Source organism: Diabrotica undecimpunctata, chromosome 1 (assembly GCF_040954645.1).
Source record: "Diabrotica undecimpunctata isolate CICGRU chromosome 1, icDiaUnde3, whole genome shotgun sequence".
Taxonomy (NCBI): Eukaryota; Metazoa; Arthropoda; class Insecta; order Coleoptera; family Chrysomelidae; genus Diabrotica; species Diabrotica undecimpunctata.
Genome location: NC_092803.1, coordinates 38079574 through 38151662, shown reverse-complemented (window position 1 = coordinate 38151662; position 72089 = coordinate 38079574). Strand labels below are relative to the sequence as shown.

The following is a 72089-nucleotide window of genomic DNA, read 5'->3' as shown; positions in this document are numbered from 1 at the left end:
CCGCAGAGGCTAGAGCAAATTTGTCGGTTTTCAATCGTTCAGATCTCGTTTGCTTTATGTCAAATCTGAGATATTTTATAATATCCTTGAATTTGTCTCGTGGCATAGTTTGCCTAAAAATCTGAGGACCTCATACTGTTGACCACAAGCTTTTGGTTGGGTAATTTTTGGCGCCGTAGACTCCTCTTGCGTACATAATAGCAAGGGCAGCCTCCAGTTCTTCCAAAGTTATAGTCCATGTGTCATTTTTCAAACATCGATGTGCTTCTGCAATAGTGCATTCTTTTATATGACGTAACATGCTGTCGTTGATTATTAGATGCCAAGCACTTACCACACAATTGTTCCTCACGTTCCTTTTCGCATACGACGTAGGACCTGATTCCTCTCAATAAATGTTGTGCTGAGCGCGGCGTCCTGTAATGAGTAAACATTCAATGAATATGAAGATACTAAAAATCATAATCTTACCAGGTACTGATCCAGAATCAATAACTTTCCACGTTGTTCCGTCTTTCGATTGTTCGGCGTCTCCGATTGAAATAGTTTTTCCTTGTTGACCTCTTTTTCTCTTGTGACTTGGCTTAGATGCACTTGGATTCAAGATAAAATTAGCTGACTCGTGCTGTTGAGTTGTACAAGCAGTGTTTACATAAATTGGTGAGTCTTGTACAATAAAACTTTCTAACTGCTCTGAAGCATCAGAGTCACTTGAATCATTATTTTGTGGTGGTACGTATTGTTCATCGTCTGACTCATTATTTTCTGCAAATTCAGATTCACCTCCCGAAACATCTTCTTGTATTTTTCGTATTTCTTCAAGAAGTTCAAGCTCTGATAGTCCACGACGAGACATCTTTACAGTCGTCTTGAATTTTCACAATTGAACGAATGTTTCAATATTCTAGAAACGAGAGTCAGCTGAACCTAATAAACCGCTCAATAAACAAAATACTTTCAAGGAACAAACAGTATGTAACAAAATACCTTCTAGGAATAAACGTACATAAACATAATTTTATCTATCCAACAGACTATCCACATATTAAAAGAAATCGTCAAATTTCCAAGAAAACGATAATAATTAATACAGGGCCAGTTTGGCCCCTTCAGACTTTTATGGTAGGTTTGTTAGAAAATCCATTTAATAAATAAATAAATAAAATTTAGTAAACAATATTTTTTGCGTTAAATTATTCTTTGTATCAAAATATTAAAAGTCATAAAATATGAAATTATTATTGTGTCAAATAAAAGAACTACAATAACTTCAAATCGCAACAGGGGCCAAATTGGCCCCTCCGACTTTCTAGTGTTAAACTGACTTTTGCATTACTTTTTGGCATTTTTAATTGTGCATTTGCATTTTACGCTTAAAGTAAGCATTTTATGTAAACAAACAGGTTCAAAAAGTTCCCGTACAAAAATGTTTCGTAAACTTTTAAAAATATATTAGCATCATAATATAGCGAATAAAACAAGTTTCCGCTTGTGGGTACAAAATCGACCGTTTTCGACAAAGGCCACCCGACTATTTAAATTAATTGCTAATTCATGATTTTCACTCCACGACTTAACAAACTAACTTGAAATTTGTTGCACTTTGACACTGTTTGACTAACTCTAGATATATTTTAGGTAAAAACGCAAAAACACTATAAAAAACAGCACATAAAACACTTAGAGAAGAAAAGACATAAATAATAAACAAAATAATTCCAAACAACTTAGACACATCCCGACAACACCACCGAACTATCGTGACCCACAACGTTGAGCCCGACGATCGGTGTGTGTGTAGGCTTGTTGACCGACAAAAATAGTAGTTGTACTCGACGGCAGGGCCAACCGATTTGCTTGTATAATCGCGACATCCCGATAGTTGACTTCTCCATAGTCGACTTGTCGAGTCGGAACATGGCAACTATTTTTGTCAGACAAAAAGCCTACACCACATAAACCAACCATTATGCTCAACGCTGTCGAACCCAATGTTGTCGGTCATTACAGTTGGGTGGTCTTGTCGGGACGTGTGTGGTAACGAAATAAAAAAATAATAAAAAGTGATCTAAGAAAAGTATAAACATCAAATTGTTTTCCATCGTTGTCCACACAAAGATGTAATCTTTGGCGCGTAGACATAACAGCTGCTTCAATCTCAGATGTTGATAAACTCTTTATTGCGTTTATAATGCGGTGAGTTTGGTTCACTAAGTCCTTTAATCTTCCCCACAGATAAAAGTCTAGACATGTTAAGTCTGGAGATCTAGCTGGCCATGAAAATATACTTCCCCTTCCAATCCATTTATTTGAATAACTTGCATACAAATAATCTCGAACTCGTCTGGAAAAGTACGCAGGACACCCGTCATGTTCTAATATCATATCTCTTCTTAGACATGAAGACTCCATCTACCTTGAACCTGCACCCAATAATGCATATTATGCAGATTAACACCACCGGCAATATTAAACCTAGCCTCGTCTGTCCACAAAATCTTTGACACGATATGCGGTTGTTCTTCTAGCAGACCTAACATCCAATTGCAATAATCCAGCCTTGCATCAAAATCTCCCTCATGTAAAGCTTGGTGGAGAACTACATGATAAGGATGCAGTCTAAAAAACAGAACAACAAATATTGGTGAAAAAAAAACTATATTTACTAAAACTTAAAAAAGCTTGAAAAATCCACAATTGTTTTACAAGATAAATCGTGCATAATTATATTTAAGAAAATGATAAAAGGATAAACCGTGTTGCCGTTTTTATTAGAATAATAAAATAACAGTTGAATCTAAAGTTTAAAGGGAATTCTAAGTTTCTGACCTAAACGCTCATTTTATAATATGAAAAACCAAACTGTGATATTTTAAAATGCTTAGAACAGTAATTTTGGGTATGTTTAATTCCATACAGATTTGCCGTCTACTTATATGTGGATTCTGTTGAATTAAAGCAAGACCATTGATTGAATTATCTTCGGTCATACCTCTACTACGTCGTTTAAAACAAAAACGATAAAAACTTTCTCTTAATCTTCTTGCCTTTCTTTCAAATACTTCTTTGCCATAATGTCTCCTGTCAGGATATCTTACAGAATATATACGTGAGGCAATAGCGGCATTTTGGTGACATTCGAAATAAACTCCAATCATATCATACAATTCTGCATTTGATATACTCATCACGAATTATTAGTACTGATAATTAATTACTTATATTACCAATATTAATATTTATTGAAAAAAGCGCAATCATTAATTCGAATTATAATATAACACTTCTTAACAATGTTTTAACTGCTGTTAATAAATAAACAATATTAACTACCCGTCAAATCCATTGTCGTAGCCTACTTAGTTTCGAAAAAACTATTTTTAATCATATGAAATAACAATGGTCAAAATAGGTAACATTAAGATTATTCTGCTATAAAAAAATTTGAAAGTACCTACTGACTTATTTTTAATTTAATTTATAATACAGGGTGAGTCCATACTATACTTACTTATGTTTATGCATTTTTATTCATATCTCGAGTTCGACAAAAGCTATTACCATGCGTTTTGCGACCTTTTTTTACGAATTTAATTCAGTTTCATTATAATTTACAATAAAAAGGTGTTTCCATTAAACATTTTGAAGAAAAACAGATTTTAATTTTTTCTATTCGAAAGTACCCTCTATCTATGACAATTAAAACTAAATGCAATTATTTTATAGCAGATGCAAATTAATTTATCCACACTCTTTCTAATGACACTAATTTCGTTAAAATCGGTTGATCCAAACCAAAGTTATAGGTATTTATCCACAAATACTTTCCCACTATCCCCCACACTTTATTAAAAAAAATACAAAAAAAGTACTTAAACAACTTTGTGCAGATTTAGGCCTCCTTCTAGTTTACTTATTTAACACTTGGGAAAATTGGGCATATTTCCAAAAAAACTGATTTTCAAAGTTTTCTTCACAGGTTACTCCCCCTGGCGGTTAACCCAGAAACTTGAAAGTTATTTCCAGCGATTTCTCTTGGCCACTCTTACTAAGAAATTTTTTCTCCTAAAGTTATAACATGAATAGTTTCTGATATATAGCCGAGAGATCGGCTTATTGGACCACCCGGTACAGTCTTTTTTGTGTTTTTCAATGAAATATTTTAACATAGAAACATCTTAAAGGAAAATTTTCTCTATTTTTCTATCAAATGAACTATCTATCTATCAATGAATCACAACGCTAGAAACGTAACGCTATTATCTCTCAACTGGTGACGTTGGGTCTAACCCTACCCCAACTATTTAGAATCATAAAAAAACTAATAAAAACATTAATTGTGTCATAGAAAAACTAAAAACAGTTTTAATAGAATTTTAATAAAAAAATTAAAATATTATTTTGAAATAATTTTAACTTTAAATAAAAATAGAAGTAAATTTGATCATAGGTTAAAAATTATCAAGAAATTTGGACTCTATAGATTATTTATAAAAAATTAGGCGAAAAAAAAATAAAATTTGAACAACACTCGTTTAAAAATTAACTTGAAATGTACGCCTTAGACATATTATCATTAAAATATAAAATATAATGTTTAACAAAAAAGTTTACAGTTCACTGTACGTTCTAAAAAAATTCGTACCATAAAACTTATTCACGTTTTTCAGAGTTTTTTATTCTTGGTCCTAGGAAATTTTCCACATCGTCTTTTTGTATTATCTGCGAGAATAATCGTCAATACTAGGATTGGTTCTTTTAAAATAGAACTAATTATTGATACGATACTCTCTCGGCAAATGATACTTGGTCAATAATCGTCTTATATGTGGTGTTATTAGACCAAATCTTTCATGCATTGAAATCTTACATAAGATTTACATACAGTTATTCTGGTTTGTACAAGTGTATAACACATATGAGTTTACAAGAGATATATGTAGCAACTGATAAACAATATCCATAGGCCATCTTCTTGTTTTTCGAGAAGTCCAAAAAGACTCACATTTTTGATCCAAATTATCTATTCCCCTATTGTGTTATTGCAGAGTTGGATCATCTCGAGTTTTTCAATTTAACTATAAATTAATTCAGATCTATGCATAGATTAATTAATTGTTACAGCAATATTTCGTTGAGGCGAATATGAAAAATTTGATATGAATGTTTCTTTTAAATCCATAGATCTGAATAAAAAAATTGGCTACAAGTTTCTGGTTTGTTCTTGGAGATTGTTTTCACGGATATGTAATTTTTTAGCAAATAACTCTTTAACAACCCAGATAGAGCTGACTCAATTATCCGCAGTAATATTTCTACCGCTTCCAAAAGTTGGCTTTGGAAGTCGAAGTACTGATTAGGTAGGAATTGAAAAAAAAATTTCTTGATCTGAGAATCCTTCTCCATCACTACCTCTATCAGTGTATATATACGCATTACATACATAAGAGGTTCGAGCATCACAAATGGTGATTACTTTTTCTTCTTCTTCATGTGCCTTGTCCGTTCCGAACGTTGGCAATCAACATGGCTATTCTGACTTTGTTTACGGCAGATCTGAATAGTTCAGCAGATGACAATCCGAATCATTGCCGCAAGTTTTGGAGCCACGAGTGTCTTCTCCTCCCTGGGCCCCTTCTGCTGTCTATTTTCCCTTGAACGATCAGTTGTAGTACTCTATATTTATTATGTCTCATAACGTGACCCAAGTATTCCAACTTTCTTTTCTTTATAGTTATTCCTACCTCTCTCTCTTTACCTATCCGGCGTAGTACCTCTTCGTTGGTCACGTGCTCAGTCCAGGATATACGTAATATACGTCGGTAAGCCCACATTTCTGATTACTGTGGTGATTACTTATACACTATATTTATTGGTTTGTTTGGACATATATATATTTTTAATTTGCACCTTCTTCTAAATCCAAATAACATTTCGTTAATGCATGCAAAATCATTAACGCAGTAATTTGTTTGCGAGTTCTCGATAATTCTATTAAAAACACACGATATGGATGCCTATCTACTTTTACTTTTCCTTTCCTTACTGGATTGTGGGTGTTTAGGTCTTAGATATTGCTTCATGTTCTGTTTTATCGATATCTGGTTATTCTATATTATCTTTATTTTTATATTTTTGCCTTGCCAAGGCCAATATTTCATTTGCCCTTTTTATTACTTAGTCTATCACATCATCAGTGAAAATACATCGCCTAACCCTTGTTGGATTTTGATGAGCCAACAATTTTACAGCAAATCTAAGACCAGGTAAATGCCTTACCAAAACAATTCAATCAGAATCAGAATTCAAGTTTCTTCTCAATAAGAGACTTTTACTCGTACTGACCATTTTCTGGAAAAAATAATTTATGTAAATATTGCATTCATAGTGACGTGGGGTTGCTGCGGACCCCTGCGTATGTACCGTAAGAGCATACCTGTACTTGATGACGTTTGCACTGTTTACGAAAGACTGACAAAGTAATACATATTCCAAAGTTTGTGCGTTTTGTTAAATGCGCAATAGTTTTACAACTAAACCTCTCTGGAGTACTGAGTAGCACCGCGACACATATACATGCATATATATATATATATATATATATATATATATATATATATATATATATATATATATATGTTTATATAATATATTCAATGGTTGAATAGCAGAGGTTTTATCGGTCAATAATTGATTTATTCGAATACGTTTCGCTAAGCATCATCAGTTCAGTACAAACGAAAAAGATTTTAGAATATAAGTAAACAAGTAACAGGGTTCATACTTACAAAACCAATTTGTAGGGTTTTTAGATGTTATAAAAACTCTACGATCATTTAACATTAAAGATTAACAACTAAACGAGAGAAACGAAACAAAAAAATACAAGAAAAACTGTAAGATCACTAGTTCATTTGATTTTAACCGATGGCTTCATTTGAATGTTGGTTTAAGCTCTTTCGAGGGTCAAACTCCACTAATCTTTTCGATTATTTTCTATCAGCTCTAGGATGTCATAATTTTCACATGTGGCTTATTGTCGTACATGTGTTTCTCTGGAATGTAGTAAGCAGGTACGATTCTTGAGGGAATTAGCGGGCGGAACGGGGACAGACCTTTTTTAAAAAACGATTCATTTATTCCTTTTTCTTTAAAAAACAATCAAACAAAAAAAAATGGATTCCATTTATATTCCATATATAATGTGAAAGGATAATGCGAGTGAATAATAAAAGTAAAATGTAATGGCATATATTTGCTGGCAATATCGATGGAAGGCAACCGTATATACGTATTTCTGACTGTTGGTCGTACTCAGTACGGTACAGCCAATTTAGAAAACGAGTATGTCAACTTCTTGGGAAAGAATCACTACCGGAGCAATGCGAATAATTTGTGACATTAAAGTTAGAAGACCGTGATGGTTTCCAGCGAACAACTAGCAATAACCATGGAGGAAGCTACAGCTACCTGGAGATAGAAATGCCAAACGTTGAAACGTTTAAAACAAATGGAAAAAGATGCGAGTGAATAATAGAAGTAAAATGTAATGGCATATCTCGAAAAACAAAAAACCAAAAAAGGTATATCGATGGAAGGCAACCGTATACACGTATTTCTGACTATTGGTCGTCTTCAGTACGGTACAGCCATAAAACAGGAGCATGTTAACTTGGGAAAGGATCACTACAGGAGCAATGCGACCAATTAGAGTTAGAAGACCCTGATGATTTCCAGGAAAACAACTTAGTGACTGACCTAGCGTCAGATAAAATTAAATTATTAGATGAATTTTTCATAAAGTAACAAAAAACAAAATTTGTTTAATTTAATATGTTTTGTATTTTGAAAACGATTTTCGAAGTAAACATTGAAACGTCAAAAAATAAACTTATTTTAAACTTAAATTGTAGCTTATTCCCAATACAAAAAGTAATTGTATTGCATATTTATTGTGTTGTATATTAATGTATGATTGAAGAAGATTTGTCTCAGAGTTTCTTAATCCTCTATTGTTGGTATATTTTTGTTGTTGACTTCTTCTTCCAATATTGGCAACCGTAGCCTGCTATATTTTGCTGATCTTTGTTTGCTACACATTTTTCTACGTTTATTGTCCCAGGCATGTTTTAATATCTTTGATATGTCGAAGTCCCTGTTATTGATATATGTTTATGCTCGGTTATCTTGACACTTAGTGGTCTTGCTGTTTCTTTCACATAGAAATGCCTCACAGGGTATTTTATAGATGTAATTCTTTGATCTCTCGTGTGTGTTGTTAAGTTCGATTTTAGACTAGAAAGTCCTGAGTGTAATAGTTGTTTAGACATAGGCTAGCATGGGCAGGATTTAGAAAACTTAGTTGGATACTTAAGTACCGCAAATTATCCCAATACTTGAGGAGCAAAGTGTTCAACCAATGCATCCTTTCTATCATGACATATGGATGTCAAACCTGGACCCTAACCAAGGCAAACATAAATAAACTAGCCACAACAGAAAGAACAATGGAAAGAGCAATGTTAGGTATACGATTGTCAGATAAAAAGAGGAACTACTGGGTAAGATCCAAAACAAAAGTCGAGGACATAGCAACAAAAATTGCCAAAATTAAATGGAGCTTCGCGGGCCACACTGCAAGACAAAAAGACCAACGTTGGAATACTACAATACAACATTGGAGACCTTACAAAAGTAAACGACTAAGAGGAAGACCACAGATGAGATGAGTTGATGATATGGGGATGATATTAAAAGAATAGCCAGAAGAAATTGGAAATATGTTGCTTAGGATAGAGACCAATGGAAGGAGTTGGGAGAGGAATATGTCCAAACATGGACGACAGAAGGCTAAGAAAAAGAAGAAAAAGTAACAGTTGTTTTAAATGTTGTTGTGATAACCGATACATTCAGTTTAGTTTTTGTTAGCCGTCATTGTCAATGTATATTTTAAGTTTTCTCCACTGGCTCATTAATGAAAAGGTTGGTGATATCAATACTGACTAGCATATTTTTGTAATTGAAATCTACTTCTGATAGTTTTTGTTTGAACTGTTATGATTTGTGTAAGCATAAAGTGATATTGTGTGATAGATATTGTTTTATATCTACGAAGAACTTAGACAGTCTGTTGCAAAGAGAACTCACGCTGCTGCAAATAAGTTTGAGGGATGGATTTTCCTTATGGAATTTTGGCACTCCGTATATGTATGGTGTACTATTGTAGTGTGGTGTTAATGTTCTTTTTTAGTAGAATGTCAGATGTTCTTTGAATTTGTGCAGTGCTTTATATATTTTGTTTACCAGTGATTTTGTTAAATTTTTTTTTGTTTGGTGTAAGTTCTATCTGTGACCAATTCTTGAATATTCTTTATATTTGGATATTTGTTTTTGTCCATAAATACAGTTGCGTTACCGTTGTTGATGCAGCTGGTAATATTACTAAAGTCTTTTTTTTAAGCTTAGATGACTTTGAGTTTCTCTTTACTAATGTTTGCTTTTGACTTTTCTCTAATTTTTATTGTATATAATAAGCACGTTGTGTACTTCGGTCGTTTTATATATAGTTTCAGAACCTTGCGTAATAGGTACCCAAATTATTGGTAGACCTACTTTAAATAGCAAAGTAGCAATTGTTGTAGTGTATAGACTATTTTTTTTAATTTGTGGTATTATCGAAAATTCATTTTTAGGTTTTTTCCTTCGCCACAATCTACGCAGTACCAGTGGATATCGACGAAGATTTATTGAGAAGAATTGTATTGCAAATTCAGGGACCAAACAATGGTAACAAAAACCAAATTTACCATGACGTTAATAGTATACCATGGTTCAGACCACACCAACCACAAGTGATACCACAATTCAGACCAAAGCAACCACTTTGGTTTAAACCCAACCCACCACAAGTGTTACCCATAAGATGTCGATGGGTTAATGGCTATCTAATATGCTAATGATAACCTAGTAAATAAATTTTAGTCACATGGTCAAACAACTTTGATTATGATTATTATACCATGTGATTACAATAAATCATTATAATTAAATCGTGTGTATTCTTTATTTTAAATAAATAAATAGGATTCAATTCGTTAGGTCTAAAGCTTACAGCAAAACTTAAAAAAAAGGTTTTAAAACCCAGTGTGATGTGAATATAGGTCAATAACGAGAAATATTGTGTCTCTTATGTAGATAATACACGAACAAGATTTAAGAAGTCTTTTTATAGTTTTCACAGACACGAAAAAATTCTACAAACCACAGGGTTACATTCCCTGGTGCGTTAGTGTATGCTAATGATGTATTGTTAGTAGGAAATACTAAAAGCGAGTATAAACAAAAACTGATTTTTACTACAAAGAAGAGAAGCAAAACAAATAATAAATAAAAAAATTTTCATGTGCTTAAATAATTTAATTTTTTTAACATAAAATGAATTGTTGGAAATAGTTTAAAAAGCATCTTTAAATTGAGACATTACCCACTACAAAAAGAATTTATTCTGCTGACAAACTAAAGCTGAAAGAATACAACTTCATAAATACACACACATGCTTTGTCATGGATTTAATCCATATCAGAAGAGCTAAAATATTGGTGTAAACTTCATAAGTCGATTCGTAAAAGGAGCTGAAAACGTTACGGCAAATGCTTTGTCACAGATTAAAATCATAGAAGAACTAAAACGACTAAACGAAGCAAATTGATGTCAAACAGAGCATAAGCTAAGAGTCAAGAAGAAATACAAAATTCAAAGGACGAAAGGACTGATCAACCTGATTTCATCTAAATGTTGAAATTCGTGAAAAATGTCATTTTAATGAGAAAAATAGATATTAACAAATACGAAGAATTGGACTTAAAGTCTGATTATGTACGTATAAAAAACAATACACTATATAATAAAGAAAATATTATTTGTCTGATTCGTGATTTCCAATCAACGTCAGAATTGCAAGCGTCGTTGAGAGACTCGTAGATGAAAAGTTTAAAAAAAAGTCTTGAAACAATCTATGTATAAAAATTCAAAAAAAGTTCTTAGGAAATAAATCAGTAAGTAGTGCTGGAAATGGTAATATTCAAAATTGTGCAGATGTCAATGGTAGCGATGCATTTTTTGGGAGATAGCGGACAAGACGCGAAGAGTCAAAAATATTATTAAATATATTGTACCTGAAAACCATTTTAGTGAATCTAACATACGTGCTGAACACAATAGAAATAAGGTCCAAGGAATTCTCAATAAAATAGGGGTAACGAACAGCACCTTTAAAGATTTTCGTATTGGTCGACTAACAGATAAACCAAGACCTCCTAAAATCGCGTTTAATGATTCAGCAATAGTTATCTGATGTTTAAAACATTGTGGAAATTTAATGGGTTCTAATTTACGCACTGGAGCTGATCATACCCCTTTACAACGTCAGAAAGTAAAGGCTGTTTATCAGGAGTTAGAATGCAGAAAAACATGGGGCAAGCATGACTTAAAGATGAAGTACTTTAATGGGGTACCCAAAATCATTGTAAGTAAATCCAATAATTCAAAAAACGATCATTGAGCTTATATTTTCAGAATGTTGGCGGTATGTGCACTAAACTTCAAAATTTCAGACATGCTGTGAGTCTCTGTAGTTATGATGTTATTATTATTATTGAAATATGGCTTCCATCTAGAATCTTAGATGCTGAATTTTGATTGAGTGACTTTAATGTATATAGACATGACAGGGACCCTCAAACTAGTTAAAAGACTTGTGGTGTTCTTATTGCTGTTCATAAGCGCCTTCATTCAATGATGGTTAGGCCTATCGACTCCTTCGTGGAACGTATTTTACACAGGTAATGTGTGGCACAAAAAAGTTAGTCATTGGTGCTATATAAGTTCCTCCACTGTCATCTGGGTCAGTATATGAGGAGCATTCCACCTGTATGTTGGAATTAGGGGATAGATTCAGTAATTGTGAATTTTGTATTTGTGGTGATTACAACCTACCTGAGGCATCCTGGGATAATCTTAATAATGGTGTTAGAGTTAGGTCTTCGCATCACTTTCCAGCAAACATTATTTGTACTTGCTACAATTTTTAAAATATGTTACACTTTGCCTTTTTTAGATCTAGTTTTCTCTATTTATATGGATAGAGTTATGTTGATTTCAACTAATATTCTATTGAACACTTCGCAACATCAATCAGCTTATATAATTTTGTTACATGCAGCCAATTAAAATTTGTTTCTTAATATGATGTCTTCTATCATGATTTTAAAAAATGTAATTATCAAGTTTTAAATAAATCTTTTTTCTTTTTCTTCTTTTTCTTCTTTTCAGTACCCTGTCCGATTATCAAACGTTGGCGATCATATTGGCAATAATAACTTTGTTTACGGCGGCTCTAAATAAATTAGAGGTGGTCTCTTGATACCATTCTCGGAGATTTCGGAGCCAGGTTGTTCTTCGTCGGTCTGGGTCTCTCATTATGGCGATCTTACCCTGTATTATGAGGTATAGAAGGTTATACCTCTCTGGATGTCTCATTACATGACCGAAATTTCAAATTTTTATCGTTTTTGTTATTTCTGTACTCTTTTTCAGTCGATGTAAAACTATTTCATTTCTTATTCGATCAACCCAATTTATCCGCAATACTCGTTGATAAATCCACATCTCAAAGGCCTCAAATTTTTTCATTAATGTCTCTGTAAGGGTCCAGTTCTCCATACCATACAGCAATATGGAGAATATGTAGCAGCGTATTAATCTGATTTTAAGGTTTAATGTAATATCTCAATTAATTAGAATTTTCTCTAATTTATAGAAATCGGCTTTGGCTTTTTAAATGCGTATTTAAATAAATATTCAGCCTCAATTCCTTGGAACAAGGTATTCGATGAATCAGATATTATTTGCTGCATAAAACATTTTTACCATATTTTATATAATGCCATCAATATGTTTGTTCCTATCAAACGGTTTTAATCATTGAACTTTCCAGTTTGGTTTTTGCGAGAATTAATTGGGCTTGTCATACAGAAAAAAATAGCTCACAGGCACACTAGAAAAGATGTAAATCATTACAAGCAGTATTTTATAAGAACTAGTTAGAGAATATTCAAGCAAATTTTTCAAGTATTTCCCGCTCTTTTTGGAGACATGTTAGTGCTACACGTGGGTCTAGTGCTTATTCTAATGTAATTTCTAATAAAGGTGCGGATGTAATAGCTCAGAATGGTGATGAAATAGTCAATCTATTTGCCACTTATTTTTCAGGTACATATAATGATAGTGAGTATAATTTACCTAATTTTAAATTGGGTTATAAAGTGGATTTCCAGATTTAAAAATTTAGTCTGACTGATGTTTTCGAGGGGATTATGAGTTCAAAAACCACATATTCTTCAAGGCCTGATGATATACCTGCAGCACTTGTTAAAAACTGTATTTTTCCCTCTGTAAACCTTTACAACAAATTTTCAATTTATCATTGTGATCATCTGTATTTCCACGATATTGGAAAAACAGTTTTCTTACACGTATCTATAAATCTGGCAAACGTGAGTGTGTTAACAATTATAGAATTATACCTATTCTATTCAGTCAGCAATCATGAAACTTATTGATAAATTGCTATCAATAAATCTCACCTGGGCTTGCACGTACATAATTATTAATGAACATACATTTTCTAAGAGGAAGTCAACCGTAACACACCTTGTGAATTACCAACAATACGTGTTAGGTACATTTGAGAATAAAATTCAGGTCGACAGCATTTACACTGATTTCTAAAAGGCCTTTAACCAGGTTAATTATAACCTTTTGGTCCACAAACTTCATGCTTCTTGGTTTGGTGACCCTATCGTTAATTGGAATAAAAGTTTTTTGATGGAACGTACACAGCAAGTTCGTAGCAACAACTATATTTCAAAAGAATTCCATTGCTGTTCTGGTGTCCCACAAGGGTCTCATTTTGGTCCCTTGTTTTTTGACTTATTCATTAACGATATTGGTAAGGTTATCAAAAACTCACATTTTCTGCTATTTGCTGATGATTTTAAGTTATTATGTACATGATAAATCGGATAGAGATCTCTTGCAAGATGATTTAAATAGTATATTTTTATGGTCGAAACAAAATGGTTTAAGCTTAAATCCAACTAAATTTCATGATCTATCACATACTGTATTTAAATAATTGTATTGTTCTCTAGTATGCTCAGGTTTTGAATACTCCTCTGTTGTTTGGTTCCCATTTCATCAAATCTACATTTATGAATTGGATCCACATACGTAGATTTGATAAAATTCTGATTTCATCAAATCTACATCTACATCTATATGATTTTTTTTTGAACCTATTCTCTATCCTTCCATTGTTGGATGTAGGTCTCCCCCAGTTCTCTCCATCTTTCCCTATCTTGAGCTGTTCTCTGCCATGTGGGACCTCCTTGTTTCCTGATGTCATGTTTCCACCTCATCTGTGGTCTGCCTCTTGATCTCTTTGTATTGTATGGACGCCACTTTCCGATGGCATTGTTCCATCGTCCGTCTTGGAGACGTTCATTGTGTCCAGCCGATTTCCATTTCAGTTTTGCTGCTTGTTTTATCGCGTCTACTGTCTTTGTTCTGGTTCTAATCCACTGGTTACGTTTTCTATCTTTAAGTAATATACCCAACATTTGTCTCTCCATCGCTCTCTGTCTATATGATTAGATCTACATATATGGATTATTCTGTAATCTCTCAATTTAACATTGCTTCACCGAAGACCTGATATGTTATATTTGTTTAAAATTCTAAACAACTTTACTAATATTGTCTCCGATATTAGCCAATATGTACTTAAACACAACACATATAACACACTACACTCTTTTATACTCATTCCTTTTTATAGGACTGATTATGCTCGTCATAGTCGGTCAGATAGCCAAGCGGGCTGGGCGGCCGGTTCTCACTCGTTTCACTGCGAGTGGTTCAGTGGTTCGATCCCCAGCTCGGTGTACAGAAAACAAAAAGGCTAACGCAGCAGTTTAAAATTCTAAATGAATCTGCGGCGTAGACTAGAATATGCTGGTGTCTGATCGGTCTATGGTGGAGCAGTACGGCAAGAGATAAGGGCTTGCGGCTCAGTGATACTCCTTCATAGATCCCTACCGGAAGGGCGAGGACCTTCTATTAATGTTTTCAAAAGGCAATTTAAGAGTCTTATTAATCTAAATATGTGATTTTTTTTTACCTTCTGTGATTTGATATACTGTTTTATTGTACAAATTTTTACTGTTTAATTGTTTCTTTGTTGTTATTTTGATGTTTATTGTACATGATCTTTACTTTTTATTATTTTTGTATTTAATTGTAAATGGTTCTGCCGTTGAAATAAATAAATAAATAAATTCCTAAATAAATAATTAAGAACCTCGATCAGCGACTTTGTCTGTACTTCGAGTGTAGCTCTGGAAGACTCGGTGCAAGTGTGCACGCAGAAAAATATAAAGGAACTAATATTAATAAAAAATAATAAGAATCGACCATATTTTAACACTTTCGCTGCTGACTTATATGATAGATGAGTTGCCAGCTGCGGCATTTTTTTTCTAAAAATTTTAATATTTTGGGCTTTATAATTGCTTTAGTACTAAACTGAAGCCCATATATAGAGAGTTTAGTTGTTTTTTATCAATGTCACGTATGAGTGTCGGGCGCACCTAGGTATAAATTTTTTGCCATGTGCTGACTGACACGCATGCGTGTCAATATATTTTTTACTACTTTAAAAGTTTATTGAAGATAATTTTAAGAAAACTAAGTAAAAACAATTAAAAACAAAACAAAAAGTAATAAAATCTTAAACACTAGATAAACAATAAAAAAAAACTTCAAATTCATAACATACATAACTATGTAATTTGTTTATATGTATAACACAAAATGTTGCACTATTGATGGTAATCGTTAAAACATTCGACGCATAATCCGGGCTCTTTTGTACATTGTTGGCAGTGGTAAAGCGTCACGGATTTTCTTGCCAGAGCACACTCTACATCGCTTTCTTACTGTTTTTCCTTGGCCAAAATTTTGGTAATAATGTGGACTGTTTTAATTGTCGGCCTCAGCTTGTTATTCATCCCAATGTTTATTAGTTTTTCCAAAACTGACAGTCGGTAGTCATAAAGGCTCATCGGACGTAAAACAAATTGTTTATGTAGCAAGTACGAATTCATTAGCTTCAAGTGTATGTAATGTATGCCCAACTTCTTGTACCACCTTAATGATTTTCTTTCACAGGGTAGTAAGAGTTTAGTTGGTATTGCCGATCGACGCCCACCATGTTTTCCAGGATAATAAACAGCAGATATTTTATTATTGAAGAACGTTATTATAGGTCGTACTTTGTACAATCGATCTTGAACTTTTTCTACACTGGCTGGGTTTCTAGCAAAATGTAAGCACCTCATTATGATAAGAAAACGATTCGTACTCATATGCTCCGAAAAATATTTTAAATTAAATAATGGATGAGATTTCCAGTAATCATTAAGTCTATTTAATTTGATGGTTCCAGTGTGAATCAATAGTGCAACAAATTTTAACATTTCTTCTCGTGAAACTGGCTTCCACTTTGTAATTCTTGATTTTTCTCGTATATGTTTAGAAAGGAATATCTCTTCTTTCCTCCTCGTCCTCCTCATCCGTAGTAGATTCATATAACAAAGCTAACATCTCACTTTCACTTAGTTTATTAGGATTTTTCACCAGTACTTTACGTTTTTTACATTTTGAAGGACCCGGTATAGGGTCCGCCATTTTAATATGACAAAACGGTCTATACGCTAACGTAACAAAATAAATAAGTCGACAACCAACCTTCCATTGCAACAATACAATCACACTGCTCGAATTCTTTTGACGCGTGTCTGAATTGACCGCGCTAATTTGTATCCCCTACTCTAGCATGTCCAAATGCCGAATGCCGCGAATGCCGTCTCATTGGGAAATTCTGAAAACGGCAAACATATTTTAAATACTTTGTTCCTTAGTAACACGCTAACAAGATGTGAACTATCTGCTGCATACGCTGTATTTATAATGCTCTGTTAAATTTAACTGGTCAGATGTCACGCAAGTATGTCGTCAGCACCTGGCAAAATAACTTAAAGTCACGCATGCGTGACATCAGCAGTGAAAGTGTTAATAAAATACGAAAGGATCCTGAAATATTTAAAACAGAGGGTATAAAATTACGTATAGTAAAAGACAAACAGAACATGGCAGATTAAACAGTAAGAAGATTTATAATTAACGATTTCCACATATTACATCCAGGAGGACATGCAGGGATAAATAAAATGTATAATATATAAGAAAATACTACTTCTGAAACAAATTAAGAAGAGCTGTTAAATAATATGTGATGAGATGCCAAGATTGCCAAAGGCATAAGCACTCGATCATGAAGACAGAGCCCTTGACTATCATATTGAAAGCCATCAGTGCATTTGACACGATATTTATAGATCTAGTAGGCTTATTTGAGATAAATTCTAATGGGAAGAAATATGTATTAACACTACACTGCCCATTAAGCACATACATATTAGGATACGTAATACAAAGAAGCCAAAACAGTAGCGAAATTAATGGTAGAAAATTTTATTTTTTGATATGGAATATGCAGAAAAATTGTAACAGACCAAGGACAGAGTTATGGGCAAGAATATTTGCAAAAAGCGCAACTACCACGAGACAATTTAAGCTTTAGAGAATACTCATAAGCAGATAAATGATTGCATATAAATAACTGTCAAAATTCCCGATATGTTGGAGTATGTGGTTACAATATTATTGTTTTTTGTACAACATTTCGGTACACTCAGCAACAGGTTACATACCATTCGAATTGGTATTCGAAGAAACCTAAAGACTGCCTACAAATACACAAAACGAAATGGAAGCACAATTTTCCAACATAAACACGTCTCCTAATGCTATCAAAGAGCTCTTTACGGACAGAGCACAGATATTATGTACATAAAATACCGGGAAATGCATTTAAAAATACTGAGCAAATAATAAATTTGTGTTTTGACTTACCCTATATGAGATTGAGAGAGTATTAACAAAATCAATCATTTTTATAAATTTTGATAATCTTCTAACGGTTATGGCTACAAAGGTCGTTGCTTTTCTACCCACTCTAAATTATACAGGGCGTTGAACTTGCTACGATTTTGGATGGTACCTAAGCCAAGCGCTTTCTATTACATCATATTTACTTAGTATTCTACGGATTTGTTGAGTAGATTAAACTGGAAGTAAATTGAAATTAATAAATAAAAATCTTCAAAATCGTATAACATGAATAACCCAGTATTGTCATATTTTCTCTCTTGCCAATTAGCTTTTTTGTAAATCTATAATCAAGTTGCCTCATCAGCACCTATTTATTGTGTTTTGTATGATTGAATAATTATTTCGCTAATAAAAGTTCAATTAAAAATAAAAACATTAAAAAAAAAACAAGATGTGGGAAAATTTAATTATTCAGAATGGCACTTTTAAGACATTTTATTTTTAAATATACTTTCAATGTAGGTTTTAAATACCAATTTTATTGCCAATAGTACTCTAATCTTTATTATATATAGATTGTTGTATACAGTATAAATTAAAGTAAAAAATATAAAACAATTATTTGATGGCGATTCAAGATGGACGTTAAAGTTATTGTCTTATTTGAGGTAAGGACCTCTTTATTATATTTTACTAATTCTAAAGATGTCGCATTAATAATACAATAGTGTCGTAACTCAGAAAACATGATTTTTCAGAATCAACGAAAAAAAAATTAATGCATAATATGTTTCTCATTAATATTAAAGGAAGTTTCTTTGTACTCTTGATTAAATAAAAATACTGACAGTGAAGTTATTTAAAAATTTTGAGTTAACACTGAATTGCTCTAAGCAAAATGTTCGAAATGAAATATTATTTTTAGTTATGAGATTATTTATCAAATATTTTGTGTTACTGCAATTTGATTTACTATTTTTTCCCGAACTTTACGTTAGTTTTTGGACTTACAACAATTTTGCGAACTGATTCTTCGTATTTGTTAACATTGGATCTGAAAAGATTGTATTAAACATTAACAATTACCGAGAATTGTTGTTTTTGATAATAATAAATAAATTAAGACTGTTTTTAATTAAGTATATATTATAACAAAATACAGTATTCTTGAACATTTTGTATTTAATCTATATATTTAATAAAATTAAAGTAATTCGTAGTCAATTAAAAGGACATTCTTAAAAAAACAAATTATTTAAACTTAGTTTGAATCAGTCTAAAAATAAATTATTACTGATAACAATTTTAATTTTTAATCCGTCAAATCCTTATAGTAAGTTTCACGATAAATCCTGGGTATTACATTTTCGTCAAGTAATTCCTTTAAGTCTCTTTTCTTATTTTGAGTTAAAGGTATCTTGCTTAGGCACTCTCATGTCAAACCATTAGCAAATAACGAAGTCTGGTTTTTAGTTCGTCGTAAGCTATGTACGAAAACTTTTTGGTAATCTTCATCTTCGTAAGAGGTCTTATAAAAGAAAGTAAATGGATGTTCGTTTTCAACACGAAAGACCTTAATGCCATGCCATTCTATTTTGTCTTTCTCCTCTTTAACATTAAAATTGTTACCCCACTCTTTTTGAAGCAATTTCAGATTGTAAAATGTTTCGTCTAGTGTTTAGTCATTTCAGTCACGCTATACGGTTTGCCTGTCTTTTTAGCCGTCTGAAGTAATGTCATATATTGTTGTGCGACATACACTGGACCAGATTTTACGAAACGCTTTACTTGCTTTTCTATGACGCTATGCACATTGTAACCCTCGTTTTGAGAGTGAGCGCGAATCATAAATTTGTCGGTTATGCTTTTGACATTCATTTTCTGTACTGCGTACGCATGTGCTGTAAGGATGTGCTTGATGACTCGTAAATGGTGAAGGTATAGGCGGTGGTTGTACTTTAGCAACGTCACTGTTTTCTATTTGGGCATCAGGTTTATTATTTGTACTCTTCAGTGACAATAACGACGGTGAAGAGATTTCCTGCTCGCGATCCTCAGCATTTGTTGCTATAGCAACAAGTAATTGCCTACGACTCAGGTATTGAACCTAAAAATGAATCAAGTAATAGTATTAGATTAAGTATATAGGTACTTGATGCAAGAATATCACTAAGAGTGTAGTAACTCTAAATTTATAAAATAAAGTAGTTGGTAAGCTTTCGTAATAACACTGCTATACATTTTAAATGAGTTATTACTATCCGGTAATCGACAAATAGATAACAATTAATAAATGTTTTAGAAACAACAACAAAAATGATTTAAAGTGATGATTCAACAATAATGTAGTATGTCAAAAATAATGAACTGAACCAATAATAGTGTCGTTAGTAAAAATATTAATTTAAGAAGTGCTGGTGTAAATCACTAATAGTGTAATAACTAGAAAAACAACAATGTTATGATTAGATTCAAATCAATAAGAATAAAATAACTCGAAATATAGCTATGAAAATTACATACCTGATTCGGCAATAACGTGAAAACTCGAAATGATGAGCACAGCAACACGTGCACTCCCGATCACTGTTGGTCGCAACTAAAAATGACGCGATATTGTGAGGGGGGTGACGACAGTCGGTCAGTCTTGAATAACGTCTTATGGCGCCAACTCTTATTTATTTATTGCACTATTAAAATCACAGTTTTATTGACTTATAGGAAATTGAATTTAACGTGTGAATATAGTGTTATCTCAATTTCGAAACATTTTGAGTTGTGACACTATTGCATTATTAGTGCGATGTCATATTTCCATTTTCAGTAAATTTAAGATTTTAATAAAAAGCATAAATAATTTTTTAACAGTATATTGAAGACTCTTTTATAATATAAAGTTTGTACATCAAAAAAGTTTAAGATTTGTAGTTGACAGTAGAATACACTGCTGAACAAAAATCTATAACCGTTCATCAGAAATGATTTTCTGTAACACACTTCTTCGACCAATGTTTTTACATTGTGTGTAATGGCTGACAAATAGACACACATTAATAATATACCTACACTCCTACACAGTCTAATTAATAAAATACATGGTCTAATAGTTATTTACTAAGGTGACAGTGATATAACCATAGCAACCTCATTCATTATTATATCTATTGACTTGTTCTTGAAAGGTGAATAATTGAAATAAACTCATGGACAAAAATATCGAATATTTTGAAATTTTCCAATTTTTTTTTTGTAATCACTATTATTTCAAAATAATTTTAGAGATCTGATAATACTCATATAGTAGGCTGATGTACTCAACTAGTTTGAAATACTTTGATGTTTATTCGGTGGTTAGTGTCATTCGTACATTTTATCATAAAAAACCTTCCCCACGTAAAGCAAAAATCACACTAACTCGCTTATTTTTAGTTTAATTTATTAAGTTTAATTAAATATTGTTTTTATTTAACGAAGTTTAAAATAAGTATCCCACCAATTCGACACTGCGATGAAGCCCAAGTAGCACATATTGTAATTTTGTACGAGGAAGGATATACACTAAAAGATATCGCACGACGGCGACGTCTCAGCAGAACTGAATCTATAGTTTCGAATAGGTACTCTAAAAAGGTAGGTACCGCGAAACAGGAAATTTTGTACGAAGGCCTGGTCAAGGACACTCAAGGTGCACAACCGCAATTGATGACCGTTTTTTGGTTCTTAATTTTACACAAAATCGTTCATTGACATCGATGCACCTCAAAAATGAGCTATTAAATGTTAGAAAAGTTAATGTAGAAAATACAAAGTACAAAGTAATTGTAGAGCCCATTCTTACATATGGAGCAGAATGTTGGCAAATGACAGTAAAAGGAAAGAAAAAAGTTGACACGGTTGAAATGGACTACCTAAGAAGAGCTTGCCGTATATCAAGAGTAGAACGTATACCTAATTCTGAAATTAGAAGAAAAACAGATAGAGTACATACAACTTCTGAAAGAATAGAAACTAGACAGTTAATATGGTATGGACACGTACAGAGGATGGACGACAACAGATGGCCAAAAAGAGCTATGGAATACAATCCAAGTAATAGAAGGAAACGAGGAAGACCAGCCAAGTCTTGGATACAAGGTGTTATGGAAACCATGAAAGATAGAGCCATTGATGAAGACACCTGGAGAGATAGAAAAAGATGGCGATCGAAATGCGGGAAGCGGCAGAAGCTGTAGGATCCCCGCTTATATATATATATATATATAAAAATTAATGTGAGTTCACAAATAGTTAACGAAGATCAAAAGAAGCAAACTTAAAGCCCAGGCGCCCCGCCAAAGTTCCACGTCTTGTCCAAAATCATAAAGCTCGTCGTTTGGAATTTGCAAGAACACATATTTAGGGGAATATCGACAACTGGAAAAACGTTCTTTTCACTGATGAGATCAGAATCCTATAGGAAGCCAGATGGTCAAAACTACGTCTACAGAAGAGTTGAAGAACGATTCGCCAGCTGCAGTCTCGCCCAGACCGTTAGTTTTGGAGTTGATGGCATAATTATTTGCGAAGGTATTAGTTGGGAGGTACGAACCACACCTGTAGAAGTGATTGGACAGATGACTAGTGATTCTTACGTTTAAAACATCCTGCAAGATCATGTTTTGTCATTTTTTGGTTACATTGGATATGAAAGAGTCACGTTAATGCATGATAATGCTCGACCACATGCTGCTACCATAGTGAGTAATTATCTTGATGAGGTCCAAATTCAAAGATTGGATTGGCCACCATTTAGCCCGGATTTAAATCCAATAGAGCACATGTGGGATCACCTAAAACGCAGCATACGACAAAGAAATCTCGTTCCAAATATGATAGAGCAGCTTCGGCTTGCTGTACAGGATGAATGAAATGCAATTTCCCAAGGATATGTCCAAAATTTACTTGCAAGCATGCTGAGAAAGATGCAAGCAGTAATAAAAGCTAGAGAGGGGAATACTCGTTACTGATCATGCACTTCTTTCAGTTAAAACGACTTGTTTAAACAATTTAAATTATCATTTAAATTTATAGTAAAATAACCTTATTTACGTAATATTAAACATTTATTTTTTTCACAATTTTCTTCACATAAAAACTTAAATTTTTTTATTAAACATTGTTAAAATAAACTCTATTTTACAATAAACGACTTGATTGACCAGAATTTATTTTGAAAAAACAAAAATTAGAACATTCCAACATATTCGATATTTTTGTCCATGAGTGTAGATACAATATTTATTAACTGATAAAAATATTCAAACTAATAATACCTTTAGACAGTAAAAAAATAAGCTATACCTATCTTTTTCAGTCAGTCATTCACGTGTAGATGTGACAAAATCTTTTTTTACCAAACTCGTGGAATGATACCAAATATGGTAATTAGACACCTAACCTTAATATTAGACACGTTTTGTAGATACAATGGTACTGGCAATAGTATATAGAACAGTTATAGGAAAAATATGTAGTGCACATGGATCAAGGATCAATAATAATTAAATGATAATATTTATCAACTCATTATAAAGAAAAACTTAAAGATGGAAAAAGACAAAACAGAAAAAAATACATTAACCCTTTACGGCATGAATTTTTGTTGTTTTTTTTTAATAAATTCAGATAAGAATTGTAATTCTATTTTTATGTAAAAATATTGAAAAAAATCTAGCTACGATTAAACCTCTATTGACAAAAAAAATTTTGGTGCCAAATATGGAACATCATGCAACAATGTAATATTAAAGTCAAACTATTTTGAAGCTACAGAATATACTATACAGCATGAAACTGCAAATAACAGTTGCTTTTATTATTGATACACACCGGTATTGGGCATTTTGAGCACACTATCTAACTATGTTTTCCTTGTACAACCTGGAAATTTGCATCATGACCTATTGCTCTCATTCAAATAGGAAAAATGATCCAGCCCATGTTTACGGATGTCTTCTTGGGGTATTTCTTTAGTGGGTACCTTTTTTAGTTTGTTCTCGTACATCTGCTGAATGCTACTACTTGACGATCTTCCTACTTTGTTCTGTTTAATTGGTTTCCGGCTTTCCACGGAGCATCGGCTATTGCTAGTTTGGTATCCAAAAGGGGTAAATCAAATTTCTTCGCTCTTTTGGCTAATAACCAACAGTTTACGGCTGTCATGTTAATGAAATAGAAAAATATTCGTAAATAATATTTGTTCGACTGATTTTTATACGATAAAATCTTAACATAGAATCAAGGAGATCTACACCTCCCATGTAGTTGTTGTAGATTAGGACACTGTTAGGACAAGGTATCATTTTATGTATACTTTCTTGTTTGAAAAATCTTCTCTTTTCTTCCTTTGATTTACTTTTAGCATATGTTGACATTGTAGTAATGATTCTATTATCAAACCAGGACACCACACTGACATCCACACTGTCTGTATTGGCTATTTTCTCTACCATATGACCTCTGCCTTGCTTCTTCATTTCTTTCTCAGCTGACATCACAACTCCAGGAACACGATTAAGTCTTACTGTTCCCAAAGGTAAAATGCCCTCTTTGGTCAGATATATCATAAGAGGTATGCTGGTGAACCAATTATCAGAAAACAACTTGTAATGTTGATGTTTTTGTATCGAATCTGCTAATGTGACAACCAAGTTGCTGCTCATACTAAGATTTGGTGCTCCTAGAGGTACAATGTTACTCTGGGAACTAGCAAACAAATTAAAGTCATAGCTGAATCACGAAATACCACTCAGCATAAAGTTTTTAAAGCCACACTTATGTGGTTTTTTTTTCGGATTATAATGCTTTAGCTGGCTTCGCGCTTTTGTTGGTATAATCTGTTCGCCTATAGCTAGAAATTCTTCTTTCGAAACCATGAGTAGTAGTTCTTTGATTTGGTTCAGAACAGATCTGATTTTTAATAATCTGTCATGTCCAGGCTGATCATTTTCAATCATGTCATCATTGTTATTGAAATGCAAGAAACGTTTTATTTCTTCGAATCTGTTTCAGCTCATCACATCGCTAACTGTTCGGTGGCCAATATTGGCATTTCAATAGTGTCTTGTTGATGGAAGTTGAATTATCGACATGTAGATAGTAATTCCTATAAATTGTTCTATTTGTCTGAGTATAAATTTGTTTGTTGTCTGATATGCTCTATACGACTATCACGAAAGAGAAACCTAAAAAATTGGATCGGAGTTTCTAATTATTATTGTAAAATCGAAGAAGGGAAATTTTCAGAACCAGTAAATTTTGTATCATTTTCTGATCTTCTCAGATTTTCTTTCACATAATTATGAGATATCTTCCTTTTATACCGTAGTCTTTCAGACAAAGGGCTATCATCATCTGAGGAATCTGAGGATGTGGCAGAAATGACAGTTTTCTTGTCATTGCTTGGTAAATTTTCACGCTCCTCATTGTCACTATCTTGACCCAATATCTCATTTGTGTTGTCGTCATCTGAGAGATCTGATTCTTCACTATTAGTACTATTTGGAATTTTAACTGCATTCATTGTAGCATAAAAGAGTTTCGGAGTAATATCTACAAAAACAATCAATGAGTCTATAACTTGATAGTGTGACATATATAGCACAAACCCTTTTTGGGGTTTTCCAGAGACTTTCAACATTCTTAATTTTTAGTACTTACCTAAGCAAATATCTAATATAACAATACAATAAATTTAAATTTTTTTTCGCTTTAAAAAACGTTTTTACTATAAAAAATAACCTCTAACTTCGAGCACTGTTTCACGTGGTTCAGAATTTCAACAAGAATGAACTTGAAACTGCGGACGGCTGCCTATCTCGCCGTCATAACTATGCAGCATATCTCGCGTACACTATTAGTATGTGTCAGATATGGGCTGCCATGCAGCTACGACAAAAACTAAGTTAAAATATAACAAAAAAATTTTTTTGGTTTGTCCCATTTATGGCACATGATGCGGTAAAGGGTTAACATTTACTTGGGTTAGGTCTTATCCTAAAATTAACTCAATCTATAATCAAAAATTAATATAATAGCCGATATGTAGATGTTTGACTGATATTTAAGTAATTCGCCATATGCTGCTTTTTGTTATCTGTATATTTCTTGGAACAAAAAAGATGTTCTTCTAGCTTTCCTATGATACGTTGTAGAATAACTATGAAGAACAACCCGTATTTTGGAAACGCGTATGCAGTTTCTTTTCATTGTAATCCTTTTGACGTTACTGGAGCATCTGAAGGTATTTCTTCCTTATAGCAATTGGTTTTAGGGGTAAGGTGGTCAACGATTTTATAAGTATATAGATCAAAGGTTAGTGTGCCTTTAATACATAATGGATCGACAATAGTAAAGAGACAAAGGATAGCAAACAAGACATCCAATGTACGATAGTACATTGTAACAATATTACTTTTAACTGTTAAAATGAATGTGTAAATTATTTTTCATTTAGTAAAACTATTTTATTGATACATCATAATTCAAAAAGAAGCAGATTTAAACCACATTTTCTTTGAATGTACAAAATATATACAACAAACTGACGACTTAATAAAAAATTTAACTAAACATAAAATCCTTTCACCCTATAACATTTGTTACCTTTTGTCATTAAATAACAAAAATGTATATAACTACTTAACAGAATTTATTTCGAAAAGTAATCTCAATTTATAAGTTCAGTCAAAAAACAGTAACCTTTGTTTTATCCCATTTGTTTTAAACCTACTATCCGTGACCCTTTCTAGTTTGTGTTTTAATTTAATGTCTTGATGGGACCCTAGACGAGAAGCGAGTAACCATGTTTGTTCCATTGGTAACCAAATAACCAAAATATATTGTGATAATTATTTTCTTTTCTTTCCTTTGGGAAGAACATAAAAAGTTGTGACTGGCTGAATGGCAAATGCCTATGCCACAAAAAAAAGATACATCATAATGACGGTATTAGATTTTTGTTTTGATACAGCGCAGCGACAGCCGCTTATACGTATTTCGACCTCTTTAGGTCTCCTCAGAGCGGTATAGCCACTACTCGGTAATTTTTGAAATAGTCGGTAAATTCCAATAAAATTTCCTGATGGTAAACACGACCAGCCGCGTATATATTTGCAATTACGGCTATCGGCGTCTCAGCAACAGGGGTAAAAGGATTAAAAATTATTTAATAATCTAATTATAAAAAAAATGTTACAATATGATCGATGATATTCAGGCCTACAGGCTGGCCATTCTAGAATATTAATTCCTACTTCCCCCAAGTATTTCACGATTTATTTGCACGAACATTACTGCACGATTCTTGCAGTATGCGTTATTATTATTACCATGCATAAAGAGGAAATTGTCCTTTATAAATGGACCAAATGGAACACTGCTTTTCCAACCGGGGGCCACTAATAAAAATAAGTTCAGTTTGAGCCTTAAATAAGATTTCAGCCCAAACCATGATACCATAACCGCTAAACTTTCTTCCCTAGGACATACAAGCTTGGGCATATCTTTCATTTCTCCGTCTCGAAACCCCCTCTCGGTCATCGCCAGACTTCAAACAGAACCGCGATGCTTGAGTAAAGAGAATTCGGCTTTAATTCTCTATATTCCAGTGTTGATGTAGCCGAGCAAAAATTGATCGATTCCTACATTGTCTGGATTATAATTCGAAAATATACGGCCCGCCTTCTTGCCATTAATCCTCTTTCATTGATTCGTCTTCTAACCGTACTCTCACTTACAATCACATTTTGAACCTCCTGTAGAGAGTTTCTTGCAGCAATTTCAGTGGAGTGGCGGTTTCTTAAAAGTTCCATGACAATAAAACGATAATCTCTTTGCGAGGTAACTCTTCTACGACCAGAACCAGGTCGACGTGAGTATCTACCAGTCTCCATAAAGCAATTTAAAGCTCTTCGTACTGTAGTTCTCGGAATACCTAAAGCTTTGGATACATAAACGACTTCTTCCTTCTTGAAGCAATGCAATAATTCAAATAAAACCATATCTTTAATATTAACTTAGTGAAACTCCACGTTTAAAAAGCTAAATTACTGTACAGATAGTAAAATTAGAATCTACAAGACTTGCATACGACCAATCATAACATATGGCATAGAAGTGCGCGAAGATACCAACAAAATGAAACAGATGCTAAGGGTTGCCGAGATGAAAACTCTAAGAACAATAGTGGGCAAAACAAGAAGATACGGGTGAGAAATACAATCGTTAAAGAGTAGTGCCAAATTCAAGATATTATAAGATGGGGAAGGCAGCGTAAAAGGATGTGGTACAGTCATGTAAGACGAATGGATGAGAATAGACTCCCAAAAATTGCCCTAGAAAATAACCCGCCCGTTTCAAGACCTCCAGAAAAACCACCTAGAAGATGGAGAGCTAGTTGGCAATCTACCACACAGGAAATTAACCAGAGGCAGCTTCAGAATTAAACAGATCTAAAGATCTCCAAGAAATAGAAGAAGCAGAAGAAGAAGAAAAACTTAGAAGATAAACAGCGACTACAGAAAACAACAACGTAAACGTCTAAAACAAGTATACATGATGGCACTACATTTTTAAATTGAGACGCATAATGAAACAGTACATAAAACTTGCACTTGCACCAATGAATTTTTATTTTCGGAAATTTATAGGGTGGCTACTTTTTTTGCCGTTCAGTGTATATATAAGCATTTAAACATAATATGTTATAAAAACATACAATTTTTAAATAGATGTTTAATTTTTTATAGACCTTCAACAAAGCTATGTTTTAAATAATTTTTCCGTCGACCGTCCATTTATGATCAATTTTAACACTCTCAAAATCATTGATTAATGACCCCTATTAATGAATGATTTTCTATTAATGAACGATTTTATTATAGGCAACACAACATACTCGTACATTGCTTGCATAATAGTTATTTAACCAACAAGTGTATTAATAAGGGCGATTAACAATTGAGATATATTTACGCGCGAGCGAAGCGAGTGCATTAATGTTCGAGATTGTTAATCGCCATTTTAATTCACGAGTTCGTTAAAAAACTTTTCCGTCGACCGTACTTTTCAGAAATAAAAATATCTAAGTTTAAATTTTTATTTACTTAACGATAAATAATGACATAAAATGACAGACAGTACTTACAGCGGCTACTTCATTTTAAATAATTTTTTAGTGGGAATATAAATAGGTATTTTTGGTTGCCTACACCACAGGTAACTGTCAATCACAGAGCGTTAAATGTAGTTAAATTAATTTATACAAGCAATGTATGTTGTATTGCCTATAATGAAATCGTTCATTAATTGAAAATCATTCATTAATAGGGGTCATTAATCAATGATTTTGAGGGTGTTAAAATTAATCATAAATGGACGGTCGACGGAAAATTAATTAAACGCTTTGTGATTGGCAGTGACCTGTGGTGTAAGCAACAAAACATATACCTATTTATATTCCCACTAAAAAGTTAATTTAAAATGAAGTAGCCGCTGTTAGTACTATCTGTCATTAGTGTCATTGTATGTCATTATTTACTTTATTATTGTTTAAAATTCTGTGTATTTGAAAAATCAAAGGATGGATATTAACGAAGAGTTTAATTTAACTCCAACAGAATTTCTTCTTCTATCACAGAATTTACAGAGGTCCAAGAAGACTTAAATATAAATTTGTCAAAATGCTATACAGCAGATAATCATTTATCAATATCTTCCATTAATTTCAGTAATTGCACTATTTCGAATATTAATGTTTACTATAATAAAACTACCACTAAGGAAACTTTGAATAAAGTCAATGAAAGCTAAAAAAATTGTTATTTATCGTTAAGTAAATAAATATTTAAACTAAGATATCTTTATTTCTGAAAAGTACGGTCGACGGAAAAGTTTTGTAACGAACTCGGGAATTAAATTGGCGATTAACAATCTCGAACATTAACGCGCTCGCTTTGCTCACGCCTTAAAATATCTCAATTGATAATCGCCCTTATTAATACACTTGTTGGTTAAATAACTATTAACCAATTCTATAATTACTTTTAGTAATTTTCATGTATGTTAAACATTTTCTTTATTTACCTACTTAATAATATATAGTTTACTAATTTGTAGGTTCTCCTTAATGTTGCAGCTGTTATGGTGAATGGCCAGTTATATCAACCTGGTTTATATAAACAACGTTCATTCTCGCTGGTTTCTAAAACGGACTTTTATAATCCGTACCAAAGTCGCTTACTTAATGTATTAACTCCAGCTGGTTTATTAAACGAAAATTGGAACTACCATGCATCCGAAGTACGAACCCCCCTTTTTGATAAAAGACATGAATATTACGGAAGTCCCCATTACAGTAAATATCAAACACAAGAAAATTATTTGACATTTTCTCCGACAAGGCATTTATCATCTGCACAGCGAATTCCCGTTTTTGGTAGAAGATATTATGGATATTCCAGAGGTCCCCATTTCAGTAGATATCAATCACAAGAAAATTATTTGACATATTCTCCAACCAGTTATTTATTATAGGATATCAGAAACTCATAGCAGCTCACGCACTGATTATACGTTATTCTATATTCACTTGATTTAAAATACAAATAAAATTGTTAATAAAAAATTTCTTAAACATTTTGCTTTTTCATTGACTTTACGGGAAAAGAGATATTATAACACGTTTAGTACGGAACTGAAAATTTGTGTAATAATATTTATAAGAAAAAACATGTGAACAAAGCATCTTAATGTAAAAAAAAATATTCTGGAAGATGATTTATATATCTTGTATATTTCGTATATTTAATATCTCTAAAAATATTAATATACCTGGCTATAGTTTTAAGCGAGTCGACAGGAATTAAAATGACACAGGTGGTGATGTAACACAGTTCAATAATAAATAACACAGTGACTACAGCAGACATTATGACCGACGTAACACAAGAAACACAAATCCATTTAGAACCAAATTATTTAGTACAAAACACTAAATCTAAATACAAAATAAAGATGTAGATGTAAATAAAACTAGGTCAAAAAACGATAACGCGCTTACAAATGAAGTTATAAACGTTAATGAAACATGATTAAAAACTAATGAATCATTGATCACTTCACCAATTAGTACAGAACCTACAGTGCACAGAGCAAAAGAGCTTTCTCCGAAACAGTTACACCACTTGAAACTCCGGAATGCTTTATTTGGCTTGCTTACGATACACGTTCAAAAAATAAGAGAAGAAGTAAGTGTTCTTAATTACCAAGAAACAATATACTTTTTTAAAGACGCGTATGGTTCACCGAGCCCATTGAGTGTTGCTCAAACTTATACAAGAGATCTTGATTTACGTATCAAGAGATATTAATACGTAAAATTAGTAGACAACATCTACCTTCTGTTCAATGAAAAAATAATGAAAGTACGTTGCACAAAGATTTAACGCAAAATATCCAAACTGCTGGATACAAATTCCTCCTCTGAATTAGACAGTGATCAAGTACAAGAAAAGAAATTCAAAATCAATTTATTAGAAGAAGACTTAATAAAAGACCTATATAAGCGAAGATTGGACCAAAAGCTAGAAGAGTTTCGGTATGAATCATTAGAACAAACATCATTAGAACAGTCATTAGAAGACACACTAACATGCATAAAAGAGAAAAAAGAACTTCATATAAAATACTTGAACACAAAAAACTATGAGGACTTGGAACTATACAGAAAAAAAAATAAAGAAGTGAAAAGAAAAGTAGCAAATGAAAAAAATGAAAGATGGGAAAAAACATGCACAGAGATAGAACAGCACATAGGAGGACCGAAGAAATAAGACAGAGAAAATCAAGATCGGTCAAATCAAAGAAAACGAATGGCAAGAATACTATAAAAAATTGCTAACCGATGACCGCCCCGAATTCAAACAATCAGAAATAGACGGAATAGAAATCTACACACATGAAAAAATCGAATTAAGCCTAGCTGAGGTAAAAAGAACGAACAAAACTCTAAAGAACAAAAAAGCAGAAGGTCCCGGCGGAATACCAAATGAATTGATAAAAAACGGATCGGAAAAGTTATTCCGTATGATACATAAAATGTTTGAGAGAGCACTGAATGAAGAAGACTTACCGGCATAATAGACCCAAGCATATATGACATCAATATACAAGAAAGGAAATAGAAAAAACTGCGAAAACTATCGGGGAATCAGCATTATATCGTCTATAGGCAGACTATATGGAAAGACCATAAAGGAAAAATTAGAAATATATATACAAGATAAAATCGGAGAAGACCAGGCAGGTTTCACAGCGGGGAAAGCATGCTTAGATCACATTTACACGGTCGAACAACTAATAGAAAAAAGAATGGCCAAAAATAGATCCGTCCATCTGTCCATCTTAAGAAGGCATATGACTCAATACCTAGAACCAAGCTACGGGAAGCAATGGAAGACATCGAAGTTCCACGAAGATTAATAAACGCGGTAAAAGCACTCTACAAGAATAACGAAGTAGCTATCAAAACGGGCAATAGAATATGCAGTCCATTTAAGACGACAAAGGAACTACTACAGGGTTGCCCCACATCCCCCACCCTGTTCAAAATATTCCTGGAAAAAACCCTGAAACCATGGAAAAGAAACTGCGAAGGAATGGGTATACCAGTAAGGAACGAATATCTATATACGCTAAATTTTGCCGACGACCAAATAGTGATCGCACAAGACGAGGATGACCTCAGTTTTATGATGAGAAAACTGGAGCAGGAATATACAAAGAATGGGATGGAAATAAACCTAAAGAAAACTGATTACCTAACAACGGAGAATACAGAAATAAAACAGCTGGAAATAGACGTAGGTAAACAAATCAAAGGAACAGACAAGTATAAGTATTTAGGCTTTATAATATCAAACAAAGGAACAACGGAGGAAGATATAAAAAATAGACTAGGACAAACAAGAGACTGCATACGAAAATTATACCCGGTACTATGGGATAAGAACATCAGCATGAAAACAAAGAAAAAATATATAATACCATGACAAGAAGTATCCTCACTTATGGGTGTGAAAATTGGACAATAAATAAGAAAACCAAAAACAAAATAAGAGCAACAGAGATGGAATTCCTGAGGAGAAGCTGCAGAGTAACAAGAAGAGATAGAATAAATAACATGGAGATTAAGAGGAGAATGGGAATGAACTCCGACATAATAGACTACATCGAACAGAAGAGGTTAACCTGGTACGGACATGTCAGAAGAGCAGACCAAAATCGGTGGATAAATAGAATAACAGAGTGGAGCCCGATAGGAAGAAGAAAGAGAGGCAGACCCCGAAGATCTTTCAGAGATGAGGTGGACAAAGCAATGAGTAGAAGAAACCTACAGGAAGGGGACTGGCTAAATAGGAAAAATTGGAGAAAACGGGGTGAAAAGTTTTATTTTGAGGTTGCAGTCATTAATAGGACAGGAAAGTAAAACTCATTGTTCTTTAATCAAGCTCTTGCAAAATTTATTTGCTTCTTCAGGATATGCTAAAATATGGTATCAGTAAATACAACGAAATTAGAACTAAATAGCATTGTATAAAACTAGTATAAAAACTTACAACATGAGGTTAATCCATTAAATTTTCAAATTTACAAAACATTAAAACTTAACTTATTTTAAAAATTATACAGTTATATAAGTACAATATTCAAATTTAATTTAATTTTGTAAAAATTCATTATGACATTGATTATGTTGATGTTTGATTTATGTCAGAAAGACATTCGTTTCTGTTTATTATATTTTTTGTTGTTGATAACTAGCTCTTGATTGTTATTATGGTTACGTACAAAGTGGCGCCAAATATGAATATTTAAATTTTTTGAAATTCTAATATTTATATTCAGAAAATCTAATATTGGAAAATTATAGTATTAATTTTCGTAAGACAGAATGTAATTATAGATATTGCTTAGTTTATCAATATCAGTTTTTTTATTAACGCATTGATATTTATTTATACATACCATTTCTAAGAATTCTCTTTTATTTAATTGGTTTTCACGTCTTAATATATTAGTTTCATTGAAATTAAATGAATGATTTTTATTAATTGCATGATCTATTAATGCACACGTATTTTTATTATTTCTAAGGTCACTTTTATGTGATGTTAGTCTGCCTATTAGATTTCTAGATGTGTGTCCGATGTATGACTTATCACAATTTTCGCATGGTATTATATAAACTACATTTGAGCTTTCCATAATGCTAATAGGTGATTTAGTTTTTGTATACAATGATGCTAATGTTTTAACATTTTTAGTTGCAATTTTAATATCAGAATAGTTAGCAAAGACTTTAGTTAGTTTGGGTGTTAATGTTGGTATGTAAGGTAGTGATGTGAAAGTAAATTGAGATTGCACGATTTGTTGATTTGGTTCTCTTGTTTGATTCATGTCAATCATTCTATTATTAGGATTATTAAATAAAAATTTGTTAATTATTTTAATTGGGTACGAATTCTCTAATAAAATGTCTTTAAGTTCTAATAACCCTTTGTTGATGTTATTGATGTGTGATAATTTGACTATTCTGTTTTTTAAAGCCAATATCAAATTTATTTTCATATGAAGTGGATGTTGTGAATGATAATTAATAAATCTGTTGCTAAATATACGTAACCATAATAACAATCAAGAGCTAGTTATCAACAACAAAAAATATAATAAACAGAAACGAATGTCTTTCTGACATAAATCAAACATCAACATAATCAATGTCATAATGAATTTTTACAAAATTAAATTAAATTGGAATATTGTACTTACATAACTGTATAATTTTTAAAATAAGTTAAGTTTTAATGTTTTGTAAATTTGAAAATTTAATGGATTAACCTCATGTTGTAAGTTTTTATACTAGTTTTATACAATGCTATTTAGTTCTAATTTCGTTGTATTTACTGATACCATATTTTAGCATATCCTGAAGAAGCAAATAAATTTTGCGAAAGCTTGATTAAAGAACAAAGAGTTTTACTTTCCTGCCCTATTAATGACTGCAACCTCAAAATAAAACTTTATTTTATATATATATATATATATATATATATATATATATATATAAAATATTTATATTATATATATATATATATATTAATATGGTTTCAATATATATATATATATATATATATATATATATATATATATATATATATATATATATATATATATATATATATATACGTACAAGAATAGTAAGTACAAGAATAAAAATTAACATATAGAACAAAAAAGTCAATTCTTCAGTCGAACATAAACGGTTAGTATACACAACTAGAAATGTTTAAATTATTAATTACTAAAGCCTCACTTTTAATAATATGTCTCCTAGAAACGAATTTTACTGACCAAAAGTTAACAATATTAAAGTCATGTACAGGTTATCATAAAAACAGACGTGATTTTAAAAAGCTTGTGAAGAGGTTTCTATTTATGTTAATACATCACTGGAATCTAGACAAATACATTTAAAGACCAACTTTGAAGCAGTATGAATAACCATGAAAACTCCAAAAATTATTAACATCTGTGACATTTATTTTCCACCGAATACTGATATAACTATAAAAGAAGTAACTCATATTATAGATCAAATTTCATCGCCTAAGATTATAATGGTTCTTAATGGACACAATCCACTTTGTGGATCTAATAGATATAACAAAATAGGAAACATAATAGGAACTGTCATTAATAACACGAATATTACCCTACCTAACGATGGATCTACAACAAGATTTAATTATTTTGCTGGAAACATTAGTTGTATTGACCTATCTCTTGTAGACTCTTCTTTAGTACAAACCATAACTTGGGAAGGTAATACACAATTATTGTGTCCACCGTTCACACAATTTGTGGAAAATTAATTTAATTCTTTTTCAGACCCATCCCTGCATGACAATATAAACGACATAGTAAATAAATTTTTTTCCGTCATATCTTCCGCAGCAGATAATATCATCGGAAAAAAGAAAATAGTAAGAAATCGTATTGGAGTACCGTGGTGGAACAATCACTGTCAGGATGTTATAAAGAAGACTCACGGAGCATTCAGTAAATACTTACTTACTTAATCAGTAGAACCCATTTGTACCTTTCGGTGTTGGGCCGTTTACAATACAATTCATTAAATTACAATATTTGACAGTCTTCTGAGGTGTCCTAGCTCTTAACGAACTTTCTCCATTCCTTCCTATTGCCATCTGTGTTGCTTCCTGCCAAGTCTTACCTTTACTCTGCAGTATCTGCGAGATGTCACTGTTCCATTCTTTAATGGGTCTTCCTCTTCTGTTCTTCCCTATTGGTTTGGCGTCCCACACTCTTATTACTTGTCTATTATTGTCCATCCGGGTTAGATCTCCGAACCATTCCAATTCTTTCTCTTTTATTGACTCGAGTATCGGTTTGATTTTGAGTCTTTCTCTTATTTCTTCATTTCTGATTCTATCAGTTCTTTTTACTCCTATCGTTCTTCTGAGGTATTTCATCTCTGCTGCCTGAATTCTGCTCTGATGTCTTTTGTTTAATATCCAATTTTCTGCTCCATATGTCACTGTAGGTCTATATATTGTTTTGTATATTGTCATCTTGGTCTTTGTTGATATTTCTTTGTTATTAAGGAATCCTCTATTTAGTGCTTGGAATAGTTTTCCTGTGTTTTCCATTGTGTTGTTAAGATCATCCTCGATGTCTCCTTTGTTGTTGATTACTGTTCCTAAGTATTTGTATGAATTTGTCTGTATTATTTTTTGTTGGCCTATCATTACTTCTATTTGATCTTCCGCCCCTTGTTTCCTTGATATTTTCATTATTTGAGTCTTCTCTTTGTTTACATTTAAGTTGTATTTGCTTGCTTCTAGGTTCCATTTCTCTAAGTTGTATTTCAGTTTTTCTGCAGTTTCCGCAATTAATACTATGTCGTCTGCAAATATACGCATCTCAGCATTTATCATTTGCATTTTGTTCCAACCGATGCAGTATTTCTTGAATGTTTTCTTACATTCTTTCACTATCTCATCTATTACATTCATAATTAGTACTGGGCTGAGACTTCCCCCTTGTCTAACTCCTTGGGTTGTTTCAAATGGTTCTGACTGTATATTTAACATTCTTACTGTATTTGTTGTTTTCATGTATATACTCTTTGTTGCTTCTATCAGTTCTTCACTTACTTGTTTCTTCTTTAGGCTTTCCCATATATCTTTTCTTTTAACTGAGTCGAATGCTTTTTCCATGTCTACAAAGCTCAGATGTATTTCTTTATTTTTCTTTAAGGCTTTTCTATTACTTGTTGCATGGTGAATATATGGTCTTGTGTGTTGTGTCCTTTCCTGAATCCACTTTGTACATCCTCTAATTTATGTTCTATTTCTTTTCTAATTTTCCTTTCTATTATGGTTTCGTATACTTTTGCTGCTACACATAGTAGTGATATACCTCTATAGTTCCTACAGTCTCTTGTGTTTCCTTTCTTGTATATAGGTATAATTACTGCATTTGTCCATTCTCTGGGTATTACTTTTCTCTTCCATATTAGGTTATATATGTATAACAATTTTTCTTTTGCTTTTACTCCTATATATTTCATCATTTCTGGTGCTACTTCATCGCTTCCTGGTGCTTTTCCAAACTTTATCTTTCTTATTGCTTCTTCCAGTTCTTCTTTTTCTATAGTTTCTGGATTTTCCGTGTTTCTCATGAATACTCTCCTGTTGTGGCTTTCCTTCTCCATTGTATTCGCTTGATTTCCATTCAGTATCAGCTGAGAATGTTCCCTCCATCTTTCCATTATTGTCTTATCGTCGTTTATTATTGTTCCTTCCTTGTTCATTATTTATTTCAGTTTCGTTTCTTTGTTGCTTCTTAGGTTTTTCAGTGTTCTATAAAATAATTTTACGTTTTCTTTGCTGTTTTCTTCCATTTTTTCCCCGAATTTTTCCCAACTTTTCTTTTTCTCTTTCTTAACTATCTCTTTAACTTTTGTTCTTTGTCTCTTATAATTTTCATATTTTTGTTGTGTTTTGTGTTGGATGTATTCTTTCCATAATTTCTTCTTTTCTTTTATTTCTCTTTTCACTTCATCGTTCCACCAAGATGTTCGTTTCCCTCTGTTGTTATTTCTTGTGGTTCCACATATTGATTTAGCTGTTTTTATCATCGCATTTTTAAATTTTCCCCATTCTTCTTCTATTGTTTCTGTTATTTCATGTTCATTGTCCATCTCTTTCTCTAGCCCTTCTGAGTATCTTATTCTCGTCGTTTCTTCCCTTAGTTTATAAATTTTTATTATTTCTTTGTGTTTTCTGTTTATGTTCTCATTTCTTTTTATTTCTTTTCTTTTGCTTTTGAATGTGGTTTCTAGTAGATAGTGGTCACTACCAATTTTATAACTCCTTTTTACCCTTACGTCTCTTATCCAGTTCTTCTCTGTTTTTTGCACTATAGTATAGTCTATAATTATTGATTATTCGTCTCTTGATTTGACTTCTCTTGTGATCTTGTGTATCCTTTTATGTTGGAAGTGTGTGTTCATAATCACCATGTTATTGTCTAGACAGAATTCGAGTAGTAATTTTCCATTTTTGTTTAGTTTGTCCTCCCCATAAGGTCCGATGACATTTTTCCATTTTTCTGTTTCTTTCCCCACTCTGCTGTTCATGTCTCCTGTGATAACAATTTTCTCTGTACAATCATTTATCACTTCTTGTAATTTGTACCAGAATTCATTCTTTTCGTTTTTTGTTGCGTCTTCATCTGGTCCATAACATATGATTAGGTTTGTATTGGTTTCCTCTGTATCCATATCTATGTCTACTCTTAGTATACGTTCGTTGTAATATATCCAATTTTTTATTTTGTTGATACCCTCCTTCTTTATCATGCACTCTACTCCTGCCTGAGCTCTCTTCGTTTCTTCTACTCCACTGTATATTAGTAACATTCCGTTTTCTAATATTATTGATCCTTTTCCTTTTTTCTTTGTCTCTGTTATAGCTACTATTTCAATGTTCTTATCTCTAATTTCTTCCCCCAGTTCTATTTCCCATTCATACCTCTCATATTCCATGATGCCATTTTCCAAATTGTTTTGTTCTTTTCTGTGTTTAAGTTGTACTTCAATTTGTTTTTACTTCCGTTTGTGTTATTATCTTTAGATCTGCTCATGTCCCTGTTCTGTGCCTGTTTTGTTTCTCGGTCCGTCATTGTGTTTTCTTCAGCTAGTTTTTGAACCAGTTGGTTCTGTATTGTATGTTATTTTTTCTATCCGGCTTGTTTTTTGATTCCATTTCCACTTAATGCCTTCTATAATTATGAAACCATATCCAATTTTTGTCCTTTTCCCATTAGTCTTTTCATCTGCTGCTATCTTCCCAAGATTTCTTTGTATCTCTATCTCTTTTAATGTTAGATCACATTCTATATATACTCTATGTTGCTTATAGTTTATTAGTTTACCATTGGCTTTCAGTATTTTCATTTTATCTTCGAATTTTTTACATTCGATAACACACATTGTTTCATTTATCTTTTGTACCCTATTTATTTCTGATTTTACTCCCATTTTTGTTTCTATGAAGTTCTCCAGTTGCTCTACTTCTATTGTGTCTATTGGTAAGCCTCTCATTATTAGGTTATTTTTCTTCTTTTCTTTCTGACATGCTTCCAATGCTATTTCTATGTTATCTATTTTTTGTTTCATCGTTGTCATTTCTTTCTTTAGATTTTCATTTTCTCTTATTATTTCTTCCATTTGCAATTTGTATTCACTATTTTCCTTCCTAATTTCTTTTAGTTCCTCAATCATATTACCCATTGTATTTTTTATCTCTTCCAGATCCCCGTTTTTCTTTTTATTATCGCTTGCTATTTCTCTCATTAGTTCCATCATTTCGTTCTGGCTGCTGGTTTCATTCGTTGTTGGTTTCGACCTGTCTAGCGTTCGGCTCACTTCTCTGCTCCTGCTAAATATGTCTATCTCCTCTTTGCATTTTCTTTTACCATCTTCATCAACCTTACCATCCGCTCTTTCTTCTTATTCAAATAATTAAAGTATTTATAACTATAAATATTATAAGTAACGGTTACGGATCTCCACAAGCGCCGCGCATACCTCTACAGTTAAATTTTAGCAATTATTCTCGATCCTAACCAGTTTCGACTTCTACCACTTGTAAATACAAAAATACAATCAATATCAAAACAGCAAATAAATTCAGCCTTTATTATTCTGTATAGTTTTACCGAAACCTGAATAACATACCTATTGTTTTTTTTTTGATAATTATTATTGTTCTTAATCACCCGTCCAGCGCAAAAAGCTCAACTCGTTTCGACCACTCAGAAGTTTCACTTTTATCCGCAGAGCAATTAAAACTAACTATTAATTTAATACAGTTCAAAATCAGATAACTGATTATTTACTTACATAAAGGTCCTTTTTAAATACACTTTACACTAATTTGCATGCAGATTACACTCGAAACCACCCAAAATTGGAATTTAATTTCGGAGCGACACTACACACGTCCAACTAGTCTGACCGCCAAAACCTAATTCCGCATTCAGTAAATACAAAAAACAAAACACACAAGAAAATCTTTTACAATATAAGAAGTTAAGGGCTATTAGTACAAAAGTGGTAAAAGAAGCAAACAAGGAATCGTGGAAAAAAATTTTATCAACAATAAACAGTTCTACCCTAGCTGCAATAGAGTGGAAACAAATTAACAAGATTTCTTCACACAAACTCATCAATAAGATTTTTAGAATATAATAACAAAATTCATACATCTAGATTTGGAATAGCCAATGCATTAGCTTTATCCTAGATTAAACATTATAGAATCAGGAAAGTGTTTATGCGATAATATTTCCCAGTGTGATGTTAATCACATCCTGTTTGGATGTATTAAAAATAAAGCACTCTCATCTACGTTTTATGAAAACCTGGTTAAAAGTAATGTGCAACTTCCAGTAAACATAACCCACCTACTGTCATTGAATCAGAAATCTATATACGAACTCATATGTAATCCCTTAGATGCATCCGGATATATAATATAAATTTAGTACAATCAAGTTTTTAATTGATAAACATAAATCATTTAAAAATATGTGGCAAAAGGACTAGTTTCCATGCCAAACACACTATCATCACCATAAGCTTCATCCTACGAGTCATATTTAAGTAATGAAAACTTTTCCCAGGAGTTTTTAAAATTTAAAACCAAAGAAGAATCACAAGAATTTAATTATGATAAAATCGATAACCTTCCAATAAATGCACCAATACTAGAAGAAGAGTTAACTGAATCTATAAATTCTATTAAAAACTCTGGTCCTGGTCCAGATGATATTTCTATTATTTTCCTTAAAAATTTGTCTAAACATGGAACTACCAATTTACTAAAGATATATAACAAAATATGGCTTAAACGAATGTTTCCACATACTAGGAATAATATTTACACAATACCTATTCTTAAACCTGGTAAACCAAGTTGAGACCCAAACCCCTACCGTCCAATATCGTTAAGATATGCGTGCAATGAGCAAAGTACTTGAAAGCTGCATAGCGGTATTTTTTTATATAACCAGAGCATTTGATATAGTTTGGAGCCATGGAATAATTAAAACTTACTAGAAATTAGGTATACAAGAAAATATGCTAAACTTCATCACTATCTTTTTAAAAAAACGAAGCTTTCAGTTAAAAGTAGACGATTTCATCTCTAAAACAAGAATACAGGAAAATGGTACCCCTCAAGGATCATCGATTAGTGTTACTCTTTTTCTTATTGCTATTAACAGTATTATGGAAAATGATACTCCACCAGTAAACTGTATTCCTGTGATTCTCAACCTGTGGGGCGCGCCCCCCTAGGTGGGCGCGGTATTATTAATGGGGGGCGTGAGCCTATTCGAAAAAACCATCAACAACACTGACTAATTTACAAAAATCAAATCAAAACAAAATTCTTACAAAATAAAAAATAAAATACACATGAACACTGATATAAAGGTAAAATTATAAAGAGCACTGAACACTAAATTATGAACAAGTTTAATAATAAATCAGTGACTTCCTTGAGCTTGTTTTGTATAGCAAATTTTATCGAAACGGGGTGTAATATTAGAAGTAGACGTTCTCAGTTCTTTTTCTATATTAAGCTGCGATCTATATTTGGTTTTCAAAGCAGCCACAGAAAATCCTGTTTCACAAAGGTAGGAGTTGAAAACGGCAATAGTATACGGAACGCTCTGGTTTTCAGTGCAGAAAACTCATCATTTACTCCTGCCACAATTCAAAGAGGGATTTATTATTAAAGTGTTTCTTGATTTCATCATTTGCCGTCAATGAAGATTTCTTCTTCGGCAGTAGAGAGCCCTTCTGGTGTAATTTAGAACGGATTCCTAACCCACTCATAACTACGTATTAATTTGTTTTCGGCAAAAAAATATCTTTTAAAATTTTTAGTCAGCATCGCTAAATGATTTTCAATGGATACAAAAACAACTTTCGCGTATTGTTCTTCAACCTTGTAAGTTTTAATACATTCATCTACATTTGCAAACATTTCTAGGTTTTTTTGCTTTAAATTTCTGCTCCACAATTCCACTTTTTTACAAAAGCCATTAACTTTATCACTCGTATCCAATATATATGTGTATTGGCTCTCTGAAGCTGAATGTTCAAAATATTTAGTTTGTCGAATATGTCAACCAAGTAGCTCAATTGCATCAAAAATAAACTATCTCGAAACATCTCGGCTTCCGGTCTATTTTCCTCTTCTAGAAAAATAGAGATTTCATGTCTTAATTCAAAAACACGTTGTAAAAATTTCCTACGTGATAATCATCTTGCCTCACAATAAAATAATAATGCTGAATGTAATGCATCCATGTCTTTACAAAGTGCAGAAAAGATTCTGGTTTTCAAAGGTCTCATTTTTATGTAAATAACTATTGTTACAACCATTGTTAGCACAATATTCAGGCCAGGAGACATTTCTTTGGTAGCCAGAGCTTCTCGGTGGATCATACAGTGTGTCCATATACACATTGAAGATTTTTGTTTCACGAGTGCTTATAGACTATGAAATTTTCCGGACATTGCACGAGCACTATCTGTGCATATTCCGACGCAAATCTTCCACTCTAATTTTGCTTCATTTACATAATCATTTAAGATAGCAAATAATGCGAGCGACGTTGCTTTCAGTTCTATTGGTTTGCAAAAAAGTAGTTCTTCTACTAATGATATGCCATCACAAAATCGAAAGTATGCAATAAAATGAGCATCTTTATTGCTATCTGTTGCCTCATCAAGCTGAATCGAAAAGAGCTTGTCGCGCAACTTCCCGAGTAGCTGATCCTGTACATCTTCAGCTATATCACAAATTCAACGGACAACAGTATCATTTCATAGAGGTATAGACTCCAATTTTTTGGCAAAATTATCTCCAAACATAATTTCTACAATTTGAATTGCAGCTGGCAAAATAAGCTCTTCACCAATAGTGTGAGGCTTTTTACATCTAGCTATTTGATCGGAGGTTTTATAAGAGGCAAGTATAGCTTTCACAGTCAAAGTTTTTTTTTAAATGATTTTTGTTTTTCATGTGATTTTAATTTTAACTAGAAGAATTTTTAGGGTTGATTAATGCACTCACTATGAACCGTTTCCAAATGTGTTTTATGTTTATTTGGTTTCATGCTTTCGGCTACTAAAATTTTTGAGCAAATGATACATATTTCTTCTTCAATTACTTCAGTAAACGTAAACCCAAAATTTAAGTAATCTTGATAATATTTTCTTGATTTTATTTTTGGAACCACTCTCGCCTGTACACTTGTTGATGCTTTACTAGTATCGAATGCTCGCTTAAGCCCAGTTAAAAATTTATCCATAATTTTGTATAAATTTAAGTATATTTACCTACTGCTGAACTGCAATTAATACATGCAAGCTACAACATAAACATTCACAATAAATTTAGCAGGTGCAGAAGGACTGACTGCACTAATTAAACTGATTCGACTAAGGTCTGGGTCTGAGGAGGAGAGAGGAGAACTCGGAAATCGGAACGCCAACTTAGACAGGTGCCTAATAATGACAGATTCCTTAAGTTTCATGAGTATCTTAGGCACCATTCACCCAACTCATAAATTGTTGCGATTGGTAAAGAACCATTTGTACCAACTTCAGCAAAAGAATGCGATTGTAAAATTTATGTGCACTCCGTTACATATAGGTATACATGGTATACATGATAATGAAAGAGTAGATGCTGCCGCCAAATCTTCAGTTAAAATCTTAAGAAGACTTGACAGAACTTACCTATAAGCAAGATTTTCCACACTGGATTAACTCGACATTGAAAGAACGGTGGTTCTAAGAATGGAAATAATGTCAACAGCAACTACGAGACATAAAAACAACAGTTATAAGATGGAAGAATAAGTGTAGCAAAGGAAAGGCCAAACTACTATAAACAGACTGAGATTAGGACATACACGTTTAACACATGAGTACCATATTACTGGAAGTATTCATCCAATGTGCAGTAAGTGTTTCAACAGTTTAAGTGTCCAAAATTGCTTAATCGAATGCCCTACATATTCAAATGAGAGTAAAAAGTATAACCTACCGACAACGATACGCGAGTGTCTAGAAGAAAACTGCGTCTGTTCGTCAGTTTTAAGTTTTCTAAAATTAATAGGAATATAGAACCAAATATAAACAATCAGTGCATGTACAAATAAATTTGTAATAGTCAATACTTCTATTAACCAATGTAGGTACTTAATTTAACTCAGATTTATGTATGTAAAAAGCTATGTATGTTATAATCAGTATATATTAAGTATCCAAAAATGTAAAAAATGTTAAAATTTGGTTGTGACGACAAAACTAATACAAATACATTTATTACTACTAGGAATTTCAAAAAAACTTCAATCATGGTCAGTTTAAATTAGATCTGGAACCTATACCATGAAGAATATTATATTATTAATTGCCAGATATAAGCAATAAAGTTGATTTTCTTTATAATGTCATTACTACATTTGACATTCATGTTCCATATTGGGCTTTCAGAATCTAAAAGAAATGTTCTTTAGAGCTATTTATAGGATCACTGAAAAGATAAAACAATGGAATAACTATTAATTATTAAGTGATGGATTCGACCGTTACTTAATTAAAATTCATTTTATCTAACAATAAAAGACTCAGAATTTTTTTCTTTTTAACACTTTCACATAATTATTATCACTACAGCTGTTTCGGCTGAGTGCCTGTAATCTTTTTTGGTATGAGTTTACACTTTATAGTGTTTTGTTGAGGACTATATCTTAGTCTTGAGGATTATAGCTATTTACTTAGCTAAATAAGTTGACTAGGGCAGAACTGTTTGTCTCAAGTTGGTCATTCAGAATTATATCTGTGTTTTTTAATTTGTTAATTTCCATAGGTTTTAAATAAGATTGCTTAAAGCCTTTATTTTTAATGTGAAGAACTTGAAATTTGTCATTAAAATTCTAGATTATGGTCTAGAAGGTGAAGCGCGTAGGTAAAATCTGTAAAATCATTAAAAGCTTTTTATGTTCTGCTAAACATTTGTTAAATTGTTCTAAGAGTTTGACCGATATAAATTTTTGGACAGTCGTCACATTTTAGTTTGTATACACCACTGTGTAAGTGCTTTTTTTGGCTCTTGTTGTTCTTAATATATTGCCTAAGTTGCTGTTTGTTCCACAAGCTGGTGTTATTCATTTCTTTTTTTTTCTCTCACAGACTTTAAGCAGTAAAACTTAATCAAAATATTTCTTTATTTCTGATGGTAATACTGGCATCTCTCGAGGATCTATATTAGGTCCAATTTTATTTTCTATGTACACATATAATTTTCGCTCTGTGTTTTTGTCCTCTTCACAGTATTATTACACAGAGGATAACCAATTCTAAATATCATTTTATTCAGATAAGTGTGATTCATTGGTAAATGTCATAAATCTGACCTTCCTTATCAGCCATTTTTTTCTCAAAATCATTGTTTAAAGTTGAATACATTCAAAACTCAGAGTTTCATCTTAAAGAGAAAAATGCAAATCGAATTATCTTAGGAAATGAACATGTAATTTTTAGCAAAATGATTAAAAGCCTAGGCGTTTGGTTTGTCGAAGATTTAAGGTTTACATATCACGTAAATATTTGTTTACAAAGAGCATATGTAACCGTCTTTAAATTACTGTATCAAAAACATTATTAATAAAATAGGGCCACCAAGTCATTATTATGTAATGCTCTGGTTTTATCAAAATTAAATTATTGTGACTTACTTTACAATGTATGTATTACTGAATTTGATTTATTTAGAGCACATAAATTGCAAAATTCTTGTTTGCGTTTGATTTTTGGCATTAGGAAATTTCAAAGGATAGTCATGTCCTCGGCATATTCAAGTGGCTAAATATGAAAAATCGTCGAAGACTACCTGCTTTATATTTTAACCATAAAACCATTCCAGAGAGAGTAACTTAAAAGACTAACGTTCATAACCTTAATCTTGGGCACAAATATACCCTCACTTTACCTAAACATAAGGTATCTGAAGGTAATATCGCCAAGCTAAGGTTTGGAATTTTTTGTTGGATAGTGATTCATATTAAAAAAAGTGTCACCACTTGAGCTATTCAATGAACTACTAAAAATTGTTGGACATTTACTGGACATGGGTATTTTTGTACATTTACTCGACAATTTAAAAAAAATTATCGTTGGCGATATTTGTTGTCAACCCTTGTTGGCAATATGGCTAACCTATTATTTCGAATGCAATGTGGTCTTACAATTAAACATTATACTCCAAAATAATATATTTCCTGAAAAATAACAATAAGTAAGTATTTAAGGACAATCAGGACAAATATATGATTGAACAGTGTCTTCTTTTGTTATTTTGTTAGTCCAAGGCAGTCAGTCCTCTTATATGTAACACAAACAAATGCTGCATAATCTCATATCGGTTACTCTATCATCGGTACATGCCTTGTAAAACCAGTTTTCTTTCGTATTCACAGAAACCTCCTTGGATACTTTAGGTAAATTGGGTTTCTTACGAGTGGTATTAGTTTTATCGGTGTCGAACAGATCTTTTGTCACAACTTGCTCTCTACTATTGACAACGGCTTTTCTTTTTGCTCGTGTAGATTTTTGTTCCATTATCTGGAGTGGTTAGTATATTTAAAAATAAAGTATCATGTTTTTTTCGTCTCATGGATCTTCTTTTACTTCTTTAAGTGCCATCTCCGCGACGAAGGTTGGCAATCATCATGGCTATTCTGACCTTCGGGGCAGCTGCTCTGAAGAATTGCCCTGAGTTGCTACCGAACCACTCTCTCAGGTTCTTTAACCAGGAAACGCGTCTTCTTCCTATGCTTCTTCTACCCTCTACTTTTCCTTGAATTATGGGTCTTAAGATGTTGTATATTTCACCTCTCATCACATGTCCGAGATATTGCAATTTTCTTGCTTTTATTGTATTTTTCATTTTCCTCTCTATGCCTATTCTCCTTAACACTTCTGTATTCGTGACTCTATCTACTTATGGAACCCTTAACAATCTTCTAAATGTCCACGTTTCAAACGCAATAAGTCGATTTATTGTATTCCGGTTTAATGTCCATGATTCCGCTCCATAGTAGAGTACACTGTGTAGATAGCATTTAATTAGCCTTATTCTGAGGGCCAATGTCAGATCTTTGCTGCATAAAATAAAGTTGGCAAGTGATTTTTCAATTCTTATTCTTATTTCTGCAGTATAATCGTTATTTTCTGTGATTATCGTACCCAAGTGGGTATATCTTTTTACTCTCTCAATCTGCTGGCCGCCTATCAATAATATTTCGTTTGTATTGTTGTTCTTGCTAATGTTTTTCTACATCACCATCAATTGATTCCGATGTGGATTCTAGGTTTGCATTAATTTCTTGTTTCAGTTTTTCTTTGGCGTCTTGTGATTCTAATTTTTGTATGTTTAGTTTATCACTTTTGTAGCTTTTTTGTATATTTTTTAAAGTGAAGTTGGAATTTTGGTACAAGAGGATTGTGGTCCGACGCCACGTCTGCACCTGGGTACGCTTTCACCGATTGTATTGCGTTTCAGTATCTCTGGTTTATTAAAATATAGTCAATTTGGTTTCTAACGATTGTATCGACCTTGTCAGCTGGCGATTTCTAAGTTTAAAGGTGTCGTTTAGGCAATTTGAAGAAAGTATTCATTACCGCAAGAATACGTTCTAGGCAGAATTCTATAAGGCGTTCTCCTCTCTCATTTTGAACACCGAGTCCATATGATCCTAGAGTAGACTCACATCTTCCTTCTCATCTTACTTAACTCTATATCATCAGAATTACTGTTGCTTGTGGATGACTCTACGACAAAGCGCTTTTTAATTTTTCCAACCTCCGACATACTTGGAGAAGGTGACTGCATTTGAGAAGAAGTGGAAAATTCTCAGATAATGCTTGATCGGGTCCCATAGGGTGATCAATTACGGTACTGGGAGCAAACGCCTTTGTTGCTATTGCATAACTACTGGTTTGCCACCTTTCTTTACCAAAACTGTTTGTTGATTATGTAACGTTAGGCGACATCCTTTCTCATTCATATTATATATGCATTGGGGCTTATTGAACAAACATTTAACAGTAAGTATTTGCCTAAGTTTTTCAAAATGATCATTTACGATAAATTTATTCAATTTTTGTGCTCTTGCAAGATTCATGTTCTGTGCTTTACGATTTCTAATTTCTTGGTTTCGTTTTAGAAATCCTTTGTACCAATAACGATCTGCCATCATTTTATCTAGTGAAAAAGAATTTTTGGTATTATTTACCTCACAAATATTGAATACGCGTCTTCGTAACACTTTAATTGTTAACAAATATCCAATCTCTGATAAACGAACTATCCTTCTATACAGATCTTCTGTACTAAAAACACAAATACGCTTCATTGTACATTTCGCCGTGGTATTACGTTTTAAGTAATCTTTAAGTGTTCTACGAGAATTACAGAGTGATTGCATGTCTTGTTAACAGACCAGCCATATTTAATGACTGATGGCATTTCACATATCTTCTTTCTTCCATTTTCCTCTTATTTCTTGATTTTCTAATTTAGGCATATTCAAACTGCTAAGATAAAAGGCTAATAACTATATGTAGAACATTAAATATTTAATAATAAGAAAATAAAAAGTCTAATAAAATCTAATATTCTAATTCTAATAAGAAAATAAAAATTCTAAGTATATTTAGAACATAAAATAATTAATTAGTTAGTTACTTAAACGCGGAGTATGATTGGGACCCTAATATAGATATTCGCATTATTACCATCCATTGGACGTAACGATATTACTGACATGTACATAAATTGTTTGTAATTTGGTTTTTAAAGATTTAAAGTTTTTAAACAAAATTATTTTAAAAATCTGAATGCATTATTTTATTTTTTGGAAAGCAATGTATAAATCGCTAAAATCAAATAATATTACTCACCAATAACGCCTCTCCAATCTAATAAACACTCAAGATATAAAATTATAAACGGTACTCCTTCTACATTAAACACTAATCAACTATCAACACACTAATTCAACTATCCTAAAAGCGGATTGACAAGATCCAAGAATGCTTGGATTCCAACTTCGATCAAGTGGACTTGTACCAAGTTTGTTGCCACGCTTAAATAACTTGGATGTCAAATAATAATTGTAAATATAGCGGAAGGTGTTCTAGTAGTTGCTGATATGCATACATGAGCTTGAAATTCAGAAAAAGGGAATAAAATAGAAAAAATACCGCACTTCTAGCATCTTTATTTTCAAATTCCTTTATCCATACATTTCATAATGCTTCTTCAGCTTCGCATAACGCCATTTTAATTTTACAATACCACACTACTTGAGTCCCAGGAAGTTGGCCAGCGTCCTACTTAACTTAGATAGAACCTGTTCATACAAGTGTACATGGATGAACAGGTGACACGATCAAAGTAGCTTTCAAGTGTTGCGTGCGCAACGTCCAAGCAGACTCTAAGGTCATACATGATTACGTGATTTATGAGGAATATATCCATGTTGCCATTTATTATTTAGCAAACGTACTTTCTGAGAAATTACGAGTTGGCGATATTACCAAGCTGGCGTTATTGCCTGCACATACCGTATGATATAGTTTCTGGACGTTTAATATTGTATTCAATATTTATACCACAATATACAATTCTTTATAAATGGCTTCGTTACTCCCGAAGCAAATGCAGATTTATCTGTTGATATTTGTTCAGACCTGGTACTGATCATATCAAAACGGATAAAGCTCACTATTTGATTAAATTTGTACCTAGACATCGTCTCTTAAAATAATTTGGACCCCATATACCAGACCACAGCATCTTTATGCTAACATTTAGTGTTATATATAAGCTCATCTAGCATAACCTCCTGAGACCTGATGTCCAATTAAATGGACGTTTTATATATTTTTTTGGAAAGAACTAAATTTACAGCGCCGAGTCCCACGGTCCATCGTAGTGTATATACAAGTGACCCTGACAACAGCGCTCCGTATTACTGTGACCACATTATAACCTTAGATTAACGAAACCGTTTCTGGTTTCTTTAATCTAAGATTATAACTTAGTTAACCTGTTAATCTCAAGTGACAAAAATGGCGGGCAGTTATAGAAAAACAATTGATGGTAAGTAGCTAATTTTATTAGATTATTAACCTAAATGTTGCTTAGTCTAATAACTTAGGATATTATAAATGCATTCATGCGATGTAGTTGTCTTATCAAACCATTTTTAAATTGTTTTTTATCTAAAACGAGGATGTCCTTTTTTATAGACGTCAGGTCCTTAGGCATACATAAAATATTATATTAGACTTTTTTGTTTCAGCTGTGTTTGGTAATAAAAAATATTCAAGACCCGAAGTTGACATTGAAAGACTTCTTGAATGCCTGGAAAATTCAGATATAGACGTTTCAGATTCTGAAAACTCTGATGACGGCTTTGATCCAAACGAAGAATCGTATCAGCCTCAGCAATCAGATTCGGCCCGACATACAGATGATGAACAAGATACAGAAATGCCACCCGAAGATGAATTAGATAACGTGCCACTCAGTGAACGAAAAAAAAAGGAGAACCGAAATACATGGAAAAAAATGGGTGTTTTTGTCCCTCAGCATATAGACTTTACTGGAATTGTCGATACAGTCTACGAGAGGCAAAATTGGAAAGTTGAAAACTATGTCGGTATGTATTTTGATGATTCAGATTTTGAGAATATTTGTAATTGTACAAATATTAAATTTTTGCAAGAAAAAGGAAAACCTTTGAACGTTACTCTAACGGAGGTGAAAAAATTTTTTGGAATATCTATTCTAATGTCCTGTCTGAATTATCCACAAATTAGAATGTTTTGGGCTAAGACAACAAAAGTCAACAGCATTGCACAAGCCATGACTCGTGATAGATATTTTCAAATCAGGAGCAACTTAAAAGTAGTTATTGACGCTGATGTGCCTCAAGATCAAAGAAATGCTGACAAATTATTTAAGATTCGGCCTTTAGTTGACAGAATACGAAGAGGTTGCTTGACACTTCCAAGATACAATGAGGTTGCTGTGGACGAACAAATGATACCTTTTACGGGCGTGTGTAACATGAAACAATTTGTTCGAGGTAAACCTAACCCAGAAGGATTAAAAAATTTTGTCTGTGCCACTCCCAAAGGATTAATATTAGACTTCGATATTTATCAAGGGAAAAATACATTTCTGCAGAATGATGATGATGTTAAGAAGTTAGGTGTTGGTCCATCCGCAGTTATTAAGTTATCTACAACGTTATTAGAAGGAACACATGTGTTCATCGATAGATATTTCACCACCTTACCTTTACTTGAGTACATGTTAAACAAAAATATTTTTTTAACTGGTACAATAATGAGATCCAGAATACCCAAAGCAGTTCATATAACATCGGATAAGGTGATGACTCGATTGGGTCGTGGTTCATCTGAGCAGGATGTAAGAGCTGATGGAAAAATTAACATAGTCCAATTGTATGATATGAAATTAGTTATGCTAGCGTCAACTGCATTGCAAATAGAACCTTCAGATGAATGTAAGCGGTGGTCAAAAAAGGACTCCCGATATATTGAGGTACCTAGACCAAACATTGTTAAAAAGTATAATGAATGCATGGGGGGAATAGATTTAATTGACAGGATGATAAGTTATTATAGAATGGGAGCTAGAAGTAAAAAATGGACAGTCAAAACCATTTTTCACTTATTTGATCTTGCGATTGCCAATTCTTGGATTCTATACAGAGATGACCATAAGCAACTTGGTGATGCCAATAAAACCGTTATGAAGTTCCTGGAATTTAAAATAGCTGTTTTTCGAGTTGCTCCTTAAAGACAACATTTCTGAAAATTCTGATTTTGGGAACACTTCAACATTAGTAACTAAAAACAGTTCCAATCCTAGACCATCACTTCAAACTTCTACTAAAAGAAAGATACAACACATTCCTGCAATGGCATCCGAGTTAAAAAATTCTGTTAGATGCAAGCTTCCAGGTTGCAAGGGTAAAACAAAAGTTTATTGTGAATCATGTGACATATTTTTATGTTTAACGGGAAATAACAATTGCTTTAAACAGTTTCATTTATAATAATTTTGTATTGATGCGATCCTGATGTCCTTTTGAATGGTCATAATTTTTTTCATATTTAACAACAAAATAAAAATTTAGAAAAATTTACATGTGTTTTTATAATCAACATCATACGAATTTTACTATTTAATCAAAAAAAAAACAAAAAGAATCAGCTCAGGTCTCAGGAGGATAAAATTAGGCTATAAATACTTTAATTTCTTTAATTAAAATTTGCTAATTTGCATCTTTGAGTTGCCTTCAGCAACTGTACATTATTTTATGTTACGAGGTATGAATTCATCAATCAACAGCCGCCATGTACAAACTGCAGATTCTCCAATAATGCTTCTTTCAAGCATCAAGCGTTGATTCAGCAGCTTTCTTTAGAACATTTTGGTGGCACGTCTTCCTGAACGGAACGAGATACATTACTATGCAGTATACTCATAAAAATATTATCTAAGTGAATACTTGTACATAAATAGAAGCTACGAATATAATATAGTTGCTAACCTGATCTATTAGCGCTGTTGTCAAGTAACTTCCATACTATGGTGTCAATGGAGAAATCCCCGAAATTGCTTCCGCGAATTCCTCTTACTCGGTTAAAAATTCTTGCTGAAGGGGTGTTGAAAACTGCATTCACTTGTTATCGTCATTATCAGAGAAGACAAAATAACAGCAGAAAGGACAAAATTTACAATGAAAAGTCAAAATCCAGATTGAACACGTACTTATAAAGATCACACGCAAACTAACTAATAATTCTCGATGTCTTTTTCTAGGTAGACAGTTAAGTCTAGATAGATAGTAGACATTATCATTATTATCATGCAACTTCTTCTGTCCACTGCTGGACATAGGTCTCTCCTATTTTTCGCCACTCTTCACGGTTCTGTGCTTCTTTTTGCCATTTCTTGGTTATTTGTCCAATGTCGTCCATCCAGCGTGTTGATGGTCGTCCTCTGCTGCGTTTGTCTTCTCTTGGGCGTCAGTCAATTAGTTTTCTGGTCCATCTTGTGTCTTTCAGGCTCGCTATGTGACCTGCTCAATTCCATTTCAGATACCTGTTCTTTTCCTTAAGTCTTGATTCCTTATTTTGTCTTTTTTTGTCACGCCGAGAATTGATCTTTCCATGCGCCTTTGTGCCACTCGCATTTTTAGTGCTGTTGTTTTTGTGAGCGTGAGAGTTTCTGCTCCGTATGTCATAATAGGAAGAACGCATTGGTCAAATGTCTTCCGTTTCATAGCTATCGGGATGTTGCTCTTAAAGATGTCTCTTAGTGAACCATACGCCGCCCAAGCAAGTGTTATTCGTCGTTGAAATTCGTAGGTCTGGTTGTCCTTGCCTATTCTGATTTCACGACTAAGATATATGTACTTTTCTGTCAATTTTACCACTTGATTTTGGATGATTAGGTGTTCGCTGAGAAGATAGTAGACAGTAAAGTAGAAATACTTATTCTTGTAAACAGCAATGATGATGAAATTCCCATTTCGAAAACATTCTGTGTTGTAGCCCAAAAGGGTTCTTTTTAAATAAATATGTTTTTTAAAAGGTATTTTTAAATAAAATTTTTGTAATTTATCGTATACAGCCAACTACAGGAAATTCATTTTCTTGTGGAAGCGTTCATGTTTTACAACTCGTGCACGTATAGGGGTTTAAAATCTGTATCACCCAACGAAGAATCATGGAGTTTAAATCAGTTTAAAGACATATTATTATGTCAAATAAGTCAAATATTTTTTAAGTAATGTAGATAGTTGGGAATTTATTTCTTGAGGGGGAGTACTTCTTTATATTAATTATAATCATTAAGGTGAAATTTAACAATGACTTATTTAAAACTAATTAAAATATGTCATTATAATTTACAGAGGATAATTAATTAAATATTTTATTAATATTTACTGTAAAAAGACAACATTTTAAAGACACATTTTTACCTTCGGTAGGCGAAAATAAGGCCCATGTAGGCGAAAATTGTATTTTTTACTAATTACTTAATTAAAATTATATATTTTAGTAGCAATATATTTTAAACAATATTATTTTGGGTATAAAAGCATACGGAAAACTATAAAACTAAATAATATCTGACCAAAACTTATAGTAAAGATGAAGTGTTATATATTTGCTGTATTGCTGGTAAGGTTCTCATAACTAAGAAATAATTATTATATTTTAAATCTTAAAAAAAGCAACTGTAAAAATTCGTGTGTATTGTCTTAATAGTTTTTGTAGTGTTTTGTAGATAACTGTTGTATTAAAATTCTACAGATAGAAATAAAAAAAACCTGGGTTTCCTTTTAATAAAAGGTATAAGTCTAGTATGACCTAATCGTAATGGATTAACTCTTTTAGTAGAAATTTTTGTAAATAGTTGTCCCTATAACTACGTCTAGTTTAGACGTTGATGTTTAAATTCGTTATGCTAGAGTTCCAAGATCTTCTTTCTGGTCTGCATTTAAATATTATTTCCATATTGCACTACGCGCACTAAGTCTCCATCTTCATTTCCAAGAATACCCACGTGAGAATGCATTTATATGAAGTCAATTGCTCTACCGTTTTCATGATCAGATATATGTAAAGTTCTAAGTTTGTCATTCGTTCAATTGGATGTTTAAGATATTCTCGTTAAATTAAAGTAATCGAATATATACTTAGTTGAAAGAAATGTTAAATAAATATCATAAAACTTAAAAAGATCATCGGAAGACTCCATCGCTAGATTTTGAAGCATCTGTGAATATTACAAAAATTTTCATAAAATTGCAGTATATTTAACAATATAATTTTGGTTACTGAGGGAAGTATTTTCGACTGTATTGCAATAATTACGAGAATAAATTGATATTAAACTAGCCTTTGATAGATGGCGCTACTTGATACCGAATTGGTTTCGGTGTTGACATTTGACATTCATGACTTGACGTCTGTCAAAATTTTAAGTTTTAAAAACAATTAGTTTAGTTTCTACAGCCGTCAAAAGAAAGCAATTTTTTTTAGATTTTAAACAATATTTAATACTCTTTAAATAACCCCGAAATGTTTTTCCTATACAAATTGTTCTTAGAAAATATTCACTATTGAAGTCCACTGTTCTCCGAAAACACTTCGTAATTATAAATCATTATATTTACAAATTCTTAACTTATACAGGGTCTTAAATATTTATGATCTCATGGTATTTTGCATACAAAAATTTATTTTATTCTTGATCTATTTTAGAATCATAACAATATATATATATATATATATATATATATATATATAATTGTAAATATAATATACCCCATAGTTTAGAGAGGAAGTCAAGACAAAACATGAAGAAGAAAGCCATTTTACAGTACAGAACACAACAAACAGAACAGGCAAGAGAAGTAGGTATGTAAGGCATTAAGGAAATTAAAAAATAGAAAATTACCAAGAGAGTACAGAATACTGAACGAACTCTTAAAGTACATAAAATCAGATCTGACCAAACAACTATCAAAACTAATCTAAAAACTAATAGAATAAAATAAAATTCTTTAAGAATGTAGATCAATCATCCTAATACCCCTCTTCAAAAAGGGCGACAAATTGGATCCGGATAATTGCAGAGGAAATAATGGTTTAAACAAAACTATAAAACTAAGAACCAAAGTGATAGCAAATAAACTGAATAAAATTATAAGCAGAAGAACAACAAGGTTTTAGGTCGAGAAGATCATGCACCGACGCTATATTTATAATAAGTCAAGTGCAAGAGAAATCATTGGAATGCAACAAACCGGATATCTATGTTTAGTAAGCCTTAAGGAAGAATTTGGCCCGGTCAAATTAAATGACGTTTATTGACGTTCATTCAAAATTCAGTTATTGTACGCAAAAGAGATACCTCTAGGAATAATCAAACTGATTGAAAATATCTACCAAAACAACATAATGAGAGGTAAAGTAGAAAAGATCTAATTTTTCCCAAAAAGACAAAATGTATGGTTATAACAACATATTTACTAAGATGTAAATTGCAGCTGGAAGTTCAAATATTAGAACAAGTGATCTAGGCATTACATTATCTAGCTACGGAAAGCTCGAAACAGAAGTGGAAGATCGATATTAAATAGAGCAAACAGAGTCTCAAGTTGTCTAAATGAAACGGTATAAAGAAATAAAAATATCCGAGCAACAAAACAGTCATCAGACATCATAATAACATACGCTGTAGAAACACAACCTGACACAGACAAGACAAAAATGATGTTGGAAACAGCAGAGATGAAAACGTCTAAGAATTTGATGGTAAAACACTATGGAATAGAGCCAGAAGCACAGATCTATTATACTACGTGGATGTAAAGTGCAGTACATCAAGGACTGGACAAGAAATAGAAAAGTAGAATGGAACGATCATATAGAGTAGTGAAGATGGCTGTTCCCCAATAGAAAGACGATTAGTAGCAACACCACGAAAATGATGGAACGACAGCTTACTATAGAAACATTAAAAAACAAATAGAGTCATGTCTACATAAAAAAAAAGAAAGAAGATATAAAATATCGTAATTTTTTTTCTTTTAAAAGAGGTGTGACATTGAATTAATCCATATTGGATATAAATGTTTTTTAAGTTCTTGAAACTAGATTTTAATTGAAATGAAAAAGGATTTTCATTATTAAGAATAGTATAGTTTCAGATGATAAGTGTGAAGAGTCTGCCAGATTTACTGTTTTTTATTACCTCTTTGTATTATTTAGACCACCATGCTACTGGTGTACGTCGCTGTATGTATATTGTTTTACCAATGTGCAAAGATATCACTTTCTTAAATTATGTCATTTAGTAATTAAATGATTTCATCAACATCATTGTTTATGTTCTATTTTGCAATAAATTCTTATTGTTCTTATTAAAAATTTGTTTTACATAGTATAAAAAATATATTTTTCATATAGAGCGTTTGCACCCCTCTTAAGAAAGCTACCGCTTTTAAGCCGGTACAAATTTTGCACCGATGGTCATTATACTATAAAAACTCGATGATTTTTTTAGTAATGTATATATCGCATTCGTATTGAATGCCATCGGAAACGAATTTGAGCGAAATGAATCCATAAGTAATTGCCAATTAGCGGGATAATATTCGTTTTTCAACGTTAAAATCAAGCCACAGATATCAATGTGATATTCCAGTGAATTATCTTTAATGTACGCAAAATAATGCGCAAAAATGTTGCGACAATCTCTTATGCCATAATATAGCATTTGCGGCCCAAAAATTCAATATTTCTAAGTCCTGTGTAAAGAAAACTGTTTTAGGCCTTCTATGATATTATTAGAAATATTACTACTGGACAAAAAAAATTGAGTTAAATGTAGTTGTTCCAATATATTTTCCAATAGCCATTTTTTCTTTTAACACGTCTATCCAAGCATTGGAGTACCAAATGGAAAATTCCATGCGGTTTTCTAATATTTTGAGGTATTAAATTTTTTAGATGATTTTATAGGCTTTCTTCTTCTTCTAGTGCCGTCTCCACTAATGAGGGTTGGCAATAACCATTGCAAATTCGTCTCTATCTTCTGCTTTTCTTAAGAGCGTCTGTGTATTTAACCCGGTCCAGTCGCGAATGTTTTTCAGCCAGGATATTTGTCGTCTACCAGGACTCCTTTTTCCTTCGATTTTACCCTTCATAATCTGCTGCAACAACTATGCTGCAAATATGTTGTGTTTCACCTTTTAATGGTGGTCAAAAGTTCTATGTATCTTTCCATTCTGTGCAACACCATTTCGTTCGACATATTATCGGTCCATGGTATCTCCAAAATGCTCCTGAAAAGTCACATCTCAAAAGCTTGCAGTTTTCTCAATAAGTCAACATTAACAGTCCAGGCTTCGACACCATAAAGAAGAATAGAAAATATCATTTTACCATCCGATATCGGATTTGCAGATTGAGTCTTTTGTTACTCAGAAATTTCGTTATCTTCAAAAAGGCTGATTGCTCTGTATTGATCTATTCTTGAGCGGATTTTTGATTTCGGATTTAGATCTTCCGTAATCCAGACTCCTAAGTATTTCATTTTGTTCACTTGTCAATATCTTTATTTTTTATGTGGATACTTTGTAACCTCGGAAACCTTTTTTGGATGGTGCTAGAAAGGTCACCAATGGAGACACTGCGGACGGCTGCCAGATGGTTGGTGGAGAGCGAGTCGTGGGTTCGAAACTAGCTTTTGGAACCAGGAATGGGTCCAACGGACGAAATAAGTAAAGATACGATAGGAGATATTGGAAAAGATACAGAAATAAACAAAAAGATAAATGGGTAAAATTACCAAAGATAAGATAAGACAGGGAACAGGCCGCCACTTAATTTTTTGGGGTTTAAGGAGAAAATTAAGAAACCTTAGAAAAGAAAAGAGATAAGGAAAGATATTTAGGTTCAGAGACCAAACCCAAGAAAAGATATCAACAGTTAGTTATTGAATAAATTTGGTCAACACTCTACATAAACAAAAAATAAATATATAAGTTATTACACTTACTTACCTACGAAACTTAATAAGCCTGATCTTTCTACTGGTCAAAGGTATAGTTATATTTAAAGGTAAAAAGCAAATATATCAGGGAACTTTGTTAGGAGTCGACAAATAAAATACATACATGAAACAATAACAATATATTAAACAACAACAAAATTATGACGCTGCTGAATGCAACACAAGTAATAAAAATACACCAACAACTATAAAATGGTGGTATACATATAAAAATAGGCAGAAATATAATTAGAAAATATCTTTACAAAGATATAACTATAACACAAGCATGCACAAATAAAGTTTTGGCGTATCTCGAGATATTACAGCAAAAAAAATGAATAAAAAATTATAACAAAAACCAAAGATAACAAAAATTAATAAAATCTAAATTTACAAAAATACAAAAAAGTTACTGAAGTGAAAACATAAAAATTTAACCAAACCGCACTTGGTTAAGTCGATTATTTGGTTCGTAACAAAAAAAAGTATAGAATGTTCTTTAATTGACTGCAAAATTCAGTAGCTACTCTCAACTACATTTGATGACATGTATGATCGTTGGATACGTCTAGATAATGGAAGATGATATGATGCTATACCATGTTACTTGCCCAGATAGGTGGAGATATTAAAATTATGTCAACTTACAGTAATTCCTGAAGACTGCTGCTTTAATTCACTGAAGTTAATACTGTACTTGTATTAAACACTGAATTTAATTACCCTTAAAGGTGCTTTACAACTATACTTAATCTAATATAGTGTAAGATAAAAAAGAGTCTAATAAGCAAGTGTATACCCACTTATAAAGAAAATGCACAGAGACGGCAAGGTAGCAGATACGATAATGTGAGTTAGGCGTCTTAACTCGACGAATGCCCACCGATAAGTGACTTGGTTCCTCTAAAATTTTACCAAGCTACCCAAGAAAAGGTGAGGGTATCTTCCTCCCAAAAATGATAGGCCAGCTGTATGTATTTCTGAGAAGGTAAAAAGTTCTAATTAACATTGAACATAACGGTATACTTCTACCTACAAACGTGATGAAACATCAAATCTCCTAGATTAGGTTTTTCCCGAAAAACATTACAACGGGCGTTCGACGACAATTACCGCTTTTATGAAAAAGAGGATTAGCTAAGGATTCGCCAGACCGGCGTCTTTAAATAAATACTTAGGTAGATTCTTCAGTCATATTCCGGTAGTTTTCCAATAAAAATTTCTGATCGTAAACACGACCATCAGCGTATCATCCACATGGGTAAAAGGAATTAAAATTAATTTAATATATTAATTAAAAAAATGTTACAACTTGTAATGACTTTGCCCATCTTAGTGATATCCCTGGTCTTTGTTTTTTTATGTTTATTGTTAAACCAAATTATTCCCCAGTATCACAAATGGTGTTTAGTAACGTCTGCAGGTCTGCCTCACTTTCAGCGATAATGACTGCATCGTCAGCATAACGGATGTTATTTATATTTTCACCAATCATCTTGATCCCTTAATGATCTTGATCTAATGATCAAATCAGACCAACAGCCTGTTGGTTCCATAGAGATTTCTCACTACGTTAATGTAATTTTTTTCTAGTCCTTTTCTCCTTAGTCATTCCATGAGAATGTTATGTTTAACTTTGTCAAAAGCTTTCTCATAGTCTATAAACGCAACGAAAAGATCTTTTTGTTGGTCTCGACATTTTTGGGCAAGAGTCGTGAAATTATACAGAGCTTCCACTGTTCCGAAGCCGTTACGAAAGCCAAACTGCCTATTACTCATATCCGCTTCGCACTTTTATAGGCCTAAAAATTTTAACTGTCAATTACTTTTAACAACGTCAATGATTAGTACTATTAAATTCGATTTCTTGGAACTAGATTTATTGACCAGGTGCGCAGAAAAATTCTTGATTTAATTATTGGATTATATGTAAAAAATTATATTTATTTTTAAATTTTGTTTGTGCAGTGCATTTACTTTTACTAAACATTATTCTAATCATATATAAATTATTTTATACAAGTTTTAACTTTTTTACAATATTGAAATTATTACGACTTATAAAAAACAACTATTTTACATAAAATATTATAAAATAAAATGTAAATGAATATGGCAAATTAAATAAACATTTTAAAACATAATATTAATATTTACCTATTACTACAAAATAAAAAAATCTTTGCAAAATAAATTTAAAAGCACTAAAAAAAATTAAATCAGTTATTTATTATGCTATTCATTTATAAAAGTAATTATAGATAAAATTGTATTTCTGTCAGATTCGTGAAATATTCGTGAAATATTATTTATATATTTTTTAAATATATAAATAAATAAATAATTATTATCGACGCCACCTGTTTAGTATTTGCGTAAGTGTAAATGAGCTATTTCTATATAATCCGATATAAATTGTGTACAGGCTAAATGGCTAAAGAGCTAAACTATAATGTATATAAAAAAATATTAAACAAAAATGTTTAGTAAAGTTGACTATAATTTAAAATCATTTTCGATTGTGCAAGGTGAGTCGGAACAAAGAAATAATACAAAGTTGTGATTTTTTTCATATAATAGTGCATTAATTACTATGTTAATAAATGTTCAAATTTTTTTCAAAGACACAGTCGTTGAATTATATGGCAAAGTCATTTTGTATACAAATTTTCATATTATCTCGCGTTGTGGCTTCGTCGTTGTATACCATATTCTTGATATACACCCAAAAAATAGTCGAGTGGAGTTAGCTCTGGATATTTTGTGGGCCATTCCACAGTACTGTATCTGATCCAACTGTCACTGTAGTTATTATTTAGCACACGTCCAATATTTATTGTACGATGCTGTGATACTTCGTCATATTGATATGATATTCATTGCAAGTAACTGTTCGGTCAAAGCAATAAGGCCAGATAAAATATGATCCAACAATGCCTCCCCAAACATTCAACGACCACCTGTTCTGGGATACACCTCAAAATAGGTAAAGATTTTTCTCGGAGTAATACTGATAATTATGTCTGTTAACGAAGTCATCGCGATGATATTATGTTTATTCGTCAGAAAATAAAATATTTTCCAATATATTTACATTTTAACTTAACATTTCTTCCCCTCCACATGCAAATATTTACTCTTCTTTGAAAATTATGTTCGTTTAATGGCTGACGCAACTAGATTTTAAATGGGTAAAATTTGATTTTTTTTATAATTCTTTAAACTGTTGTTCCATTTAACTCTGTAATATGTCTCAATTCGCGAGTACTTATTTGTGGATTTTCAATTATATATATGAGAATTTGAAATTCATTTTCATTTGCATTTTTGGTATTAATGGTTTTAAAAATTTTACATTATTTTAAAAAACGAAGCAGTTTAACTCGTTTGTTTACTTATATACTTCTGGTATTTAAAGGAGGTAAATAAAACGTATTTTTGATGAAAAAAAAAATAATTTGGTAAAGTAACAAAAAAAACAGTAGTGGGAACTATTTTCCCGTTGTTCTTTAAAAAATGTTTGTTAGGTTTGAAATTAATTACCCTTGTACAGTTTGTGAAACAATTTATTTAATAAAAAAATACAAAATGCATAAATTGGTGTAAATTTGGTCCTTCATTTCTCAGCCGAAGTTCGTCTGCAACATTAAAGTTTCGCGGTTTTTTATTTTTAAATATTACAGGTCGAGATGTCTTTTCTGTAAAGTCACCCATAAAAGCTCTTCCAAGGTGAAGCCCAAAATCCTTGTGAAAAGTATTTTTTTGATCATTAATTCTTGAGATTTGATCATTAATTCTTGTTCTTCTCAAGAAGAACAATCTTATCCACGATTTTCTAGACTTCATACTTATGAGATATGCCGTAAATGGTCAAAGTAATCAGCATCTCCCATGTTACGTGTATAATCTGCAATAACTGTTGGGCACATTATATCTTTCTTTGTGCCATCTCTTTGTGTACGTTTTATCATGACTACTTCGCGTGGTTGATTTATCAGTTGTAATAACTGTGACTTCTTTGGTATCTAACCACTTTATTGCTATTATAAGGGCCACTAATATAATAAATTTCTAATAATTTTTTGAACCTTTTTATTATAAAATCTTTGGATATAACAGGGGTATTATAAAAAGGATCACTTGACCAATATAAATGTTTTATCTGGTAAAGGGCGCAGTCCTATTAACATAAAAACACCCAACAATGTCCTTATTTCTTCTTGGCTAGTGTTTTTGTAATTTTTGCTGTCTTTCTGTACAGCATATCAATTCGTTTAAGCAACAATTTGTTCTATTAGATCACAAAGAAAGAAATGCTCAAAATAAAATATTGGTTGGCTTTTATGAGTGAATGGAACATTTGACTGTAAAACTGACTAAAATTTTTGTATTTCTGGAACACTGTTTCAGAGGTCCATTGTCCATCTACATTTATCACTATTCGTTCGCCCAATACTCATCTTCTTTAGTCCACTCCAAAAAAAACTTTTCTGTCAACACATCACACTCTTAATCAGTCCTTGTCTCTCTCTATTAAACCCAAACTTCTAGTCCGACCCACTATACCTATTGTTGTCCATGCTTCTTGTCGGAACCTCCAAACCTTAGACTATTCTTCATCTCTTTCAAACAAACCTCTCAGTCCTCATTTCACTCTTCCACACAATCCCCTTAGGGTTTGGTTGCAGTTCTCTGGGGATCTCAGCCTTCTGTATTCTTTCCGTATCTCACATTTTTTCAAAAACACTATAATTTTCTTCTTTTTTCACTTAATTTCAACAGAGCCACCCAAAAACCATTTCATTTTTATAATTAAGGTTTATATACACCTGCAAATCATCCAACTTATAACTTATCTCTTTATGTTTCTCATGTACCTAGTGTTGCTTTATGACAGATAGGCCCTTTCTCAAGTTATAAGTTGAGTACTATACATACAACATACTACAAAACCATGCTCAAACCATCAAATTATGTTTATTTTATATAATAGTTTAACGAACACCTTAAGACCTTCATATCCATTAAGAATTAAAAACAAATCCCACAACTTAATTACCAGTAAAGCTGACACCATAATTTTTGTTTTACTTAATTTTAACAGAGCCAACCCACAACCATTCCATTTTCACATTTCAGATAATTATACACCTGCAACCCATTCAACTTATAACTTATCCTTTTATATTTCCCATGTACCTAGTGTTGCTTATGACAGATAGAGCCTTTCTTAAGTTATAAGTTGAGTACTATTCTATTAACATACTACAATACCATGTCCCAACCATCAAATTTTTCATTTTACATAATAGTTAATAAAATAAAACTTCCACACCACTTAGTCTGTTAACAGCCTATCAGATATTTAATTTCATTTACTTATAACTTAATTAGTCTTACATTTACCAGGTACCAAATGAAGTTTTTTGACATACAGCCTTCTATAATTGAGTTATAAGTTAAATTTCACATGACCATTATACTACAAAAGTTTTATTTCATTCACACAAGAACACTTTCATATTTTAAATATATTCATTCATATTCCACCTATATCAACAAAATTTCAATAACTCAACCTTCTACATGTGTCTAGTTTCTATTTTCCAGGTACCAAATGTTGAAGAAACATAAAGGGCCTTATATTAAAATCTTTATTTCACTACACTACCACACACATTTATAGTTGGTTGCCTAACTATAACCACATAATCTTCTCTCCACATTTCATCTCATATACATAATTTTTTAAAATAACAACATTGATGGTTGATACTGTTATATTTATTTAACAATTTTTTACTCTAACAAATTTAAATAACGTTGGCTTTTGTCTTAAATAGACACATACAGTTATATTGACTACTCTGTTACTTGTTCCGTTTTAACTTGTCAACATTGTCATTTCAATCAGTTGCTTCCATAAAGTCCTCGTAGACACACCGTCTCAGGACTTGCAACTTCAACGTGGAGTCATATGTCGCCATGTTACCTAATCCAACGGTAACTTTAACATTTTAATAATTTATAAGATATAATGTCAAACAAATGTAACTAATTATTTGTTAACGGGTTTTTACCCATATATTTAGTGGCTACATTCATGTACTCCTAGTAAGTATTAACCACACTTTACATTAACCTTGGTCAAAATTTAAACTTCATGTTCTTTTTAATTTAGTGTTTACATATTTTCTAAGACACCGATGATGGAATAATGGATTCTGAAAACGTTTTGTCTAACACAGCCCGTTTGGGTTTTTAAATATATGCCTTTTACAAAGGATTTTAATTCATTTTTTAATATATGGTATACAGCCAAATACAGGAACGTAGATTCCTTGTGGACATTAAACTCTGTTCTACCTAGACACTTTGATTTGCTTGCGGGTCATTCTTAGATGTTTTTTTAGTTGTTCAACAACTTCATCAGCTTTAATAAGCAATTGGCCAATTCTGATGTCAATAACGTAGTAGAGAACATAAGTAGATGTGGATGGTATAAAAATGTTATCATCATGAGAGTCGAGATCAACATCAGACCAATATTCTTCTAAGGCAGCAAGGAGTTCACGTTCTGATAATTCCCTTCTTAAATCCATAATGCTAAACTGTAACAGAAATTTTGACATTTCTAACGCATGACTCTTACGTTTTTTTTATGGAATTGAACAAGAGAAATAATTTTCCCACCAACCTTAAAAACAAAAATCTTTTTACAAACTTGTATGACAAATTACAATGTGTTTAGCTTGCTCAAAAAATATACATATCAAAAATACAATAACTTTGTACTTATCAGCATTTTTGGAGCCAATTTACCAAATTTATAATAATAAAAATCGACTTTTAGCAGCAAGAAATATCACAAAAAATCAACATATAATTGTCGATTGTCAAATAAAAATCAGATCCGTCAAATAACTGTCAGAATATTTTTCTGACAAGAAATTTTCTTTCTTTAAAGGTCTATTTATTCATGAAACGAATACTTATTATCACAAAATCAAACATTCCAACGATAATCGAGATTTGGCGGCGAAGTAAAGTGGGAAATATGTTAACGTTTGTGTTATTAAGGGTTAAATGTTTCTCAAAATAATATTTTGTAGGACATCTTCTATGCGGATAAAAATAACATATGGATGATATGGTGGTCAAGGCAATTAAACTGAGTAGACATAAAATAAAGTAGGCTTTGGCCAATCTGTTCACTCAATACATTTACCTTGAAAAAACCACCTCTTAATGGAACAATATATTCATTACTTTATTAAACAAGAAATTACCTACCATCCTATCAATTTGCTATCACAAAGATATAATTTTTTCACAAAATTATCAAACACAGACTGGAGGCTAAGTTAAACTTCTATCAGTTTAGAAATCAAGTTGGGTTTAGATCGAGATACACTACTAACAACATTTACTAGATACTGAAAACTGATATTGATGTCTGCAAAATACAAGAAACCATTGGTGCTAATTTCATGCACTTCGAGAAAGCATTTGATAACATTATTCAGTCAAAAATGCTAATAGCATTAAAAAAATGCAGAATAAACTATGACAATAGTGACACTACCATTTTCTTCTTCGTATATCACGTGCTTAGCCATACGTTGGTGTTTATCTTTAGTTTTCAAACTGTGACGCTGGAATTCTACTATACCAGCCCAGCTTGGCTTAAGCTTAACATTGACTCCAAAGATAAGAAAAAGATATTTAAGTATATACGATAATAAGTTTTGCTTGTTATTAATTATTCTTTTGTTATCACGTTCGACATTGACCTAAATTCAAATCGAACGCATGCAGAACAATTTTAATATAAATTTGTGAGATTTAAGATTCTTTGTTTCCTTACATTACAAAACCATTTGTAGAATGCCGTTTTTGGCTCTTCAAAATATTGTGGTTACGTCTCTATTACTGTACGAATCCCTTATGTTTCTTAGCCAAAAATGTTGCTTTCTTCCTATGCCTTATTGCTCTTGGCTATAGCTATCTGTAAAAGATTATTTTAAGAATATAGTATTTGCTTTCCCTAATGTTATGGTCAAGGTAGGATTTTTTTCTTTTCTTAACTATATTGAGAAGTTCTCGTTTGCGACTTAAGGTTCTTAAAATTGCTTTATTTGTAGCATGTGTGGCTCATTGCACTCATGAGAGTCTTTCTGTCCTTGTTTAATGCTTCAGTGTGACTATTTAACACAAACATAACATTTTTTCTAAAATGTCATGGTAAGCGTAATATTATCTAAACAATAAACAAATAAGTTATGTATACAGCAAGGAGTACGGCAAGTAGACATTATCTCTTCACAGCTATTCGCGACACTTTTAAAACCAACTTGTATAAAGGCAGACCTGAACGATTATGACATTAACATAAATATAGAAAAGATCGTTATAAAAAACCTTTTGATAATTACTCAATGGTTTTTTACATATTGTGTATAGTGATTATATGTTATAGTTTGTATTAAAATATTTTTAATTTAAAACGTTTTACATTTTTTTTAACTTATTATTTAGGTGTTCCTAGAAGTGGCAACATTTTTGGTATATGGCCAGGCAAATACGAGAAACCTACTTGATGCTGATGATGCAAATGACGAACCAAATCCTTCTCGTTTGAATGATGATTTAAATTTATTTGATTCTAATGACGACCCATTGCCGGTTCTCAGGTCACGTTTTTATCCACAGAGATACCAAACAGCAATAAACACATATCCGTTATATGGCAGATTAGGTAGAAGATACCAAAGATATCCATTATATGGGAGATACCAATACTATTAGGACTAGTACAAGAGGAGATAGGACAGAGAGTTGAGACATTTATCATCTTAATATTGATTAAGCTGTAGTGGTATCTATGTACTTAAAATTGTATTGATAAAGTATTGTTTAAACTATAGTTTTTTATTACATTCCTATATTAGATATTCTTGTAGTATAACAATAGTTTTTTTAATAACCAATACGTTTAGTTAGTTTATAATTGTGGTCAGTGGAAATCTCTCAAATGCAAATTGATTTTATTATTATACAATTACTTGTAACTATTTGTATACATAATGTGGAAGCATCCTAAAAAAAATTAAAAAAAAACGTTAAGGAACAGTGCCAAGGAAGCCCTAGGACAGTGGTCGGCAAGGTACGGGTCCAAAGCTGCATGATGGTCTTCGATATTTATTTTTAATTATGCAATTTATTTTTTAATAAATTAAAATTCGTGGACAAATCGAAAACATGCATAATTTCTTGTTTAATAGATATGTAATTAAAATTTTATATTGTTGTATGTTTTTGATGTAATCCGGTGTGATTCAAAACAAAGATACAAAATAGTGAAGGTACAAATTGGCATCACAGACCAACAGTTGCAGACTTACATCTCGGGGCAGCAAGTGCGGATTTACGACTAGCAGGCGATTGAATACGGGTTCGATGTTTTGAATATATCGACGTCTTGGACGAAAACTAACAAATATTGAGAAATTTGGGCAGTAACTCTAAAAGGAATTAAAGAGTTCGGTAGACCATCGTCTGCCAAAACTATTAAAGTCAGAATAATTAAAATGTTAAAATAAAACTCACAACTTTTTTTGGGAGCCAATTGTTAGGCCTCATTTAGCTCAGTCTCTCAGGTGTAAGAACGTCTTTTCTTTAAAGCAAATATGAAAAATGAGTGGGACTGCAAGATATTAACCAATCATATTTTATTGTACATTAATATATATATATATATATATATATATATATATATATATATATATAAGAAATACTTAAATTTTTAAAAACTAAAATCTTAAACTCGGAAATTTCAGTAACAATAAATGATATTACTTACATAGAAAAGAAAGTACATCAATTAAAAAATATATTAGAGCAGCATTTACCTGCTCCTTTACTACAAGAATTCTATAGAAGACAAAAAATCAAATATAATAAAGTTTTTTTCCAAATTAGAATTAACAATATCAAAAAAATTTAACAAAATAAAAGTAGATCAATTTTCAAAAATAACATTCCAAGAAAAATGGTTTAAAAATCTAACTAACATCACTTTTTCTTATAATGTCAAAACACTTTTGTCTTTGGGTCCAAAATTTTGCCTATTCCCTAGTGCTAGAGATTTTAAAATGTCTTCTCTTCTCTTAGATATTGAGTTTCTCATTTCTGGTCTAGAACCCCAAGAGAAGGACATCTTGAGATCTCAAAGCACTAATGTTATCACTAATTTTCTACACAAAACAAGTAAAGAAGGAAACTTTTTGAACACAATATACAATGAGTGCAAACAATTTTTAAAATCACATCCAGAAATTTACATTGTTAGAAGTGACAAGGGAAATGTAACAGTGGCAATGTATAAGAATGATTACATTGAAAAAAGCAATAGTTTACTAAATGACACAAAAAGTTACATTAAACTCAAAAACAGTCCAGTGTGCACCCTCCAACAAAAGGCGAATAAGCTGGTTTCGGGTTTAGCTTCTTCCAAATCCATAACAACAGAAGTTGCAAAATCTTTGAAAATTTACAATGCAGTTACACCCAGGTTTTATACACTTCCTAAAGTTCACAAACCCACTCTTTCAATGAGGCCTATTGTCTCTTCCATTGATGCTCCTAATAGTAAACTTGCTAAACACCTTACAGATATCCTCACAATTTCCTACAACGAATCCAATGAATTCTATATTAGAGATTCTTTCACATTTAGTAACTTCATTAATAATGTTAAAGTTCCGAATAATTATATACTAATTAGTTTAGATGTTGTGTCACTATTTACAAACCTACCACTAGATGCTATTCTCAACAGCATCAAAAATAACTGGAACAGCATCTCTCTGCATACCAAGATCAGTTTAGATGATTTTATAAGAATTTTAACATTCATTTTTGACTCTAACATCTTTTTGTTTAATGGTAATTTTTTTAAAAAATTTTTGGCACTCCAATGGGCAGCAAAATATCCCCCATACTATGTAACTTTGTATTGGATGAACTTATAAGAACATGTAAGGAAAAGATACCTTTTCACTTACCTTTTATCAAACGATATGTTGATGATTTGATCTTATCGGTCCCTGAAAACAAAGTAACTGATGTTCTAAACACTTTTAACGCCCAGTGTGAACACTTAAAATTTACGGTTGAGAGAGAAGCTGACAATATGATTCCGTTTTTAGACATGCTTATACATCGTGGCAGTGATGGCATGCTAAGGACGGAGTGGTATCGTAAACCTTGTTTTAGTAACCGTTTCATAAACTTTTATTCTCAACATCCATCTAAGATGAAAACAAATTTGGTTTTGGCCCTTAAAACTAGGGTTATCAACTTATCACACATCGAGTTCAGGGATAAGGGACTAAAAAAGTTTAGATCTATACTACAAGAGAACTCCTATCCTACAGGGCTATTGAATAAACTCATTTTCGGTTCTCCTTTTCCTGTGCAAATTTCTGATAACCTAAATTTTCATAATAATGAGATGAGTGAGGTCCGACAACTGACACAGACATTGACACAGAACACATCAGAGCTACCACAATCTAAAATAACGTATGGTTGCCTACCCTATATTCCAGTTCTCACACCTAAGCTATTGAACATTTTCAAAAATGTTAGTGGCTTAAAAATTGCAACTAAGAATGTGAAAACGGTATCGAAGTTGTACACAAAGACAAAGGATCCTTTCACAATACAGGAGTCGTCGAATGTTGTTTATTCTATACCGTGTGCCAATTGTGAAAACGTGTATATCGGAGAATCATCTCGTAATTTTCACAATAGAGTAATATCACATCGCAGCGACATAAAAACCAAAAAGATAAACGCATGCGCGCTCACAGAACATGCATTAACTCTAAAACATGAATTTAATTTCGATGATTCCTGTATTTTGGCAAAGGAAAAAAACCATACAAAACGTGTTTTCTTGGAAATATGTTTCATAAAATCTAATACGTCTTGTATAAATAAAAAGTCAGACATAGATAAATTGAGCAACATTTATTGTTACTTACTGACAAAACATCAAAAATAAAATAAAGATTTACTTTTACATATACACACCATAATACACCTGTATACAAAACATGTTGCATACTATCAAGACAGGTTTAATATTATTTCCATTAATATAATAGCAAGAACTCCTAATTACCTTTTAAACCACACTATTTTTGTTTTGTTTTTTCTGTTCTCTATGGATCAGTCAAAACACACCATTAAAAGATGTCACGAACAAAATTTCAACTAAATTTTAAAATGTATTTTGTCCATTATTTTAAATGTTATTGTGTTTTTAATGTTGAGTGTCTTAGCTTTACACAAATAATCTCAACGACTAGTAAGTTGTAATGACAATTTGAGATATGTTGTAAATATTTACACTTTCTTTCTAATTACAGTATCTTGAAGAAGGAATAAAGGAATTCCCAAAGCTCGACCAAAAGTCAAAAGAGTGTTTCTATAACATCCCGGCCAAACCTACTGACTGCAGCCCTAATAAACTGCCCTATATATATATATATATATATATATATATATATATATATATATATATATATATATATATATATATATATATATAT

General features: G+C 32.1%; 3 long non-coding RNA genes across 3 annotated transcripts in view; all 3 read left to right on the top strand.

The window, feature by feature from the left end:
• The window catches only part of LOC140438648 (uncharacterized), a 15240-nt gene extending 5191 nt beyond the window's left edge, over positions 1–10049 (top strand). The window contains exon 2 of the long non-coding RNA XR_011950567.1: positions 9693–10049. This is a non-coding gene — a long non-coding RNA (uncharacterized lncRNA). The remainder of the gene's footprint in view (positions 1–9692) is intronic.
• An 8556-nt stretch (positions 10050–18605) lies between these two features.
• Positions 18606–30706, top strand: LOC140438643 (uncharacterized). Its single transcript, XR_011950566.1, has 2 exons — positions 18606–18741; positions 30230–30706. It is a non-coding gene; the product is annotated as an uncharacterized lncRNA (long non-coding RNA).
• Positions 30707–54950: 24244 nt separating this feature from the next.
• On the top strand, positions 54951–68391 carry LOC140438640 (uncharacterized). The gene is made up of 2 exons (XR_011950565.1): positions 54951–55082; positions 68008–68391. It is a non-coding gene; the product is annotated as an uncharacterized lncRNA (long non-coding RNA).
• Positions 68392–72089: the final 3698 nt, after the last annotated feature.